Source organism: Apteryx mantelli, chromosome 1 (genome assembly GCF_036417845.1).
Source record: "Apteryx mantelli isolate bAptMan1 chromosome 1, bAptMan1.hap1, whole genome shotgun sequence".
Classification (NCBI taxonomy): domain Eukaryota; kingdom Metazoa; phylum Chordata; class Aves; order Apterygiformes; family Apterygidae; genus Apteryx; species Apteryx mantelli.
This window is the reverse complement of record NC_089978.1, coordinates 163,158,511-163,230,599: the sequence shown is the minus strand read 5'-3', so window position 1 is coordinate 163,230,599 and position 72,089 is coordinate 163,158,511. Positions and strand designations below refer to the sequence as shown.

Here is a 72,089-nt window from a genome sequence, read left to right as displayed (position 1 = left end):
AGGACAGCAGTGCAACATTTGTGTATCAGTCAGGACCAAGTGGTTGTCCAAGGATTTCTTTGGCTTTGTAGACATCTCTGGTGCAGATTCTCAATTTTGGTCATTCTCATTCTGTTACTACTACTGAGAGCCTCTTTGGTAAATGGTGATCCCCCTTCCCCTCCACCCCCAGGTCTCTCTTTGTTGACTACATCCTTCAGACCTTTTTAGGTTATCTGCTAATCTCCTTGCAGTCACTGTTGAGCCAAGCTAAACATATGCTCCTTTAATTTTCCCTTGTAAATCAAATCCTCTGCCTCTTTCATCATTTTTACTGCTCTTCTCTGAACTCTCTTCACTTCAGGCATGGTTCTGGCTGTTTGATGCTAAAAGCAGAATATAATCCCTCCGCTCTGGGTGTGCCTTAGCTGGAAAGGGCTATTACCTCCTGCAGAAAATGACCTATTGCTACAATAATTATAAACTGCTGCTCTTCCTGTTTTCTCTTCAGCTTCTGTTGTTGCAAACTAGTCAGCTAACTTTCCCTGAAGAAGATGCCTAAAAACTGGAGATCAAACATGCATGCAACAACCCCATAAAGAAAATACCATCTCTTTTTTTTCCACTCTCTCTCTCTTTATCATTTGACTGAGACCCTTTCCTCATGCTCCTTGCCAGAAGGCCACTTGCTTTGCCATGTGTGACCAGTAGCAGCTCTGAGGGGCTATTACTGAGATGGCCAAGTGCTGCAGGAGCAGGGTACTTTGGGCACCCATATATCAGAGCTACCTCACTGGAGCAACCAGGGATGTAGTTGAGGCAAAGGGAGTCCCTTTGCAGTAGAGGGCTGGATCAGCCAGTCTCCCTACCCCCCTTCTCTCCCCTCCACAACTTTCTCTCGGGCTAGCCAGTGCTGTCACCCTACGAGGTCTCCTTTTCACCAGCTGATAAATGCAGGCATGGATAGTGCAAAATTGCCTTCCCCAGGGCTTTCACTGCACTTTGGCCCAGTGCTAGCACTCAGCCCCATAACGCTGCCAGCACTAGCAAGGGAGGCTGGAGGAGGAGGAGGAGAATTGGCCTGCATTCGTTAGCAACGATTCATTTCCTTTGTAACAGCCACGGCCTGACTGTACAGGCCAAAGTTCCACTGGATTTTTGTCACGTCATATTTCGTGGCATGCTTGTATATGAATTGACTATCTGGCACTCCTTCAGTTTTACTGTTTTCTAATTTTTCCTCCCTCCCTTAGAATATCTGTTTCAGATCACTTTCTTCCTTCAGCAGTTCCCCTGCATTTTTCATCTGAGATGGAACTCGTTTCTTTTTCATTGCAGATTTTAATATCTTCAGGTCTGCTAGTCTTCTCTCTCTCTCTCTCTCTCTCTCTCTCTCTCTCTCTCTCCATTCTACTACTTACAGCACTTGTGATTTCAGGACCTAAAGGGCAGAAACATAAATAAGTAAGGGAAAATTCCCAGGACAGCAGTAGGACGTAGCCAACGTAATGAAGCTAAAAGGTTTGGTTTGTTGTATATTGAGCAGCAGCATCACAATGTGCAGCCCTGGACCCTGAGATACCAACATGAGCTGTTGATGGTGTAATTGTAATGATGTCTCTTTCTATGGGGCTGTTCAACTGTAGCTTGTCTTAAGCTATGTGAAATGTTTTTCTTCATAAAGTAAATGCTTCTAGTTAATGGCCTTTTCAAAAAGACATACAAAGCCTACCAGGTGAGACCTGTGGCCCTACAGTTCGAGCCATATCTTTTGAAAAATCCAGCTGTAGAGGTTGGAAATGCTGAATGGTTGTTTGAAAACTTAGTTTTCTGACTAAATGTATCTGCTGATGATGTTTTGACAGCTTTCAAAATAAAATGGCATTTGCAAATATCCATGTCTCCAAATCCAAAAGCTTTATGGATGGCTGGAAATATTCCCTGCAAGTTATGGTTGCAACTGATTGCTGATTTGTGAACCTTATACCCCTGATAAAAAGTGGTGGGTAGGTAGGGCTCTTTCAAGTCTGTCTCCAAGGCAATTTGAAACGATTCATTTTGTAGTCCAAATGTTTGTCCCTGAGCCTACTGCTAAGCTTCAAAACTCACATTCCAGCTGCATTCCTGCTAATACTAACACAAACAACCCTCCAGCAACTCTTGGACCCAAGGTCTCCCAGCCAACTGGACAAATAATGTGCCTGCTACCTGAGTGTGTTTTGGCTGTATTGACTGGCAGGTGACATCACATCTTAGAAACTGCAGGTGACATGTGTGCATGTATACAATGTACCACACAGGAGAAGGGCCAGTACAGCTCTTTCTGTAGCCAGAATCTCTCCAAGCCAGAGCTATGGTCAGCAGGGTGATGAAGCAGAAGAGGTAAAGTACCTGAAAAACAGTAATATAATTGGAAAAATAGAAAGAGCTGCTTATTAACTGTCACATCAGCTGTCATGTTTCATGGACAAGACTGAACTACATGGACTAGAATACTATTGAGATAAGTCGATAAGGTTTATCTCCTAAATGGCATCCACAGCTCTTGCAGGACTTTCAGTCCATGAACTGGCCATTACTGTCTATATAAATGCACACACATGCATAGGCACATGCACATACAAAATTATGAACTATATATACTTACACGTAAGGCAGGCTGATTAATCAGTTTGTTCACAGAAAGTAGAGGTCTCTGTTCCTCTATTTTCATTGTACAGCAAAGAAGTGTCTGAAATGGCACTTGGGTGCCTTGATACTTTTTAGTAACCTCAAGGATCCAAGTCACATAAATCACTCATCTCAGTGAATAACATAGTGCCGTGTAGCCTCTGCGGACTATGGTGTTGGAACAGTAGGGCCTGTGCACAACAACCTACATTATGACTCCTGGTGCTCTTATTTTTCTGTGCATTTGTAAAAAGACGAAATGGAACTTTAAGATTTCATCAAAGCAATTATTAGTGTTTTATAAAGAATCAAGATGGAGGTGCATTATGTGTTCTGTAGGTATAGATGAATTATTTGCATTGGCATACAGGCTGACTGCCTGTATGTTGGCTAATGGTGTTGCATGTTAATCTGTGTGTTGTATCCACAATCCCATTAGCAAAGTGGGGTGGAATCTATTTCTCTTTGCAGCAAATCAAAGCTGCTTTAACAGTGTCAGAAGTAATATTAAGTTAATGCCTATTTCCCCCATCTGCCTGTGACAGAGCATCTTGCAGCTGAATTTCCAGACGAAGACAAAAAAAAGTGTGGAGAGGAAAAAGAAAAGATGAAATGAAAAGGAAAGGAAAATTAGTTCCTATTTGCTGCATTACAGTTCAGATCACTGCACTTTGATAAATTAGTTTACCTGCTACAAAAATGTGCAACCCCTGTAAAATGAGGGGATTTGTATTTGCTGCAGATGGGCCTGAATCTGGCTCCAGATTCCTGGATTGGTTTAAGAGATTTCTCTGTAGTTGCAGCACTTAGCATAGGTTGGTAACAGATTAGGCATGTCCCTTGCTTTAAGAATTGGAGCTGTCTGGGGAAGGCTGAATGGAATAATTGATTTTTTATCAGACACAATAATTGGGGAATAATGGAAAAGGAGAGCATAGAGGAAGAAAGGCCTGGGAATTGTGGTAATGCAAAGGGGAGGAATCCCTTGGGGGAAAATTGTATCAACTGAAGTGGAAGAAAAATATAGGCTTTCCTGTCCTTCAGGCCTCTTGTAATAGCAAAATGAAGAGGAGAGAAGGAAATATTAAGGTAAGAATAAAGCCAGATTTTCTCATTCACTCCACTTTCAGATTAACCCTCTATTGTCTTGTGTAACTGAGAATAAAATGGCAGGTTCTTCTTTTCTTCTTCTAATTTATGGTCTCGGAAACTGTAATGCCCCTGAAATAAGTGCAGTTCAGCAGCTGCAAGGCTGACGGTAGAGAAGAGGCAGGGCTGACAGATCTGTATTTGGGGTCTGGAATGGACCACTTGCAGCATGGCCTGTTATTAGAGACCCAGAAAAAATAAAACCCTTTTTGAGAAATGTTTGAAGAAAGCATGAACGGTCTGCATCAAGGGAAAAAAAAACAAAAAACCACAAACGAAGAGAAATGTCTGCATAAAATCAGGAAAACTTAGAAAAAGCAACTGGCAATTTCCCTGTCATTCATCTCTGCCAGTTGGGGATAGTTTCTGTTGGGTCTGTAGCCCCTGTGAGGCTTTTGGCAGCAAAGATTCACTTGAGGCAGGCCTGCTTCAGCCACATCCTTACCTGTGCCTCCTTTCTGTTGTCTGCCTCACCTCTATTCTCTCACTGGCTTGTGTAGAGCCAGTGGCAAATTGGGAAAGGGGAGCTGTGTAATGGGAATCTCACTGTGTAGGGAAGAAGGAGGGGATGGTTTTCTTCTCTCTTAGTTTGAGTGGCACTGAGTGGTTGTGATGCTGTAAATGCTTTTTTCAATGTACTAACCCATATAAACCTGGTGCAAGGTGGGAATTGGGCTGCTAGCCTCATCTGCACAGGAGGAGCATGGGGAGGGGTTGAGCCTCTTCAGGGTGGCATTGCAGCAGTGGCTAAATAAGAAGGATAGTTTGATAGTGCTTCCCCATATGGATATGCACAGCGCATATTGCACTGTGACTGATAAGTGCAAGCCACAGCCAGGCAAACACAGGCAGATATTATGCAAGCTGCAGCTTTGTACAGCCCCTGCAAACACACCTCAGCCCTGACTCCAGAGCTGGCTTTTTGCCACCACTCTGCTAATAATGCCTTGATCCCAACCTGCAGCAAGACTGGCTATTCTAGTCTTTGATGATTCTGGTTTCAATGATGCCATGAGGTCTTACAAGCTATTCCCTTCCAGCAAGTACACCTCTGCTCCCTACAGTACATTTTTTAGATTTATCTGCCCTACAGCACCTTTCAATCTCCCAGGTCACAAAGATCCACTGCCTTCCCTAGGGTAACCTATTACACAGTCTAACACATTATCACTGCCTGGTAAAGTTTTCTGAGACTTCCTAAATTAGTTTCTTCCTTTATCCCTTGTTATGCTTCTCTTCCTCCCAGTAATATTGCTGTCCCTCCTTTGTACCTGCCTGTCAGCAATTATCCTATTTATTTTTAGTCATTGCTTACTGAAGTGATACATACTTTGCTCTTTTTACATTTCCTTGTAATTAGATGTCTCCATTCTGGTAATCAATATATATTGCTCTGTCAATAGATTTGGGGTATTGCAGTGCCCAGAGCTGAAAATAAGAGTTTAAGAGGGGCACTTGTAGAGAAAAGAAGAGCAGGGCTTGCCACTGCATAATGTATGCACTGCTTCTGTGTGTGGAGAAGGATATTTCATTGTCTTGCCAAAGTCAGATGCAACTTGCCCTCCATTATAACCCCTAGTCATCTTTCAGTGTTACAGCTCTCTCTTTCCCATTAAACACCTGTGGTTTGGACTATTTTCCTATTCTCTCTCTCCCTGATCTCCTCTGTTCCATTTTTTTTTTGGCCAAGCTGAATGTTTCATTTGGGTAATTTCTTCCCATTGTTTCAATTTCTCCAGCTCCCGCTTTGTTATTTCTCCTCCTTTGCTGCCTTTGAAAGCAGGCTCTCACATCCTATCTGTTCATTCCTCCAAACTGCTTCAGATCTTTAATGAAGATATTAATGAAACTGGAATAAACAATGGAACAATGACAGGCTTACTGCAACACCCCTCTTGATGCTTCCCTTACCGGGCACATATCACCAGGCATGGCCTACGGCCAGCGGTCATGCTCTATCAACTCCATGTCTATGCCCTCTTGAATTTGTTCTGCCACTGTGAGACTCCACAAGATGCATTTCTGTCCACCCCATAAGGAGGGCATTTTGTAGAGCATCCATTGGATTTCCTTTCTCCACCACCACCTGTTAAGAATTGTGTCAGAAAAGCAAGCCAGCATGCCATGATGTGCTTAGTCATTTCACATCACTCCTAACCCACACCACTCCTCTGTATTCCCCTCTTGGCAGCTCACTTGCTTTGCTTGTGCTCCTCAGCTTTGCTTTGCAGCATTTCTCTCCAAAACCATTCCCACTTCCCCATGCACTGATAAAAATGCATTTCATCCTTAACCTACTGTGTACACAGCTCTTCCAGGTTCCCCTCTAAGCTTACCACAGTTTATAGGACCAGAGCCTCAGCTGCTGTAAATTGTCATAGCGCCATAGAAATCAACTGAGCTATGTGACTAGTTCAGCAGCTGGGCATCTGGCTTGGATCTTATGAAAGACCATTTGCCTGGGCTGCTAGTAGGGCACTAAACATCCCTAGAGCCAAGTGAGCTTGGGGAAGGAAGGAGAAGAAAGAAAAAGGTATTGCAGGATAAGCCAGCTGTAGCAGCCAAAGAAACTGGAGGAGGCCTGTATAGGATAGAGAAAACCCTCAGCAGGGACTTGTGTACTCTGATCAGGCCACTGGTGTGCTCCCTGCAGTGGTCTCTCTACTCCTTACTCTGATGCTCCATGTTGTCCTCTCTTACACAAGCTCTTTTCTAAGCATTGGATCGCTTCCTGTTTGCTTTTATTACAGCAGTATCCTGGAGCTATACACAGGCAGCAAGACTATTACTGTGCAAGGTGCCGTACATGCACAAAGAGATAGTCCCTGATCCAAAAACTTATCCTAGGTATCTGCACACTGCCTGCCACAGGCAGATGCAGGCTGAGAGCAGAAGAGTACTATGCAAAAAAATGAGCATAGTCAGCTTGCTAGGCTGTGAATCTAGCCCTTATATGCTGTGAAACTTGCCTCTGTGCACTCTTCCTCTGTATGGCTCCCTCTTTCCTCAGGTCCCATCTTTTCATGTTGCCCTTTTTTGTTTTAAGTGAATCTCCTCCTGAAAACAACAACCCACAGGGATTTATTACTCAAAATGATACAGTGAAAATAAGGCTGTGATGCTGATCTGACATTTGCTGCAACTAGCTTGGTCTCTGCATGTGTGTATATTCCTTCTTGTTAGCCCTGCCCTTTGCCTGCTTGGCCTACTGGGATTTGTAGGCAGAAGTTGTATCTACTGAAACTCTGAGTGAACTTTTTCTAGCATGATTTGTTTACTACTTTGGATTTGTACAGCACCTAGCAAGAGAACAACTCACTTGTCAGCTGGCTCACGGGTGCTGCTGTAATACAAATAAGCCATATTCAAACAAGCCCCAAACTACATATGGAAGTGACAAAGAATCAGGGTATTTTAACACCTCTGCAAGACAAGGCTTCATGACAATGGTAATCTTCCATGACTGGTCATCACCTTTAATCAAGGTATTTCCAAAGGGCTGGCCAGACTTCATTTATGCTTATAAAATTTAGTTCCCCTGAGGGAAGATGATAATAAGCATTTCTTGTGTCTGTGAATATCACTTTGTGTACTACTTTTTTCAGGGAGGAAAATGGAAAACAGGAAAAGACACCAAAGGGAAAATGCTCCAAAAAGGTATGTCAGGGCCGTCTGGTGAATAACCTAGCTGCTGTTTGTGAAATCCTGTGACTACTCAGCAAAAGCTCAAAAAATTAGTCAAGTTATTCTAGCTTAAGTTAGTGAGCTGAGCCACGGTAGCTCCCCATGTGCCTTCTCTTAGCTCAGGACAAAGTGCCCTTGCTGAGCCCTTGATCACTGAGGTCTAACCAGAGCTCTGCTCTCCCCACGTTACAAGCCCAGTGTGCTTCTCTGGTCACTACTGTGGTGCAGCTGATGCCTGGTAACCTGCTAAGCTGGTCCTGAGCAGAAACTCTATGTCTCTCCCCCTGGAAAGAGGCCTCCACTGTTCACCTTTAAGAAATGCTTGGTACTTGAGACAGAGCAAAGCTGAGGCTTCTCGCCATCATTAGAAAAGCACTGAGGCATATAAGCTGTGGGGTTGTTGGTCATTTGGGCAGTCCCCAAGAGGCATTTGTGTGGATGGGAGAGTGAGAAATATGCCTTACACAACATATGTAAATGGCAACCATTTTTTTTTTTTTCTCCTGAGTGCAAAAGGCCTATAAAACAATTAGAGCTTAAAATTGGACTCCTGGCAGAGAATGAGAGAGGGAGTTTATGCCTTGTTAAGTGTAATCAGTCTGGTGATAAGGGGACAATTTCAGCTGTGTGAGATATAATTACATCATAAACTCCACATTACAAACAGGGCAAGCAGAGGTGAAAAGGTAAAGAGGGAAAAAACTATGATGCCCTTTGAGGGACGTGGCAAAGGAGACTTTCTGGACTCCATTTCCCAAAGAAACTTCTCCAGCTGGAATGGAAGCTGTGAGCGCACAGGGAAAGGCATCCTGCAGCACTCGTGCATGCCCTAGTTCTCCTGGCAGGCTGTAAGTGGTGCCTTGCTGTGGCCACACCTGAGGTTTCACAGCTGCCAGCTGGAATGGGATGTTACTTTGGGCAAGTTAAATATTAATCATGTTTTAGAAGACAGAAAAGCATTTCTATGTGGCCTGAAGCTGGAGGCAGGTGTCTGTTGCCATGATGCTAGCTGAATGGAGCATGAAAGCCAGTTGCAAAAAAATTAAAAAAAAAAAGGGGGGGGACAAATCCCCAAAATAGTGATACCACGTTTGGGGCTGAGAATGCACTGCCTGTCTGCTGGTAGATGGACTGCAGCATAGCTCAGCTCCCCACCTCAGAGGATGCGGGTGGCTGATGAGATGTGGATATAACGGTCCAGAGCAGACCACACACTGGTGGTAAACCTTGAACGCAGCTCAGGGAGCCATTGCAGAGGAACAACTGAGTGCATCCATCTCCTCGGGGCAGGTCCCAGCTCTTGTGTGTGTGGTTGGGAGCACCTGGACAGTGATGGGGCCAGGATTGCAGTGCCTGACCCACAGGCAGTGGCACTCTACGCCCACTCTGGCCCCTTTCGGGGACTTGGCTGTATCTGAGGCCAGGCTTTGTGCCTGTCCCAGGGGCTGGCAAGCCACATGTGGTTGTCACGTGGTCTCTCCCCTGCATGCAGGCATGCCACAACAGACATGGGGATGCAAGGGGCCAGGGGCCAGGCATGTGCATGGGGCTGGCTTGCCCTTGGGTCAGGCTCTGGCAAGCCCAGTCTGGGAGCACATCTTAGAAATGCTGCTCAGAGCAAGCTTGGCTGCTTGGGTTTTATCAGGAAGAACTTTACTTTTGAAATGAGGGAGACTATGGAATGGAAGAAAAACAGCATGGTGCAGGGACATGGGTGTTATTTTGAAAACAGCTTTTGCAAATTCAAGATTTCTCAGTTTTGGGTTTTGATTTCTTGACAAAAGATGAAAATCATGGGATATTCTTATGCTATAGTTTTCTCTCTACAAAAAATGGGCATTTATGAACCAATTGTATCAGAAACTCTGGTCCCCATGTATGTTTCTGCTGCTAAAGAGCTGCATTATAGACTAGAGAGGTGTGCCTGGTTCTGGCATCAGGAGTTTTAGCCTTTACTTGTCACTGACGTGCTGCATGGTATTAGATAAATCACTTAACCTTTCTGTGACATACTTCCCCATCTGTAAAATGAGGATGATAATCATATTTGCTTACTTCACAAAAGTGTTAGAAGGATGAATTATCACTGTTTTTATAACCATTTATATCTTTCTCTGGGGCAAAGACTGCTGCTTTTTTTTTTTTTCTTCTCTGCTCATGCAACAGCACTGGAGTCCTGCTCTGTAATGCAAGTTCTTATGTGCTATGATGATACAGAAAGATAAAAATTAAATATAGCCCTTGAAAACATAGCAAACAGGGTTTGCAAGTGCTGCAGATAGGTTAGATTAAAAGAACAGGTATTCCTTTCTTTTGGTGCTAAAGAAATGATCAATTAGATATAGTGGTAGCATCCTGAAATATAACACTATCTCAAAGTGGGAGACGTAAGCCTCCTCTGGCAACCAGTCTTCTGTAAAAGACAGAGAAAAATAATTATACAGCTCCATGAATAGATTATTATTATTACTTAGGTTAGAGTGCTTGGAGGCTTTAGACAAGATCAAGCTGCATTAAGAGCTATACAAGCCTGAAACTGGAGATAGTCCTCACCCTAAAGAGCCTAAAGGTAAAAGAGACAAAGCAGGTCAAGAGAAGCAGAGACCAAGGACGTATGGCAAGTCAGTGCCAGAGACAGTGATTCCCATGCTGACATTCTTCCAAGTCACTAACTTGCCACACTCATGTCATGAACTCTGTATGAGTATGCTCATGTACAGTCCTTGTTCTGAAAGTCATGCTCATTCTCATGGTCTAAGTGGTTTTTCCTAAGAATGAGCATGAAAATGCACAAACTGGCCAATATGGAGACTTGGTGACTACACAGGCAAGCAAGGAAGGAAGAAGCTGGGGAAGCCAGAATTGGCTTGTGAGACTAGTGTCCATCACCCAGCAACAGCCAGAGCAATCTCAGGTAGCACTTGATGCTGCTTTTAGGGGACAAACTTCTGCACATCTCTCAGGCCTCATTCAGTCGTGAGTAAAGAGCTCAGCACTCACTGGCATAATACATTTAGAAAGACTAATTAGTCCCTGGTGCAGTCTGCAAGGAAAGATTTAAGTTGCAAGTGGCTTAACACTGTTTTACAGGATGTCAGTGAAGCAGCCTGGATTGTACCCTGCTGTGAATCATTATTGTCACAGCTGTAGCATCATATAGGACTGATCACAAATACACTATGCAAAAGACCGAGGCCTGCATCATTAGGCACCTGCCTAAGGCATCTTTCTTATGACTGGCTCAGGAGTGATTTCCAGCCCAAGGGCTGCATACGTGCCCTTATCATATCCTGGTTTCAGTTTGGGGTGAGACCCTAAACATATACATGTCCCTCCTCTTCCTCCTCACTATACCTTGGTTTCTAACGGAGGGGAGCCCTGAACCAGAAAGGAGTCACTGTGTGCTCCGGTATGGTTCCTGAGTAGACACCTGCAGGACCAGGACTGTAAGGAAAGGCATCTGTCCCCAGGTCCAAACATAACCTCAGTGACTTCCCTGAAAACATACTGTGAGAACCTGGCTGTGCCAAAAGAAGAGCTCAAACTGAATTGGTGCTGTCATATCTAGGTCACCGAGTCACCCTCCCTTGCCTTAGGTAGGATGTTTTTTGTCATTGTCCTGAAATGTCAGGGTTACTGCTGCCAGGAGCTTTAGAGACTCTGTTCGGTTCAGCTTTCCAGAGTCTTTAAGGAAGATTCACATACTGGAGGGTTGGGGCCTTAACTACTTATAGCTCCCAGCTTTCCCTGCTGAAGCAACCACTGACCAGTGTAGGAAAGCGATAGCATTGGAAAGGAATGGCTGGGATCATGAGGAGAAATACCGACCAGAAGGGACCACACAGAGTGCTGGGCAAACCTTGTCTTGTCTCAGCGATCACCTTAGGACTGTGTGCCATAGCGAGACAGGCAGAAGGATCCTCAGTGTTTGCACCTAGATAGTTAAAGCCTCATTGGTCAGCCTCATAGTAATAAGCTATGTACCATCACCATTTCACAACTGTGGAAAAAAAAGCAGACAGGTAATAGTCTAAGAGGGCAATAACCACACCATTAGTGCTGCCCAGTGTGGGATACGTGGTCACGTGAAGGGGAGAACAGCAGAGCCATCCTGCTCTGCCTCAGGCCAAAGCACAAAGCAGGGGTAGCCTGTGGGATCTTCTCATCACCAGGATCATTGCTCAGGGCCATGCTCCCCGCCAGGTAACGAGCCACTGTGGAAGGATATAGCCTTGATGTGAATGAGAGGGTGATGAACCCTGTCCATGTCTTTCACCAAATTGAATCACGAGGGTGTGGGGGTGGAAATGAAGTGTGAGGCTGCTAGAGGGAGAAATTGAGAGAGTGAGCAGTGATTGGAGATTGCCTGCAGTGCTGCCTAACCTCCAGGCAGGCTCAAACTGCCAGAGATGTGCCAGGAGGGGAGGGGGAGGGGCACTGTGGGCCCACGTGTGTTTCCCAGTCATGCCACCCTTTTACAAAGAACACCTGTTAATTGAGAATTTAGAGGGAAACGTTTGTAGTTGGGTGCATTCAAAAAAAAAAAAAAAAAAAAGCCCAAACAAAGCTGAGTGTAACTGCATGGTAATTTTGTCACCATTAGCCCTTGCCCAGCTGAGACAGCTTGGCAGGCTGCACTTTCTGGTTTGGGAACAAATAATCAGCAGAGTGTGCATAGCACAGAAATGCCAGGAGCATCCCAATCCAGGCTGTATCTGAGGTGGTGGGGGGGTCTGCTGCACACCTTTTGCTTCAGACTATTGGCAACTGACAGAGCTTGATAACCATGAAAACCTCAAGGAAGCCAGAAGTTATGTGGTGACATCCCTGAGACTGTGCTTGAATCAGGACCAGAGACCCCTGCTACCTATGCTCCCCACACTGTCTCTCCCACAGGGGAAAAGAAAAAGAAATCTGTCAAAAACACAAAAAAATTTGACAGCATCTGGAGAAGAGCCCCCAAAATTGAAATCTGCCGTTAGTGCAGGAAAGGAACAAAGAGAAAAATTATGGCACACAGTCCTACATAGCCATTTCTTGGCAGGAGACAAGTGTCTGTGCATTTCAGATAACTTCCTAGAGAAAGTAAATGCTATCAGAGCTCAGTGGAGAAGAACTTGAAGACAAAGATCACAGTCCTTCTGCTGACCCTTCAGGGGAAACAGATGTATTCATTGCCCAGACTTGCACATCTGACCCGTTTGCCTCCTCATGCTTTCAAAGTCTTACTACTGGAGCATTGAGAACTTTGTTTTCCACTCTGCTGTCTCTGACGAAATCAGTTGCAGCAGGAAGCAATGCCTCCAGGAGCAGAACTGAATCTGCCAGTAATGCCATTGCTGTGTTCCCTGCACCATTGTCTGATGGTGAGGAATCACTAGATGATATGATCAGTCCTACCTTGACATGCAACCCTACAGCCAGCTTTTTCTGGTTTCTAAGCACTTAGTCATATCATCTAAGCACACTTGGTGCTCACTTGACATGTATTCCCAGGCCTTCTTCATCTTAGTCCAAGATAAAAGTAGACATATTGCTTTGGTTCTAACTGTTAAAAGAATCTGCCTTTGGGTTGAAACAAAACCTCACAAAATCCTTAAAAAACTCCCAGCTGTGTCAGAAAAGTGACAACAGACTGAATCAAGGGCTTTATAATGGAGTGACTCTTCCAATCAATTGGTGCGAGTTAATTAATTAATTGCTGCAGTTGCAATGACATTCCCTCTGGCTGAGTAATCAGGAAATCAGCCACCTGAGGCTCTTAGGGAGTTAATTGCCTTAAACTTTGTTAAAGCAGAATGATAATTCCATTTTAAAAATGCCATCAATGCACATTTCTTGTCTTTTGGGATCTTGCAAACCAGTTCTTCATTTTCAGAGAAAAACCTTTAGAGTTTTACTTGGAACAACTGAGTAATGGAGACAGATGAGGTAAAGAAACAGGGAGCAAACTGTGAAATATATGTTCTGTATTATCTGAAACAAGAGTCATGCTGGTGAATTTGAAATACCCTGAAGCACTTTCCAGACTTTCAGTGTCCGCTAGACCCCTGTCCTTTCTCAAGCAGTTTCTGTCTAGCGAGGAGTGGAGTTTCCATAGTTTCTCTGAATCTCTGAGTTACTCATCTCTCTTAAAGCTCATATGGAAACCCTTTTATCCTGTTCCCCAACCTGATTTTATCTTGAAAAAGTGTTGGCAGAAATAAGAGAACTGTTCTGGGAAGAGAAGAAACCCCTCCTCCCTCACCTTTCAGAAATACCTATTTCTCAGACTGAAGTTGAACTTGCTGAGTTTTAAACTTCACTCCTGACTGAGCTCTCTGAGACCTTTGGAGGACAGCTGGTGCTGTCAGTGGAAGTGGGTATTTTTGGACAGAGCCCCTGCAGGCTTCCCTTTGAGGAGGCAAGTCAGAGGCCTTTGAAAGATGTCAGACTGTCCAGAGGCAAAGGTAGCCCTATCCCAGCAGTGGCAAATTCACTGTTAGATAAATGACAGCTAAGCTTGTCCTGTGTTTAGCTGTCTGCCATGCCAGCTGTTTGTCTCCTGTGCTTTCAGCACATGTCCTGCTTGCTTGTGTGCAGCTGCAACGGTGCAGTTTTCTCCAGGCTTACACATTTACTTCTTCTGCCCATTGCTCCAATTTATACAGTGCAATATTTTGACTCCCTGCCACACGATGGAAGGAAGAAATAAAATTTGTGCTCCTCCTTCACAACTCTGAGAACTCCCTAGCCAGAGCCTCCCAGAAAATTTCACATTTTCTTGATATTCCTAATATAAAACAACTGAGAAAAAATGAACTGGAATGAAGAAACCAAAGGAAAAAAACACAGCTTTTCCCCTCTGAAGTTCATCAAATGAGGGACAGAATAAGCAAATATAGAAGAAACAGATATTGAGGACCCAATTATAGCAATTCTCATCATTTTTATCACAATGGTTTAACAATGGTTGGGTTTGTTTTGTCTCATAAAATCCTAGTTCTTAGAATCCTGCTACTATACTAAAATCTCAGAGTTTATTAAAAATGAAAAGAGAGCCTAGCCCCTCAGACAATGGGAGAAAGCTTGAAACTGCAAGCCCTACAATCTCAGAAAAGAAAATACAAACAAGAGAGACTTATTTTTTAAATTATATTTTTAAAAAATCCAAAGGTTTTATAGGGCCAGATTCATAAATTTCTTATTGCTTGAGCCCAGCAGTACTTGAAAGTACAGCTTTCAGTGTAAGGCCTTGTATTCCCTTTCTTTACCAGCATGAAGAGTTCCTGGTCTCTGGGCGCCTTTTGAGGAGGTGACTACAGGCTCAGTGTGTTAGAGCTCTCCATTGCAGTCCTGACATGGATTTCCAACAAAGAACGCCGTTTCTATTAGATGTGAACAGCCATTTGTCCCTTCTATCTTATCTATCAATCACTTCGTTTGAGAGCGCATACACATATTACTAAATATAAATACAAACCCCAGGCACACATTTTTATCCTTAAGTAATAAAATCTAATGGAAGAATTTACAGTCATGGGCTATAAAGCAATAATAGTTGTAAAATCATTTAGCAGGGTTCAAATACAGGTGAAAGGAGAAGTTCAGAAGTTCAGCATCTAAATACATTTCCTGGCAGTTTCCTATGACAAACAGCAAATCCCCTATTGACATGGTGCCAGTAATGAAAGCCCAGAACTATTTTTCAGCTGCTCTGCTTGTATTTTTGAGCTCATGGCTTGTTCAGTTTTATTATTTTTAATGTGCACTTTCTACATGTCGGGTTATTCAGAGGGGTGATTGTGAGAACTGCCTGAAAAGGACACTGCACGGAAGGCAAGAATCCAATTTTCTGCATGTTGCTTCTCCAGCCCAGTGAAGAGGGTGTCACTACTTTCTGCTTGGAACATTAAATACATAGTACAGGGCAGATGGACACATTGGTATTACGAGTAGGGAAATGGGTGGTGGAAGCAGGACTGGACACTATTTTTATTGGCATCTAATCCCCCTCCAAATAGAAGTAGATATGTCATCATTAAATGCTCAAAAGTATATTGCCTATACTGCAGTTTCTGCCTTTTCTAGCACCTAACAATTTCTAGTAACTACTGCTTACTACTTGTAGCCGTTATTAGTTAGGCAATGACTCTGTTAGATGTCTTCACCCTGCTGAAACAAAAAAACATCTCCTCTCTCCTTGGAAACTGAGACTCTCTTCTCATGCTTCTGATGCTTGTTAGTTTAAGGAGCAGAAGAGTGAAAGCAAATAAAATCTAGGTCTCAGCAATCACATGAAGCACATGTCATGGGGCTGACTCTACACTCCAGGTCCCTCTTCCCCTGTTGTGCCAGCCCATAGGCTGTGAGCACTGTGGAAAGAACCACATAGGAAACCCCCAGTCTTTGCTAGCTTTGGTTCTTCTGCTGCGTTACTTAACATCCCACCTGAACTTTGCCTTAATGATGGAGGCAGATAATAAGTTATAAGGCTGCTCACTGGATAAGAAGATAACTTTGCCCTATGCTTCATTTCGTAATTATTTTTTAGAAAGAAATGATTAGAAGGTGTGAGAGCTACTAATATGCAAAGTGTACTTTCCTGCAATAAAAAAGGACTCCATCTCTTCAGGGAACATTTCTCAGCTGGCTAGTAGAAAGGAGATAGTTATGATAAGCGTAACACAAGAACTTTATCATTTCTTAGTCCTTGGCACTTTTTAGCTTCATTAACCTTTGCAATCTAAACTACTTGCAGAGAATCAGAGCTGTGCTCCCAAACAGGCCCCACTTACTGGTGAATTTGAAGAAATATTGCCTCTTCCTCAATACCAATTGAGCACTGATATGCTTTTCTTGAGAAGCAAGAGGCTCCCTGTCATAATAGCGTGCATAAAATGTATCTAAATAGCATATGCCATTATTGAAACAGGTCAACATTTTGTTGTGATATTTCCACAAACCCCAGACCTCTGCTGTGCGAGGGGCAGGCAGCCAAAGAGCTAATCCTGCAGCAAACTTTCAATTAGTCCTTCCATGCATACAAATGCATTGTTGTTGCCCATGTAATACTCTGCACTAATGGGTCGCGGCGGAACAAGCTATCCATAGCTGCTTTCTGATTGTCTGCCAGGGAGTTTTAGAGGGTGCCACCATCAGGTAGCAGCTCAGAAGGATGCATAATAGGGACATTCAGACTGACAAAAGTGATGACAGCAGCCCTGTTCTGCTCAGTGAGAGGCTGGGACCAGATAAGAGATTTCCTGTTCAAAATTTCTCACATGACCAAGCTGTCTTTTTTGGTTTTGCTTTGAAGAATGATTTTTAAATATCAGAGAAAGCTTTAGTTTTGGAGGTAGTTAAATAAGTTAACAATTTTACTCTCTTTTGCCTGCTTCACTCCCTCTGCCTCTCCCTAAAGTTGTTTCTTCTCTTTCCTCCTTATGGCTTGTGCTGTTTCCTACTTTCTTTAGTTTTAACTCCTGACATGAGCTGTTTTTCCTCTGTGCAGCCCTTACCTCAGGGACACACCACAGAGCAAGAGCAGGATCACTGACTGGAGAAAAAGGGCTTTTCTGCAGATTGTCCCCATCCTGCGGTCAACAGAGTCCTCTTCTGAGAGTTTATATACAGTTGCACACAGAGATATGGTGTTAGAAAATTAAGTTTGCAAGGCCAACTCCTTGGAAGTTAGGCAAAGGCAACATTTCAGCTGCCTGGAAGGGCTCAGTCTTTCCCTTGGTGTGCTGTCCTCTGTGAGGCAGCAGGGCTCCTGACTGCAGCACGGTTCCCCTCTGAGCTGTGTTTGGAGAGGCACGCTGGCAGCGAAACACGCGGAACAAGAATCACTCCCTACCAGGAATGGGAGTTCAATTGGGTGGGCTTCTGATGCATCAGTGTTAAATCTAGAGCAGGCAGTTTCCTGGGGAAAGGTCCTGAGCCCAATTTTCAGGCAGCTAAGCAGACCGAACCATACTGGTGTCAACACAACTGTGCTCATGCAGAGCAACTGAGAGTCTGGCCCTGTATTCATCACGGATCGGATTTTCCCCATCACTATGTGCTTCCTCACAGTCACTCTCTACCAGTGTTTTTGCCCTCTTTCTCTCATGTGTGCCTTTACCTTCCTTGAGTAAAATCTTTCCAGTGGCTACAAGATTTCTCAGTGCAGCTGGAAGCCCTAAGATTGTACCCTGGGAGAAGAAAATGAGCAAAGCCATCCAAGATTTGCATCCCCCTGAGATGTCCAGGTAGCCTCATTTCCCTGGGGGAATGGCTCCTCTCACTAAGTGCTGCTTAGATGAGGCAACTGGGACAAAAGAGTTCCTGCAGCTTCATAAGCAGCCAAGAGGAAGCACTGAATACATGATCACTCATACACTCAGGGCAAATGTTTGTAGAACAAATTTAGCACTGACTCAAAAAGATTAACAATTGGTTGCAGCATTTTATCCACATCTTTACTGTCCCCCAGGACATCATGAACCAGTGAGCGAGCTGTTGATAGCACAAGTGATCAGACCTTACCAGCTCAGCAATAGCTCCCTTATCACTGTGGACATTAGAACCTGCACAAGGAGATTGGCCACACGGGCCAGGCTACTGATGTTATTGTAAAGACTTGTGGGAGCTTTAATTCCTAGCATGGTATATGTCATAAACAGGGAGACAGCACACTGGCAAAGAAAAAACAAGAGGGCATTATGTATGTGAGAGCAGATATCTAATCCCCTTGTTTGCAAGGTTCTTTGTGGTGGATTCTAAAGTAAGCAATCTGCAACGGGTCAGTTTAGCCTAGGAAAATTAGAACCTTCTACATTTAGTGGAGACTCTCTATAGGGTAGTTTAGAGCACCTAAAATAGAGCCCATCTTTTTGCAAGGCCTGTTGAGAGAGCTTGAATTTACATCTAATATGTGGGGTAAGTGCCAGCCACAGCATCTCTAGGGGTCCTGGTCTCCTGATAGTTTAAAAATATCATGGAAATGAATGCAAATAGCAGCACGCTTATAGCAAATGCTAAGAATATACAAAATAGTGACGTTTCATAGGACATTGAAAACATTTTTCCCTTCCTTCATTAAGGAAGGCAAGACTACTTTGCTTATTGCGCAGATATAGAAAAAAACAATGGAGAATTTGGTTGGCTGCTCACACTATATTCTTTGCTCTGGGAAGCAAAGGAGGATTAGTGTGGTAATGTTTCTTACTTATCCCTGAAATGTAGATCAGTCATTCCCACTTAGACATTTCAGGGTTAAAACTTCTTATGGGCCACCTTATTTTTCCTTATTTAGCTCCGTGATCCCTTTCAGCCTTGCCAACACCCCTGACTGGTTTATGACCTTCCTCAAATAATGTCTTGGAACTCTGGAGTTGTTCAGAGCCATCATATAATTGTAAAAGAGTTAAATTGGTTAGGATTCTAATTACTGCTAAATGACTTGATTGTCTCACACAGATAGCAGGGAGGTCTCTTTGCTCCCATCCTGTCTGTGCAGTGCAGGACTGGCGCCATGTAGCAGGTGGCTGATAAAGATATTGCAAAGGCAGCTGGCCTGCCTGATTGATTGGATTCCTATATCCATTCTGTGGAGCTACCCAGCCTTCTTATCCATTCCAACAAATTTGGGCTGCTTGGTGGGTTTGGGAGGCCCGTCTCTTCAGGAGCAAAGCATGGATCCTATGCATTCCCTCCCACTCTGCCACTCTCTCCAGCCTCTGCAGAAATCCACATCATTTGCATTTTGCAACCCTTGTTTCCTGATACCCAGGCACTGGCAATGAGCTTTAAGCACAGCTCCACATGGAGTGTGCAGCACAAGTCAGTGCTCAATTGCACCTTCTAATTAGCGCCTGCTCTGCCTGCTGGGCTGAGAGGGCGGCAGGGGTCCTCAGGAGCTGGTCCCGGGTATTAAAGCCTGGGTGGTGCTGGACATGAGTAATCTTACAACAAAGAGCTACCTGCTCCCATTTTCTAGCCTGAATAATGAGCAGAGTGGAGTGGTGCTGTCCCTGACTCAGAGGAAGGACTGACTTGTGTGGTGGAGCGGTGCTGTGATCTTTGTTTCACCTTCTCCATGTAACCTGGGCCAGCACTGCTGTGGACAGAGTTTCCCTCTGGGTTAGGAGACAGTGCTGGAGAAGCCGTAGCACTTCCTCTTTGGGGTCAGCCCTGCGTGCAGGCTGAATTCACCCAGCCCTGCGGCAGCTCCCCTGCAGCTCATACTGCAGCCTTGGGGCCATGTGCCACTCCTTCCCATGCTCACCAAGCTTGCACAAAGTGCCTCTCACTAACCGTATGGTGCCCCAAGCTGCTGGTCTTGCTGCCTTGGTGGCAGGATGTCCTCCCAGTAGCCATGGCTACAGGAACAGACAGCTCCTAGGAGAGCAGTGGGACAATTAGTTGTCTAACCCCATGCCCTGACCTGTGTATCTCTCCTTTCTGCTATTGGGAAATGGTAAAAAATTGCAGGAATGAAGCAGGGCTGTAAGGTAGATCAGAAGCTGTGAAGTGCTACTGAGCCTGTGGCACAGAGAGTAAAAAAGCAAGGACTTGTAGGATGTATATCATGCATGATGGTGTTCTGGTCAGTGTTCTAGGTGTGACCTTGCACCAAACTTCCATATGACTATCAGTCCCTGGTAAGTGCTCTGCATCATCTCAGCTCAGCTGAGATATTTAGGAACAGCATCTGTGGAGAGGTAGGATCAGCCTGGGCCAAGCTGTGTTGGCATGTGTTTCTTGGCATGTGTGACACACAGATGAATTGCATACCATTTCTGCTTCCACTCAGGGGCAGATACCAGACTGTATGGCCTTTCAGATTGCAGAAAAATCCAGATACAGGGCAGCACATGGTAAAATATATATTTTGCAAAATAAAATTCCAGCATTCAGAAAATCATGGTTTTGTTTTATTAGTCAATGGCATTTGTGCCTGGCATGTGGGCATTACCACTGTAGTGGGCAATGCCACCATTGCATTGAGCAAGAGTTATTTTTTTTTCAGTTAATTTTTGTCATAAAGGAAAAAAAAAAGTGGTGTGAAAAGTAAGATGAAAAATAGGCTATAATAGGATAAATGGGTCAATGCTTAGATTAAACAGTATTACCAAGCAACATTGATTGTGATAAGTGTTTCTGGGTGGAAGAACAGCACGTAATTGCAAAGCTCAGCAATAGGAAGGCAACAGTGATACCTTCAGTTAATGAACACGTTCCTGCCGTCATCACCATGGGCACTGGCTTTATGCTTCCCAACTAATAAGAGGACATGAGGTTGCAGTGAGTTTTTAATGCAGTTCCTACCTAATGTGTTGCTTCTGTCTGAGTTTGGCTTTGAACTTCAGGTATTTTTCTAGCATCAGAACAAAACTCTGGGGTTTTAAAACCATTCCTGCTTGGGAAAAAGAAACTATTAGCAGAGTCTTGCACGGTAGCTAGCATTCATGCAGTGTGGTGGCATTTGGTTCATTGTGATGCTGCAGGATGTGGCAAGATAAATCATTTTAATCACAGAGCCAGAGAAGAACGTTGCTTTCTGCCTTCAGACTTTCAGATGACCCAGGTATAAGAATGAAAGAAATAATCCCTTGAAAGGACTTGTAGCTGCTTCTGCAGCAAGATTTAATACACCTTAGGATGCAAATACATGGGAAGCATCTGTCAATGTGTCAGATTTTTAACCCCAAAGCGGACGAATGGAGCCTCCCTGAGCAAGACCAGCCAGAAAGGACATTGCCTTGCTTTTGCTTAGATTTTCCAAGCAATAAACTCTCTTTGTTGTCCGCTTGCTCTGTGTTAACTCCTTGGTGCTCCCAGGAGATTCTGCTTGAAATGTCAGAGGTCTATTTATGGCAGGGAAATTGCAGATTTATAGAAGGCTTTGTAGAAAACCCTGAAAATGTCCAAGGCTCTTTGTGGAGAAAATTTGAGCTGAAACAATGATGTATTTAAGATAGCACAGAGGGGTGGGTATAGTCCACTGGTGACGAGCAGTGAATCTACTGGCGCTTGGCAAACTCTGTCCTCTGTTTTCAGGGATTCTTGCCCACCTTGTTGTGCCAGAGTGAGACTACTGAAAAGGGAACTCAGCATTCAAATAGCATAAAATGCATCTGCATTTCTGTAGGTAGTTGACTTTCCTGGCAAAACCTGGACTGCCTTTCTGTAGAAAAATGCTGCTGGTGTGGGAACCCTTCCCAACATTACCACAAGTCCCCTTCCTAGCGTGAAACTTGGCTCTTTGATGAAAGACTTCCTTGAATAGGCAGATGACATGCCACAAATGTGAATATGAACCTGTTAAGAACAGTCAGTTACTTCTTCTTGGAGTGCAGGCAGAGTAATTTGCACCCTGTAATAACTATGTGCTAGCTACTTATCTCTTGGGCATGGTGGTTGCTGGGATTTCTAGAGAAACTTTCCTTTTCCTAAGCTTATCTAGATGGTTTCTGTTGCATGTTCCCTGGTGAGCAGCATACAGGTGACCAACCTGGGAGCTGAGGCACAAGATCCTGTAGGGATCAGCCAAAGGAAAAGAACTCTGATTCCTGTTCAGAACTTACTGTGTTCTAGACACCAAAGTAATGATTTCTGCTTCCATTGTATTTAGTCAGTGAAAATCATCATTGTCAACAGAGAAATTCTGAGACCTGTCCAACTTTTCTAGGGTTTTTTCAAGCTGATCTTTATTGGCACAAAGATCTCAAAACTGATGACCTGTGCAAGGAGAGATTTTATTCACCTCAAATACAGGTGCTAAATGGAGTAAGAGAGAATGCATGTGCAACGCTGCCTGACACAGGAACTGTCCAGCTAATTCTTCTTTTGCTCCATACTGGTGGGGCAGGAGCCATCCATGGCCCATCTGAGAGAAGGAGAGGACTTAATAGCTTAGGTGCAACTCCTGAGCAAGTGTGTCTAAATGGCTTCCAGGCTGTTTTTTTGCCAGGTTGTTGCTCTGCATTGGCCAAAAGTAGATACATTGGCTGTTACAGCAGTTTACCATGAGTTTACATTTAACACAACCAGTGTCCTGCGCTCCATGGCCCTCTCGAGCTGTGGAAAAGTCTAGACTTACCATTTGGATGTTTCTGAGCTGGAGGAAGAGGTCCTACCCATGGGAGAAGTAATCTGTTTTGATTTGTTTAGCACCTCCACTCCCACCACTTACACCAGGAACTTGTAATGAGCTTAGCAAGTTAAAATTAGATTTCCGAAGGTGGCTTTTCATTGCCAGCAAAAGAGAAAAAAATCTTCAAGAATTTCTTCTCTACTTCTAGAAAATACTTTCCCTCTAGGGAAATACTATCACTCGTAGGGAACTGCCCCTTACTGGAGACTGTGAGTGGTTCTGGAAGCAGAAGGCAAGCAAAACACTTATTTTATCAGTTACATTTTGCAGCCCAGTATGTTTGTACAGTAAATACATATTTTGCATAAATTCAGTGGCTGAGGCTGTGCTTTTTACCATGGACTGCTATTTTTTATAGTTGCTCTTTTAAGTGTCAGCACTGAGCATTTGTTAGTGTCATCATCTGCACTTTACATTGTTATGTGCAGCAGTATAACTGTTCCAAAGCTTTGTACTGTGACAGGGATGTCACAATTATTTGGGAGAGACAGAGCCACACTTGGAACATTTTTCACTCTTTGCATGGTCGCATTTATGGCATTTGTAAAATTCTGTGCGATTTCATGGCATTTGTAAAATACCATGGTTTTATGGCAGTTGGGAAGTGCTGTGATTTCAATGAAAAATGGACTACACTTGTTTCAGTGGGAGAATTTTCCAGTGCCACAGAGGGGAAAAAAAACACTCAAACTTTCTGAGTGTAGCAGAAAACTCTTTTGAGGATGACAGCAATTAGAGTGTTTTCTGCCTTTGGCGTGTAAGTGATTATTCTTTTTGTGGTAAACAGAGTGTTTGCTGCTTTACATGATATGTATGAGGAAACAGTGCAGCAAGAAAATCTCTGTAGTTAAGAATTTTAATAAAGCAGAACCTCAAGGAAATTATATGTTTATATTCACATGCATATAAAAAGCAGTAATGGTATTTAAAGGCTGCCAAATCCCTTACTTCAATAACGGTAAAATGTACCTCTGTGCAAAGGACCAGAGAAGGGGCTATGGGGCTTGTCTCTCCTTAGTATCTTCCACGTTAATTTGTCCCTATTTGCAAAATGTTAATGTTTCTGTTTGTCAGAACTAAACAGGAGTGTCATTAAATACTTCAGTCATTTTTATTCTGTGCAGGTGTATAACCTTCAATAACTATGGACAGCTCCCTCCACCTCACCTCCCCTTCTTGAAGGCTTCACTCTTAGCCATAATTGGAGAAAAATCTAGAGAGGGGCTGGAGGTGAGATTTGTTAGAGCTGCTAATTAGCTGATGCCATCACATTAGAATTACAATCCAATTCCTTGGAGGACTCCAGAGCCTCTTCTCCCCAGCTCGGAGACACTTGCCAAATTTACCATTAGAAAACAGGGGCGGATGACTAGTGCTGATACCCTCCAGTTCCCTTGCTGAACAGTCTGGCAGAGGGTGGGTTGGTTTTAAGGGCCTTGGCTGGAATTAAAGAGTTTCCTTTTAAGATTTTTTTTTTTTTTTTTAAGATTCCCAAACTAATTCAATTGAATGTGAAATTTGATGAGGGAAATTTCCTCTCCAGAGCTTCTCAGTTTGGGAGGAAGGGAAAAAACAAGTGCAGCTCTGCTGCTGATGAAATTCAATTAGACTTGAACTACTATTGATTGTTTTGATTTCATTTGTGTTTATCTTTTAATTAAGCCATCCTCATCTGGTTTTTATTAAAAAAAAAATTGTCTTCTTTCACTACATGTGATTCAAGGGAAGCTGTTCTGTGAGCCTGAATGAAAATGTATAACACTGCATCTCTTATTTACCATGCTGGATGGTGAAATCAGCCTTCTAAGAAGGTAAGTATTGTACACACACACACACACACACACACACATATATATATATGTTATCTTAAGGGCAATATCCAGACCATGCCTGACTTAGGCATTACAGAGCCAGAGGCATAGTTTCCTGGACACAGAGGAAAATCTGAGCTGCCCGAGTTGTGTATTTAGTCTCCCTATACACTCAGTGGAGAGAGTTAGGTGCCACTGAAGAACGAAGGCCTCTGTATTAAGTGGGAAACCCTGATGTAACCCATCAGAAACGTGCTAGTCACTCCAATCTTGTGTACTCTGGTGCAGCCCTTCCTGAAGTGTCACGAAGGAACGTGCACAGGTTGCTTTAACACAGTACATGACTGCTCTCAGAGCTGGGAGCAGTCACCATCATTGAGGATACCTGCTACCACAAGCATTGCAGGCAGTGATACTTGCCACCACTGCAGCTACCATGGTGGCGCCTGGCAAAAAGCTGCTGATGGACCTTAGACCTATGAGTTACAGCATTTATTCACCAGGACATGAGCCTTAAGCTTTCTCTGTCCATAGGAAGACTGGATCCACAGCTCTCGTATGGAGGAAGAAGGTAATCCCTTTTCAGGCTGGGTCACGGTACAGCTAGCAAAGCAAAGGTTGTGGTGCCAGGACAGCAAATGCGAAAGAGCCTAACCAGGGCCTAGTGGTCAGGGTAATCTGCTGGGAGAAGAGATACTGAGGTTTGTTTCCCTGGTCAGCATCACCCTATGCACAATCAAGACACAAAATTATTTTGTTTCTAGCAAATATTTACGTTGAGTAAGTAAGAGTAATTGCATAATTGTAAAATTTCCTGGGCTGGTTCTGCATGCTGCAACAGATCCTATAAGAGCTGAGAACATTTGGCTTCCCATATGAGGAGAAACTCATTTTCATAGCCCTTTCAGTGCTTTGTTCACTGTAACATGAGTACAGATTTAACTTTATTAAAGCAGCATTTCTAAGGTAGCTGAGCTAAGCACACAAAAAATAGGAGATGCCACCATGCACAATGTTGTGTTGTTTACATAAGGACAGCAGCTTTAATATTGGAAAGTGATAAATTGCCTGGAATTATATTAAGTCTTGGAACATTGTGCTAATGCAGGCCTGTGCTTGCATAATTCCCAGTGTAACATCAAAGGGCCTCTGCCTGTAGTTTTATTCAGTGAGTAGGTGTTAGAGTTTTTTTCCAACATACACCACTCTCTGGTTCTGCCAAAGATAATAGATGTTTTCCTGTTGATATCAATAGCGTCTGAACCAGACTCACCATCTCTACTGCAGCCACTTCTGGCACCCAAATACAAAGAGCAGATTTTTGTAAGGTATAGATCAGAACTCCGTGTTTGCCAAATAGCACCTTACCTATTTTTTGACTGGTCATATGAAATTAGTTGTTCTGTAAGTAGTTTGTGGATTTGGAGAGTCAGGAGAAGCTTCTGACATCTGTAAAGTATTGGGCCAGTTTTGGAAATTTGGGGCTGAGAATGGATCTGCTTGTCACATATGACAACTTGCATCCACATCAGACTTCAGTCAGTCCTCAAAGACTCTGGGTGAAAAGTGGGTGGACTGTACTACCCAGGGATGCAGGTGCTTGTGTAGGATGGAGAGAGACTCTGAATGTATGAGCCACACAGAGGAGGCCACAGCTGAAGGCTTTGCAAAGAGGAGGGAAAGAACAGTCCCAGTCACGGAGGGCTCCTGGTAGCCAGGAAGACATCGCAACTAGAAAATGATGCCAAGGAGAGAGACAGAGACTGCCATTGAGAAATGACAGCATGTCCAGTTGTTTATCTAAGCTAGATGAATGCACAAGTATAGCCTCACCCACCTGCATGCACAACAAGGAACAGCACCCAAGAAGGTGGAGTGAATCCTCAGCTCAGCCCCCTTCTGTGCTTGCATTGTGACAGAGTCCTTGATTATAAGATCACTTAATGCTTTTTTCCCTGCACAATCAAAATCCATTGAATGCACAGGATGGCAGGACATGCTGAAAGACTGAAGGCCTTAGGTAGGACTTCATTTTTTTGTCTTTATTATTTGTTGTGAACTTTCTGACTTTACTGTGTGCTCTAAAGTATTCCTAGCCCACTGGGCTCTCTATAGCATTCCACCCTGGGATATCTGAGTCCTGCAGACTTATGTCTCAGGTGAGGGTGTGTAAACCCTATATTACAGATAGGAACTGGGGCACAGGCTGACAAAGTCTAGAAGCATTCTTGAGCTTTGCATGCCACCATCAGAGATTCTGAGGATCTTATTTTTGTAAGCACACAGTGTCAAACACAGTGCAGTAGTGTGACCCAATCAGGCTAGGCATGCAGAAAAGGAGCCTTGCATTAGTGAAACCCACAGCTTAAGCCAATAGCTGAGTATCTCATAGGAGCTTGGTGGCACTGGTAGGGGCTGAACCTGCCCCTCATCCTGTCTCAGATCAAATCTTTATCTCCAGCTCTTTGCCACACAGCCCCATTGCTACCCGCCCGTTCTGGCTCCATGAACCCATGGGAGGACCCTCCGGACTTACCTCCCTAGCCCTCCAGCACAGTCTCCTTATCCATCCAGCCTTGATCTCCTGCTCATGCAGTTACTCATCCTATTTTCCTCTCTCCTTCCTGGACAGTCTCCAGATGAAACCCCTCTTTCCCAACCCACCTCCCCTGGGGAATTCCCTCCCTCTGTTAGACTTGGGGAAGTTCCTCTGCTCTCCCAATCCCACAATCAAGGCAGCAAGGCATTCAAAAATGAAGAGAAACAGACTCCTGTGGCTATCTTGATAGTCTAGGCCATGCATTGTTCACAGCAAACCAAGAACTGAGCTTGTAGGGGAAGTCATGCTTAGCTGTTACTGAGCATTGCCAGGGAGCATCAATTCCCTGGGGAATGTAATTGCTATAATCTGAAGAACAGAATAAATCTGTGCAAACTGATGCTCTTCAAAGACTGATATCTTGGCCAGACAACAGTAGCTGGCGACAATGACAGCAAAGAGCATGACTAAAAGAAAAGGCCTCGTTCATGTCAGATTTCAAGTTCCTGTTCCAAACACTGTTCCCTTTTGAAAAGGTACCAGATTTTGCCACCATGAGCAAAACAACACACTTTTCCCAGCCTCCTTCTCAGAGATGACTGAATTTTTTAGATTTGCAAAATTGGCCTGAGGCACACAAATAACACAGAAAAAAGTAATCTTGAAAGTTAAAAGTCACTAAAATTAAAAGTGTCTGAGACAGGGGAATTGAACTGAGGAGTGCTGGATACCCCACCCTGTTAAATGCCATCCATAAAGAATCACCCATTACCTGTGATGCAGACTGCTATTTGAGACTCATTCGTGGGGACTTGCTTTTCCATGATTATACAAGGGAAGAGCCTGGGAATCATATGCTTGCTAGATCCCCAGCACCATGCTCCTATGTAGTGCTCCTTCTCCCCTCCAGGCAAACAGAGGGGAAGGCCACCTGCACAAAGCACCTGTGAGTAGCTCCCTACACCAGCAATCATTTCATGGGAGTAAGGAGGTACTTTGCATTGCCTGGGAGTGCAGTGGAAAAACAGTGTGCACATTCCTGTCTGAGAAATTCTAACAATTTCATATAGGATGGTCCTAATTTCAGAGCAGCAAAGAGAGATTAGCAAGAGAATAAAGCAAGAGTAGCAGTAGCATTTGCTCTATTAATGCATTTCGGAGACAAAAGAATGGAAAGAGGGAATAGCAAGGCTTCAGAGAGTCTGGAGTGGAAAATTAGTGACAAGCAAGGTTGATATTGCTGAGGGCTGTAAATGATTTCTTAGCCTTGGCAGACACAAACAAAGCAAAAGGTACCATCCCAGAGTCAGGAACGTGTTTCTGGAGAAAAAGAGAGAGAAGTGTTAAATTGGCTTTTCCTATTGTTGAGAAGCAGACGAAATGGCTCTTTCTGCTATTAGAAGTGTTCAAAACCATTAAAAGCTGACAAGGCCTGAGGTCTGGAAGGCTGTAAATAGCAGCATGTTTATCTAATTGAAGATGATAAAGGATTAAGTGAATTGCTTCCCTGTAAACTTGACATCAGCTATGCGACAAAGGGGAGGAATGAGGTGGTAAAGAATGTGATTATTGGAGAGTTCTGAAATTCAGAAGAAGGGGCAGCTACTATGAATTCCTGGCACGCAGTTACTGGCCAACACTCTAATTCTTAACAGGCTGTGGATCATTCAGGTGGCCAACACGTACTGCTTGATATGCTGGTCCCAGTAACAGTCACAGGCCCAGTGCCAATGCAAGCTATCCCATGAGGGGACATTCACCCCCTGAAATGCTTATGAAAACATCTGTCTGAGTATTGAATTCCTTGCTACTCTGAGATGAGGGTTTTTTTTTTTTTTGAGATGATAAAAATCTGTTCAGGTTTCCTTTTAAAGCACTTAATCTGAAATCGCCCTGTGGTTTTGACACCAGGTTCATTTCTGATCTTATAAATGAAACAACTCTGGAGTCTTTTCAGAAACTCCCGACTCTGAGGAGCTGGAATGAAAGGCATTTTCCCTTCCCGCCCTTTTCATATTGCTGGGTTTCAGGAGGCCAGAGGTGAGTTTTTATTGCTAGTCACTTGCAAACAATGTTAGACTGTGTAGGTATTTTTGGACAGACACTGTGTATGATGGATTTTGGCAAAAGCAAGAAAGCGCAAAACATCATGGAAGTGGGTTAAAAACTGGCCCAGGGATAGGGCAGGTTTCCATTAAGGCAAGCAAGGAGGAAATTCAGCAAGAGGCCTTCTTGGAAGAGCCAAGCTCTCCAGGCTGGATAAAAGCCCATCTGAATTATTCCACTGACAGGTGTATTTTGGATCTAGGCCCTTATTTACATTCAGTCTTTTGTGGTGATCCCCCTGAGATGGGCAGACCTGGGGTCATTTGGTCCCTGAGCTAGAAAGGGCAGCATTTTCTGATTCTGAAACAAAAATACACCAAAACAGTGGGAAGGGGGAGGGTTGGAAGGGGACGGAACAAGTAAGAGGAGGTACATAGGCAAGACCTGTAGTTCAGACTAAGGGGAAAAATAAGGTAATGGAGGAAGGATACTTCGCAGTTGGCAAGCAAAGGTCAGGTCAGCGCTTAGAGTGGGAAAAGGACAGACAGCTTGGTCAACAGGCATGGAGAACCAGATGTTTAGCTGCCTTAAATCACAGCTTCTTTTTTTGACCTAAGGTCTTTAGCGTGTACCTGTTTGGAATTACAGAGCAAACAGCAACCCCTCTGCACACTGTCTCTCTGTGGTCAGAGCATGTGAAACCTTAGTTAAAAAAAATAAGAAACCCTCCAAAGCAAACAGCCCCCTCCAAACTCCAACTCTCTTTTCTCACTGCCACCACAAAACAGCAACAGTAACAGTAGAAAAGCACTCTAGAAACCCCTGGGGTCTCTTACTGTGGTACTGCTAAAAGCCTTGAAATCTGGAAACTCCAGCTAAGGGTAAACATTCCCCTCCCCTTCAGTATTAGCCATTGATCAAAAAAGCAATCCTTGCACATGTGCCTTCTTGTTCCTCCATGTTTGATTTTCAGTCTGATATGCAGCAAGTTTTCCACATAAATTTTCTAATTAAGAGCCAGGTAACCTCATAGTCCAGTGTTTCTGTGGGGTCCTTTTTAAGTCCAGCTTTCTGCTCATACAGCGGTGCGCTCTTCTCCTTCAGCAGCACACACTGTGCTCCCCCTTCTAGGTGCATGATACTTTAGCAAAGCTGGTCCCAACCCCACTGACTTGCTCTGCTCTCCATCCCCTTCTCCCCAATGTGTATTTACTATCCCCTTTGGACTTTGTCCCAGTCTCCACCCTTTTGATTGGTGCTGATTTATCATGGTTCTCGGACCTTGGTCATCCATCTAATTGTTTTTAATCCAGCTGAGAATTTTGCCCTCAATATCTATGTCCCAGAGGGATTTACAAGGAAAGATTAAGGACACTAGATAGCTAAGTGAACTACAGAACAAGTCAGGTCAGTCTGAGGGCTCTGAGATGCCTACGGTGTGCAAACAACATCGGCAGGATGGTGTCTTCCTTGTGCTTGAAGAGGACTAATTCCCCTGAAATTGGTGGCCTGAGTCACACAGAACAGTCAGTATGAAAATAAAAATTAGGGTCATAAAGAGAGAGGAGGAATTGTTCAGGTTACAAGGGGTTTTGTGGAGGATTAAAGGATGAAACTCTCATACGGAAAATGTAAGCTGAATGTCATGGAGAGCTGTGAGATTGTGGAGGGGTCTCCCCAGAGGGGGGCTGTAAGCCCTGTCATTTGAGTCATTTAAAACCAGGTGAGGCAAAACCTTTCAGCATCTACAATAAATAATGGTTCTTCATTTTTGTCAGGGACTAGGATAGCACTCATTTCTGAGATGCTATTAGACTAATGTAACCTGATCCATAGGACTGCGGCAAAAGCCTTTCAGGATGTCCAGTGATAGGGAGCGTGCAGCTCCATGCTGTCATCTCTCATTGTTGTTGCCTTGGAGAAGTTATTCAGATCTGCTAAGGGAACAAAATGTTATTGTTACCGGATTTGAGCCCAAGCTCTCTGCCAGGCCCTTCAGATAGAGATTATAGGCATGCTTTTTTTGAGAAGTGGGATGAAGCTGCTGAGATGAATCCAAGATATGTCTAGCTGGGACAAATGTAGCACAACTGTAGGGTTATTAGATGGACCAGTTCATTCTGAGGCAGCACAGCCAGAGCAAAGCACCAGAGATGAAAAATCTGACTCCTTTTTCCAGCCACCTGCTCAGAGAGGTGAATCACTTATGCTCTCTTCCCCCCAGTATTTCCCTGTTCAAAGTATGGACAAAAAAGTCTGCTTTGTAAAGGGTTTCTAGAACTTCAGAGGAAAATAGCTATGTAAATGTTAATTATAGTTTGATGACTATAGTTTGATGATTATTCCTGAGACTACCTCAGATCATTACTCTGAAGTTAGAATGAAACTACAGCTGCATTTTTATGGGCAGGTCTTGTTAGTGAGTGGTCAAATGACTCATTTCTCTGATGACCTTTTGCCGGGCAGGTTTCAGATATATTTATGCCCAGAGCAATATTATAAGTCTGAATGATTCTGTGAAGTTTAGGGTGCCCCAAAATCTGGGTGTGCCCAACCTGGCATTTTCTGAAAAGAGTACAGAACAGTGCAGAAATAGGATCCTAGAGACTAGCACAGGCATGAAACAAGTGGTCCTTTTTTTCCCTTGCTTTGATCATAGATAGGGGATGCAGGGGAAGGGAAAGATGCCAGTATCAGACAAGATGGGATGAAAATTGGAAGACCAGGAGGTGCTGGGCTTCTACTTGGTGCCAATGCCAGAAACTGTCCCAATAGTTTGTTCTGCCTGCTCCTCAAAATAGATTTACAAATATTGTGAAAAATAAACTGAAAATGTCAAGTCACTCTTAGGCTTGACTGGCTGTATATGGGTGGAGATGCTACACATATTCTGAAACCTGGAACTGCTGTTTGGTGGTGAATTCTGAAACTTCATAAACAAACAAACAAACAAACCCCAAGAAAAAATGTTCTAAATCAAAACAAACTGTCCAAGTATTGACACTGCTTGTGAAAAAAGGAATTCTAAGGTATAAAAAGGAAAAAACAAACAAACATTATTTGGTTTCAATTTTTCAAAATGAAGTTGATGATTGATAAGGTTTGTTCAGCAGCTCTGCTTCTTGTTGCTCTGCCTCAAAACAGGGCTTCTAGATGACCTCAGAAGTATGAGACAGAGCTTCCACATTCTGGCACTCCCAAACATCTTTCTGTGTAGGAAACTTAGCAGTGGGGTTATTGGATAGACATGTGGAGAGGTAAGAAAGTAAACAACAACTCAGGAAAGCTGCTTGGTTTCTATTAAAAGATTGGTGAAATTGAAAAAAACTTATATCCTGACAGAAATAAATCAGCACTTCATGATCAGCCTAGAATCCTCCTATATGCTAAAAAGATCCCTTCACAGGAAAAGCTATCCCCATGAGCATGCTGGATTGCAGCCCTGGTCCCCTTGTACAGGATAATGTCTTGTTTGCTTCAGATGACTGCAGTGCCAACAGCTGTATCCAAGCTAACTTACACTGAGACAATTCACAACCTAGAAACTGCACTAATGCATGGACTTCACCCAAATTGTAGACCTAAGTGTGAGCACTTTTCCCTCCATAAAGTGAGCTCAGGGTGCTTACTGTAGACACCTAAATTTGCATGAGGTGAATACCATAACTAATTCCTGTTCATTTTAATCAGTTAGGTGCTTAAACCCCTTCACTGAGCTGGGCTTTAGCCCTGTACCTGGCTGGACCATCTTTCAGATGCTAGGCAAGATGCTGGGGATGAAGAGAACATAGACTAAAGATCCAAACAGAAAGAGGCAAAGGGTCTTGGATAAGACCTCTAAGAGGTAGTACACAGTATATCAGATTTCTGCTGAATTGTTTCAGTTTGGAGAAATGAAACCCCTCTAGGGCAGGGTTTTGCCTCTCCTCCCCTCCACCCTACCCAGCAACTAGACGCTACTAGCTTTCAGGTCCCTCAAGCCTGAGGATCAGCACAGAGAGCTAGTACCAGCCAGTAAACAAGAATGCTATTGATTCACTGTGATCTACTAGGTAACTAACAATTAGTAGCTAGGAGAAGGCTGAAGTCCTAGCAGTCGCAGTCTGGTCAGAGGGATTTCTTAAATGAGCAACCTATTCAGAATCATTAACCTACCTGCACTCCCGTGTGCACAGCACAGCTTCTCCAGCAAGCCTTTGGGTCATGATTCACTTTGCTTTTGGACTGTGTCGCTAATGGCTGCCCTTACAAGTGTTATGTCTGGGAAGGAGACCACATTTTAATGGTTTTGCTCAGTAGCTTTCCCTGTCAGTGTGCAATAGGTACTGTGGCCACAAGACTGAAGAAGGTGTAACCCTTTAAATAGTGCTTCGCAATAGTGCTGCCTATGAAGTCAGTGGAAACACCAGTGGAAGCAGGACTGGACCCTGAATAAGCAGGAAAAGCAGCCATATGTTGGAAGGAGATGAATATTATGTAAATAATAAGGCTTACAGACATTTGGTATGTGGGCAGGCCAATCTCATTGATCTACAATTAAACCAAATGGTGGGGTCATACCATCCTATTAGGTCTAGTAGATTAAACTCAGTTAGGCTGTCTCTTTTTGTTATTGTTTCTGATGGCATTTTAGAGCTTTCTTAATTCAGGTCAAAAAATGAGAGGCTTCCTCATAAGCATTTTAATTAACAACTGAAGAATTCTCTTGCCCCCAGAGACTGACAATATCAAATCTAGAGCTCAGTACTGCTCCCCCTCTCAGACTGTCATATTTAAGCTCAACTTTTGTTTATGCCCCTTTATTCAAGTCAAAAACACAGCCAGCACATCAAACCCATCCCCCTCCCTCACCAGCTCCTAAGAAAAAAAAAAGTACCTTAGAAGCTTGATTTTTGACCTAAACATGGTCTTTGTCCACCCAGTGAATGAGGACCAGAATGTACAATGAAAGCAACCTAAATCTACTGAGGTGAGCCCTTTGGGCTGGACCTCAGGGCTGTGCACACCTCATCACAGGTGTTTTCTCTGCTCCAAGCCATCTGCGTAATAGGATCATCCAGTGTTGTCTCAGGCCTGAGTAAAACTCCAGTCCTTTTGCAGGATTGTTTGGTGCACTTTTTCGCCAGGTAGAGGCTCTCAGTTAAGCTGTTTGGTTTCTATGGAGCATACTGCTCCTCAGATCAAAAGGGAGCTCTTTCCAGATCTGCGGTGGTTCACGTTCATATTTTCTAGGCTTTGGCTTCTTGCAGTGGCATTTCTGTGCCAAGCTGACTTCACACCACAGGTCATTCATCATCCCGTCAGCCTTGTTTGAGGAGACCTCACCCCAAATACGATCATGGATGATAAAAGAATACCCTTGAAATTCCCTACTCTGCCATATCCTCCTCTATGTGGAGCTGGCACAGATACTACTGCTCCGTTCCAACCTGTGGGGCAGCGAGGTGCTGTAAGGAGGATGGTAGTTGAAAACCAAGTAAGGTTTAGGGAAGGGTAGCAGCTCCAAGTGATGGGGGCTGAAGGAGAGCATGCTGGGCAGCCAGGCTGTTGTCAGATGCCCTTGTAGCAGTGAGTAGTATCCCACAGCAGGGATGGTAGCAGTGAGCTTTCTGGGCACCAAGCTAGGAACCTTTCAAATATAAAAATGAAATCTCAGGTAAATTGATACAGACTTTTAGTTAGATACAACTTACAAACAACCTTATTCATTTCCCCAGTGCTCAGTAGTTAAGAAGAAAAGTTTAAAAGAATGGACTCCCTAAAATCTAGTGATATGCTGTCACCCAGAGAGAAGAGGCAAAATATCCTTTGTTCTAACTGTGGAAAAACTCCTGGCAGGGAAAGAGCCTGTGTGCCAGCCTAGATAATACTAACCGTCCTGGACTTAGTAAGGACTTGGCCAAGGGCAAAAAAGCTCTGATCAGCCTAACATGGCTAGACATAGCAAAGAGATACTGACTGTCAAAAGAAACATGGTATTTTGGTTAAAAATGTCACATTTTTCCCTATTTAGAAAATTTCTGGTTTTAAAGATGTTTTGACCCAAAGTATGATTTAGAGGGAAATGATTTAGAAGTAAAATGGGGAAGGATCTTCCTGCAACAGGCACCTTACCACATATCTACAAAACAGTTTTCATTTCAAGAAAAATGGCATAATATTTATTCCTAAAAAATAATAAATATATCATTCGACCAAATTTGCTGGGATTTATCTTGTTCATATTGCCATTTTCTTCCTATCCTGTCCTCTGTCTCTGGGATAGTAACATGTGAAAAGGTGACCTGGAGAAGAATAGCTTTCCTCAGTGGCCTCCAATACTCACTGCGATATCTGCTTTGGGAGCAGGAATGAAATCAACTTCTGTCAGATGCTGAAGGCCACCAAAGTTGCCAAATTTTTCATTTTTCCTCCACTTTGCTCGCTGGTTCTGGAACCAGATCTGGATACAAGGAAGGAGAGGTGAGAAAGAACAGGCACAAAAATGAACAAGAGATATAGAAAGAACTGCTCATATCCAATTACTTTCCCTACTTTTTAAGTGATGTGTAGAAAATATTGACCTCCAGTTCAGCAAAGTCAGGGGCTGAACCTGGGGTTTGACGCAGCACCTGTCTCACTCTCACTCTGTATAGTGCATAGGATCTCTGGACTATTGTGGCAGTCACTTTTTTCACAGCTCACAGAAAACCTAGGATCTCCCTGTTCAAGGAAAGAGAGTGACACAGGGTGCAGCAGGTCTTCCAGTGCTTTCCTGAGATAGCAAATCCTTCACAGTTAACCCTCGACAGCAGCTGAGGCATTTGGCATTCTGCTTTTCTTAAGAAGTGCACCTTGTTGTACGGCAGGGCCCTTCCACCTGGTAGGTGAAAAGTTTGGGAAAAGATCCACCTAGAGGTTCTGCTGGGCTGCAATAAAAGTGTCACCAGTGGAGCTGTAGAAACAGCATTCTTTCTATATTTAGCTGGTAACATTTTGAAAATCACGTAAGTGACCTAAGCAAAGGACCCAAGGGGATGCAACCTTCTAAATCACTCAGGATTATGAATATGTTACCTGCCATCTCTTTTGCACTAGACAACAGACAACTAATTTTCTCAAAGGAGTTTCTTTCATTTGTCAGCTGATTTGACCTTTCTGGCTTCTGGCTGAGCCACACAAGTATTTATTGTGTGACCACAACAGTGCCTCTTATTGCATTCCTGTGAAAAGTTGCATTCCCCTTCCTTTGTAGACAGATCATTGCTATTTGAATGTAAGCATTTCCTTTCTAGGCAAGTAGTTCAAGTGAACACAAGGTGTTAGTGACCAAAACCAGAAGCTGTTGAATGTGTGTGTGTATATATAAAAATATATATTGATGTGTGTGTATGTGTGTATGTATGTATGTATGTATGTATTTTAAATCCAGTAATGAACAGCTCAATTATTTCTGCATCTCTTGCCCAGCAAGTAATGGGAATGTCAGGAGCCCTCTGCTATATTGCTGATAGTTAGAAGTATCTGAGGTTACTGAAAGGCCAGCCTTGTTTATCTGGGTTTGCATGTGTTTGAGAACTGCTTAGTCTGTATGAACTGCTCCATTCCCTTTCTACTAGGCAGGAGTTATATGGTGAAACAGCACCATGAAATGACTTCTCTCTAACAGTGATAAAGTGATTGAGGGCAGAGGGGGGACTAAAGCCAAAATTCACCCTTTGAAGTGTTCCTTCCAAAGTCTGCACATGGGCTAAAGTCCTCGCATCAGGTATTTTTTTAATAAAGGGACAGCTCTGTTCACAGCCAACACTGTCTTTTTTGCCCAACCAGCCCTCGATCACCCTTACCCCTAAAATGTTTTTTTCAGTGTCCGTCCTGAATCTCCCTTACTGGGTTTTTAATCTGTTCCTTCATGCTCTATCCACCACAGATATCAAGCTACCAATATCCTTTATTTCTGCACTTTATTAACCTTCAATTTTCCCGTGTTCCTGAGTGATGGCACTGAAACAGAATGCAATATGCCAGTGTGTGTTTGCGTAAGTCACACCAGTGCTAAAACCAGGTCCGAGTCCCTCCTGCCTGGGATTCCACAAGGGACTGTGTTTGACCTCTCCACCTCAGCACTTGTGAGGAGCAGGGTAAGGGAGGGAGCTCAGTAGACTGTCTGAAGAAACAACAACTAACAGAAGAGTGCAAAGGCGGAGTGCCCCGTTTCAGAGGAATGGCCTTCCTTTGTTAATCGGTAAGATTATCCCTTTGTTGGTTTTTTTTCAGACACATGGCCAGTGATCCAGAGCAGGCTGTATTAATGACCCGAACTTTTCATTATTTACCACCCCCATAATCTTCTTACCATTTGCTAACTCCAGCATTAAAGATTTCACTGACTGTGTAGTTCACATTCACCTTTGTGTCAACAAACAATTTCTATGGGGCATCACCTTGGAAATATCCTCATCTGCTATTGAACACCTATTAGGTACCCAGATTTTTGTGTACTGGGATATGCCCTCTTGACTTGGTCTGCAACCTCAATCCAAGTGGGGTTCAGGACTAAGTCAAGGTCCTTACAGAGACATGCCATCAATGCTATTACCTCTATCAACCATATGTATAATCTCATCCAAAAATGATGAGTTTGACAAGATCTATTTTCTATAAGACAGTGTCAATAAGTATTAAATATATTACTTCTTCTTTAATTCTTCATTAACAGAAACTCAGATCAGCTTTATCACTGTTTTTGCCAAAAATCAATGTTTGGCTGACGAGGCCAATCACTATCTGGTCGTCCCGTTTACTCTCTCAAATACTGACAACAATATTAACTTTCTTCCAGGCCCCTGGAACTTCTCTTGTGTTCCAGGACTGATTAAATGTCAACACTGATGACCCAAAGTGCTTCTCAGGCAGCTTTTTAAGAAGTACTAAAGGCAAGTCACCTAGATGTCTCGATTTAAAAATATCTGTCTGTGGCAACTGCTGTTTAACATTGTCCTGAAGGAAAGTGTTTCATCATCCTCACATGATGCTACTAAATTCATCTGACATATTTCCAAGTATACAGCAAAAATAATGATTGACCATCTCTGCCATTTCTGCATTATCCTTGACAATCTCATTGTTTCTATAGAGTAACAGATCAACAAAATTGTTCAGATTTTTTTGTTCTTAATGTATTTTTATTGAGTTTCTGATGATCCCTAATTCTTCTGGCCACAGATCTGAACTGCATCCTGCTTTGTTTATCTATTTCTTAAAATTTGTTGCTTCTAGTGTTTACACATTCAGCATTCTCGATTTTCTGTTGTATGTAAGCGTTCGTACATGCAGGGATGTAATTCCGTCTATCTACTTAGGCTGTTTCACAGCAATCATAGCTTTGTTTCTTGACTGGTGGACACTAGCTAGCTTTTTGCCCAGCTATGAAATGTTTCACATGATCACTCCAGGAGAGGATCACTTTTATTTGTTTTTTTGGGGGGGAGGTAAATTCTTTCTTTAAGGTAATTTGATTTATAGCTGCTTTTAACTTTGTCAAAGCTATCTTTCAAAGAACCAAGAGCATATATGAATTCTCTGTACTTCATTTTGTTTGTATGCAACAAGTGCAATCAAAATTATAATAACTGATACCTAAGTTAATGCTAATTTTAAATTCTGTGGCCAGTTTCCCTTTATCGGCCAAGATAGGGTCAAATGCAGAACTTTCTATCTCATATGTAACAATTTCTGAATTGGGAATTGGCTGTCTGGAATTCTGACACATAGGGCCTTTTCTCATATATGTCTCTCAGGTTGATTTTTCACATGATAACTCTTCTTTTTTTCCCTCTACAGATTATAAATGATTTCTTAAAGAGCTGATTATCTTGGTCTTTCATGTGATTTGGCGTTCTGTAGAGGACACTGACTAGTAGCCCAGCCTGTGCTTTATATCACTGGAAATATATATTTTTGGAAATGCATTGTGGGTGAATTGATATCACTAATGGGCACACTATAGCTCTGCAGTTCCAATTCTCCCTGTCACTTAACAATGAAGCAATATCGTCATGGTCAGTTGATAGTCCCATGCATGTCACAGTCAATAAACTGCTCTGTGTTGAACTTTGAATGTTAGAGTAGAATTTGTATATAGAAATATACTGGTAACTCTAGCATTTTGGCAAGTAGAGAAACTGTATCTTGCAAAAATCACCATGACAGTGACTGGTAAACAACATTAATTTCCAAAACACAGTGATATGTGTATTTTAATGTAGCAGATTTCATATGCAGTAAGTGTATGGGGTTAGATTTTGAGCTCAGTCAACAAGAATGCACTACAGCTTGCAGGGGACTGGGTTAGTTTCCATGCACTGAAATTATAGACAGAGTATCTGTAGTCTGTGTTATCAAAATACAGAAAAGGAGGAGAGCATTTGCATTTGTGCAATTATTTTCACTTTTTCAAGATCCTGCAGAAGAGGAATGTTGATGACAGTTTATACTAGATCTACATTAGTCTATAAAAGATTGATAAATGATTAATAAATATTTTCATAAGTGGCTGCTCTGTTGTTACAGAGTCCAACAGGTTGACCATAACCATCTGTAACTCCTATTTGTTATGCATTTAATATGCTTAGAGCTTCTGTTAACCCTTTGTTTAATCCTATTTGGGTGACAAATACATTTTCCTTATTTGTAAATGGAGAACAGTGATACTGGCCTTCTCTGTCAGGTTACACAGAGATCACCTATTTCATTAAAGGTGTCACCCAGGCATAAACTATTAAGAATGTATCCTGAATAAAGAATTGGTGTGGTGAACTTAGCCTCCTGAATACAGAATGTACCTGCACTCTGGCTTCTGGGAGATTGATCTTTGCTGCCAGCTGATTGCGGATATGGATATCAGGGTAGTGAGTCACTTGGAAAATCTTCTCCAGTTCTTGGAGCTGCTCAGCAGTGAATGTTGTCCGGATCCTCCGTTTCCCTTTCCTCTCATCTGTGCAAACAAGAAAAGGTAATTGCAGTTTATAAAGAAGGGGTTTATTCAGACAGGGCCACAAGAATATTCAGGGAATCAAATTTCTGTAAATTGCTGTGCAGTGGGGTTAGCATCTACAACACCTTCTAGAGATGTGCTTACCATAGGTGACCATCTCTTGACCCAGCACTGAATGTGGACCCCATCATTCAAGGGGTGAAAGGTGTCCATTTCCAGTGCTGATTTCATTGATCCATTGTGTGTCAACAGCTACACAACCAATGTGTTTTAATGACTCTGTCCCCGTGATGGGTTTGCCATCAAAATTAGTTAGTGTTAGACAGACCTTTGGCCCCTTTTTGCTCATGTCTATCACATGCAGACAACACTTCTTTCTAATTCATAATCCTTTACAAACCATTTATGAACAAACCCTTAATGAAAAGGGAATGAATAACTAGTTCGCTCCATTTTGCCTTGATACTGTTCTCGGGCCCGTAATTAAACACCATCTTTCTTTCAGCTCATAAGTTTTCCATCCCTATCCCCTTTCCTGTCATACTGGTCATACTAAGCTTTCCTCAAGCTCTGAAGTATAACACACTCAGAAGAGCAGTTTGAATATCCAAGTTCACCTGCAGCCTTTTATTAAATAAAATAGAGATCCATGTTTTCCTAAATTTTGTATGAATTTCTCCCTAATCAGAAGATCATGAATCTTTCTGGGCAGAAGGGGAACCATGAGTGAATGCTGTCACTTTTGCCCTTAACAGTCACCCACAGTACCATCAACATCACTGTTGTCCCACCACCCGAGGACCACATTACTGCTTTCCCCTGTATCCTTGTGACCAGAAACCTTCAGCTGTTCCTTGCCCTCTAATATCCTTCAGCAACATTGCTCCCTCCTTTTCACCCTGCTGCCATGCCCAAGCCAGTCCATCTAGCCCTACTCTGTAGCAGCTGACTCCCAAGCTCCATGGTACACAAGCTCAGAGCTGTTGAGAAATTACAATGTAAGTGGATATTTGCTTGGCCTGATTCTGAATTTATGACTAGATTTTATTCCTTTGTTACTCCGCTGAGTTTGATGACTATGCTCCTCTTATATGCCAGCAAAATCAAAAAACACCCAAAGACTATGAACACGCAGAGGCAAGTAATCCACTCCAAATTGACCAGCTGGCTTCTGCTCTCTTCCCCTATCATTCTTTCAGCAGTGTTTATAGTGATAGTCAACAGTTCCATTGCAATTGGTAAGCAGTGTGATAGTTGCTTTAAAAATGCTACCTCACAAAGAAAAGCCATGGTGGTCTCCTGATTGCACTTTTGTGGTGTGGTGACCTTCTGAAAGAGCTTGACCATAAAAGCTGCAAAGCAGTGACCTTAAAACCCACAGACCAGTGTATGGAGACCTTCAGGTGGTGAGAATACCTCAGGGAACTCTTAGACTGCTCCACTCCCTAATTTGCTGCAGTGTGACCACCCTAATATGCTTTTCCCTCAGTACTCCTACACCATTTTGAAATGCCTTCCTACACCAGGGCATTTTATTTAGATCATGAACTGTGTGCACTATTTGGTATAAGTTAAAATCAGGTGTGGGTTGGTCTGACTTGATGCTGAAGGGCTAATGTTTTGCAGGGAGGAGGAGAATGGAATAGCAGAAGTGAGCTGTAAGGCAGCTGTTCTGCAGAATGTGGAGTTCAGCCCCATTCCAAAGCCTGGCTTTCTGGTGCACAAACAGAGAATTTTCCAGCTGATGTTGAATGATCAGTGTAAAAAAGCCGTAGCATAAGTGTTGTGAGTCACAGTTTTTTTTTTACTACTCAGCTTGCAAACTGCAGCCTGATAGGAGCATAAAAATTCTAATCTCACCGTTGACAATGATGAGCTTGCTACTCAATGACCTGAGGTAATTGGCAAAGACACCATGTTGCTGGAGAAAATGACCCTTTTCAGTAATTGCTTTTGGTCTTCCATGGTCTAATGAGAACTACCAATTCATACCTTGTAACTAGATAAATATACTTCCTAATGGAAACAGTTACCAGAGAAAGTTAGCTTAGTCGTCAAAGAGATTTTTTGCTCTTATTTTTTCTTTTGTTCCACCATTAGCATAAACTATTCCTTTTGGGGGCTAAATCAGTGAAAAAGGTAACTAAACATCCTGGCCAATATAAATTGGACTCTGAGCCAACCAGAAATGACATCTTTCATTCTGTAATGGAAACCTCATTGTGACCATGCTGACACAGAAAACAAGGAATGAATAATTCTGTCCATCCACTTGTAGGAAGATGCCTAGGACACAATATTTGGGGATCAGTAAGTGAATATATGCCACTGTGAGTATTTCATCCTTTTTAAACACTTCAGACACTTTCAAATGGAAACCAGTCATACAAGAATAGGTGAGGAGCGTCATTTATCATAAACACTGTCAATATTCCCATATCTCAGGAACAACTTAATAAAGCTCATGTTCAACACAGTTAAATATCATTGGATTTTTCACCAGTCTATCAAAGTACCACTCATTAGACTGCATCCCTGGCTTCAGTCATGCTATTTAAATTGAATCTGGCTGACACTACTGGGGCAGTGATCTGAAATGAGAAATATTTTTATGCATATATACTGAAGATAGCAATGGGCTTATGTCTCCTAGAAGCCCTGATTACAAAGTTGCATCAGCTTGAACCTTCCCAGAAGACTGCTGTAAGGAAAGGCAAATTTATTCCCATATGGAATAAGAGGGAAATAGAGACTATCAGTGCAGAGAATATGAATCTCAGGACACTAAGTCCACTGTGGATATGGCAGTGTTGACTTAGTTTGTTATGGTGTCTCTTGTCTGGAAGATTTTCACTTCACACGTCTCTGTGGTGGCTGGCCTTCATATACTCCTGGGAGATACTGTAGACAGGTAAGATTGAGTACTGAGGTGATATTTTTGTCAAGTACACCACGTTCTGTCATGCTGTAAAGAATCCCTCTGCTATATTTGTATCACTACAAATACGGTATTTATATTTCTTTAGTACAGGGCAATTCAAACAGAGTATCCAGACAACAAATGAATTTTGCCCTGACCCTGACCTCATCTCAGACATCTAAAGTCTCCCTGAGATGTCTTATATGTCTCCCTGAACACTGATCTGAGCTCCCGCATCTTGCCAGAATGGGAAACTGGCTCCCTAAACCTGGGGAAACTGCAATCTACCTCCAACATTTCCAGAGTGGATGAAGTGATCCACGAGTTCTGGAGCTCAAACTGGGACCACCTTTGTTCCTATGTTCCCAACAGCACTAACAGTCAGAAAACCTGCAGGAGAAAAAACAGCAACCCCTCCCTCCTGAAAAATTTCTGAATTAGCAAAATAATCCATTTGTGTGTGTGTGTTTTTAATGTATTTGATTAATGAACTGAAATACGATTTTATGAGTATACAAAAAAAGAAAGGAACTACTGACATTTTAAAATCTAAGAAATTATACCAAATGAAAAAGTGTATTTTAGTATTCCATCAGAATAAGCAAAGTGTTTTAGTCCAGTATAAAACTTTCTGCCTTATACGTTGACCAGACCCTATAGAATTAGGATAGCTAAAGTAGACTATGATAGGAATGAAGTGAAGCCAAAGACCAGGTGGATCAAGACCCCATTGCAGTTGGCACTATACAAACAGTTAGCAGTCAGTAGTTCTTGCCTGCCAGTGCAGACATGTCAGCTATCACCATCACCTAATAATGTGGAATCAAAGCTAAAATCAAGACTTTTAGTGCCCAAACCAGAGGATACTACCCAATCTAGAAAGGAATTGCTTACATTATTAGACCATACTAGCTGCAGGGCTTCTGTTCTGTAAAGACTATGTCATACACACCTGGGACAGAGACAATAACATGGATATCTACACATGGCTACCAGCTTAAGAAGTTCTGACTGCTGGCATGACACTGGGTGCAGAGTTCATTGGATTAATCAACCTAGATAGACTCAAGAAATCAGGTGTAACAAGCAATGCAGTACCATCTCTAGAGAGATATGGTGTGAAACAAACTCAGTAGTGAAGTTCAAGAGTCTATATAAGGAGCTGCAAAATCTCCCCTAAAAGAAATATATGAGAATGAGAAGACCAAGACTGTGCATAGCTGGTATTAGTTGGAGCAGAAACTTTTAGTGGAGATGGGATGTCTTAATGCACCTGAGAGCCTGGCCCATTCTCCTGAGACACATGGTATTTTAAATCGTGATGGAGAGGGGTTGGGGAACAGAACTACCAGATCATCTCTTAATGTTCTCTGTCACACTGGCAGCTGAGAATTGTCCAGGACCAGATAGCAAGGATTCAGAGAGAATAGGCCCTTGAGTTGCTGGTGTCTCATATCAGCTTCTTTAGTACAAAAATGACCCATATAACTTGGTGATGAGCAAAAGAACTCCCTGCATCAGTGCACTCTTACATTCTCTACATTTGTCCATCTTGAAAGGGCGTGGTGAACTGTTTTACAGACCACATGCTTACGTAAGGGAAGCATCTATGCAGTGCTCAAAAGTATCACGTCTACTGAATCCAGATTTTCAAAGCTGGAACTCATCCGATTGAACAAAATAAAATAATCTGAGGTCAGTGATGGGCCAGTAGAGACAGGACAGCCTTCGATTTCAACTGGAAATAAAATTAAATTGCTGGCAAAATAGATTCCTGTGAACTAATCAAGGTTTTTGCCAGTAGGAAAGCTGGAAGAGCACATTTTTTACTATAAGTAATCAGTCATTCTATTTTTGTTTCAAAAAAATCTATGAAAAAACAGAAAAAATCTGGGACTGTATGTTAGCATTTTTCCTTGCAAGAAGAAACTTTTCTGACTGTAGCTTTGATACTTTCCTTTGCCTTGGGACCTTAGCTTAGAGATCCCATAGCAAACAACAGCATTCAGAATTACAGTCTAATAAAGAATGTGTGTGGAAGATATAAGACTAGAAAGTGTTGGAAGTGTAACATTGGCTTTACAGACGTGGCTGTAGAGTCTCTGGGGAAATAAGACTCTGTCTGAGTTTCCTGAGCTACTTTCTGTGTAAAAGCTGGGGATATTCAAGTGTGCTTTTATGCTCTGTGAAAGTCATTTGCAGGTTAGCTGATTGCTGAAACCAAGCCCGAAAATACCATACAGTTAAATATGTCAGCATTTACTGATGCTTAGAGATAAGGCTGTCTATACGTTGCCTTACTGTTGACATTGGAAGGGCTAGATTCTTCAAACTGATAATGCAGTATAGCTCCTTTAAATTCAGTAACAAGAACTTTTGCCCTCTGTGGATCTGGTTTTATTATGAGATCACACTTGGAGCAAGTTGAAACACATGAACTTCATAGAAATAGAGGCTCTTCGTGGAGAAGGGCAGAGAAAGAGTAAGATACAATGGGTGCAGGTTGCAGTAAGGGAAATTCTGATTAGATATTAGGAAAAATATTTTCACCAGGAGGGTAATCAGACACTGGAAGAGAGTCCTGGAGAAGTTGTGAAATATACATCCTTGGAGTTCAAAACTTGACTACGCAAAGCCCTGAGCAACCTGATTTAAGCCGGCCTTGTTTTGAGTGGGGTTTGGACCAGATGACCTCCCTCTCAGCCTACTTTATTATGTGATCTCTGGTCTCTAAATACCTCCATGAAGTACAGTCATCTGAACATTCCTTTCCTAAAAAGCCACAGCATTTCAGGCCGTAATACTATTCCAGCTCAAAGGGTCTGATTAACAATGCTTGCTTACACCATTTTGGCTTAGTATATAATGACTTGTTTCTACCACCCAGTAATAACACAACAACAAGATATCAAATGTACGAGCAGGCAATACCTAAGACTGCTACTGGTACCTGAATTTGCTGGGTAAAAGCTGTGTAGCTGCAGCAACACCATGCTTTGGCAAGTTCATTCTAGACAGTGGTCTGTAGTAGGCAAATAACCTATGCTGCACCCTGTGCTGCTGTGTCTTGGCTAGATACATGCTGTGTCAGGGAGATCTGCGTCTGCAGTGCTGCAATTGCATCTCCCATTTGCACTTAGTCCATTAGCAGATTAAGAATGTATCAAGCCTACTTGGTCTCATTATGAGGGTTCATACACTGGAAACAAAACCTCAGGAGAAGGGCTAGAGGTCAGTGCTGACACTTCTTCTTTGCTTTGAAGTATGTAATCTAGGCAGATGAAAACTGGTGGAATCTTGCTGCAATCCTCTGTCATTTCTGGACAAACACCCTCTCGCTGCATGTGATAACCAGATCCAAAGATTTGGCCTCTTCTTTGACAAGAAGAGAGAAAGCAGTTACATAAGTAAGCAGTGGCTTTAGCTATGTATCCTCAGAAATATTCTATTCTCTGTGTAACAAATTTGGCTGTATCATTTGTTTCTCAAAAAGAAACTCAGGAGCAATGACAAAGGGCCTCATTATATCTGTTTGGTTTCTGTTTTTCCCTTTTAGCCTCTTTAAACGAAGTTCTTCTCTCTCTTCCTTTTAATTCAACCAGTTATAGATATTTGAGTCTCCTAGAGAGTTCTTTCCTGTGGCTTTTCCTAACACTGTACTTTTGCGGTGACACTCTGTTCATGGTGGCTAAGCCTCACAGCAAAAACAGTTGAGATTCTATGATAGAGTTATTATAGAGTGCTGATGGCGTTAGGAAAAAATGTGCTTGTCTATGTATAGAGATGTGTCTGCGGCAGTCCCTCTCCTAGTTAAAAAGATAGCTCACATCTTTCAAAAGAGCTTGTGCTGCAATAGTTAGGTAGGAGTATGGCAGTGTGGTTAATCTTTATTAAAGTGGTTCCTCACCTCTTGTTAAGAGGGACTGGCATAGCCAGTGAGACTGATCCTAATTGGATACATACAAGTGCTCTGGATTGAGCCTCCTGTTAGCAAGGTGCGGCATTTAGCATCCAGCTGCTGGCTGTTGAGGTGTTGCAGAAGTTGAGGCAGAGCAGCAGGACTCAAACTTTTAGAGGCTTGACTTCCCTCCCTTCAGTCCAAAACTCTTTGGCAGAAAGTTGCCTTTCACCCAGGCACAGAATAACAGTGCCTAATTACCTGACAGCAAGACTGAAAAACAGAAAGGTACATTCTTCAGGCAGTGAGACAGGAATGCTAAAAAATACCAGGCCAGAAACCAGTTTAGACAAGCTGTACTGTGGCTCTTTTCTCCTTCAGTGAGAAACCATTACACAGTGAGCACCATTTTGGTATGGGATCTACTAAGTCTCAACTGATAAAAATGTAAGGAGCAAGGGAAGAGAAACCAGGCATGAAAACTAAATAATCAAATCAAGTGCTTTCAGGATGGCTAATGGTAATTGATAGCCAGTTTGCTTTTAGCAGAAGAGCAAGCACCTTGTATACTCTGTTGTTCACATAATGAACTCTCAAACTGAGAAAAAAGGGCACAAACAAGTAGATGTGCACATGCTGTATGGGGGAAAGAGCGACAGGGAAAATCCTACCCCTTTCAAACACTAGCTTCCTTCAAAATCCGCCCACATTGGTATAAAATAATAATGCCTACCTCCTGCAAAGCACTGTTCCTCCACAAAACTAAGCAGCGATAAGAATGATTATCTTAAAGACAGGAAAACTCAAGGGCCACAGGAGTAAAAGGATTTTCTCAAGTCTGTTCAGCTAAGAAACTATGTCAGAAAACAAGTGCCCATCAACACATTCATTGCACATGACTTATCTGAGACTTGGTTGCTATGTGGTCTGTGCAGGAGTGTACGCAGCCTGCCCCTTGAACGCATATATGCAGGGGAAACAAGACCACCTGCCTTTGTGCAGCCTTCCCAAGGTTCCAGAGTGAAGATGAAAGTTTGTCACATTTCTTTACCCTTTCACCTGAGGTAATTTTCTCTTGTGCAGGCCAGCAGGACTTACCAACCACCAGAAGACAAGGAGGAGGCCAGGGGAGCTACTTAGTCTACTTTTCAGAGGAATCAGCTGGTAGGAGATGGCATACGTGAAATGGTCCATGTGGACGGTTCATTGCTTAGGATGGTGCTCACCATCAGCCTGACCCCCTGGTGAATTTAACTCTTTCCATCTGCCAGCAAAGAGATAATGGTGTTTCAAACGCTGTTGGGTAGTTATAAGTGTGGTTTCCCCACTCAACTAAATCTCAGGCTTGAAACTTATCCTCTGTGAAGGTTCTGCAGTTGCACCCTAAAGGTGCATGTTTATTCACAAACAGTGAATAATGAGAGAGAAGTGACCAACCTAATCCAGTAATGGTTCCCACAGTAGAAAATAGGTTCCCCACTGCTCTCCCCACACTCTCTGGTCAACCAGCTCTGTAAGAAACAACTGTTTGTTCTCAGAGAAAGCTGAGCTTACCGCAAGTTGAACAGCCAGCCTGTTTTCTACTTTGTTCCTGCTCTTTGTGATTACTTGTACCTGCAAACCTATAGACATCAGTCAGGCACACTTGTTTACATCCCTGTCTCAGAGTCTCTGCTCCCTCCAGGAAAGCATACTTCCATCATTATTTTCGTATGTAGTCTCTGCTGTTTCCCATTTCAGCATAAAGCACTTGCTAGTATAGTAGATAAAAGGCCTGCTCTCAACTTTAAAGAAGAGTAATTAAAAATACCAGATCCTGGGGATGTAATGAAAAATTCTTATACATTTGGGAGAAGCCAATAAGTACTCCTAAAACCTTTGAAATAAACTTACCAAGATGTGCCATCAACTTTACAAGTGGTCACATTACACGGATTTAACTAGCAGGAACAAATTAACCTCTGAGTCCTGTGAAATGTGCCCTTTAGATCCAAAATTCCCAGGAAAAAAGGGGCTGCTGGAGGGAAGCACTGAATGCTGTATTTGCTTTACTTAAAACAAACAAACAAAAAAAGAAACAACACAACCAAAATTTGTGATAGTCTTCAATTATCAATGGTTTTGCTTACTTCAGTGCTTACTCATATTAGTGAGACTTGTGTATGAACGTAGTCTGGAGGGTGGGAGTAAAAGATTGAGGTTTCATGCCTTCCATTTAATGTACAGGGTGTGATTGTACACAGTCAGTCTTGAAAGAGGGAGAAAAACAAAGAACCAGCCTTCAACAATGCCTCCGATAAAGCCACCAAAACAAGGACAATAGTCTACTGCATTTCTAAATTTATGTAGGAATATTGTACTTCAGAGACATATGGCTGCAGGGACTATTTACACTGACAGGCAGAAGACTGGTGAGACAGCTAATGGCAATTAAATTATATATATAGGCATTTATCCCCCCCCCCCTTCCTGTTCATTTAGAATTGCTTCCTTTTGTTCTGCAGGACAATGGGATGTTTTTGCTCTTTTTTCTTAGTTCCATTGGCATATTCTGGGCAGCTGATGTTTATCTGGGATTGTGATTATACAGTGCCTCATTGTCTCTTAAGTGTTTTATAAATGCATTAAGATAAGTCAGCATATTGGGGAAAAGGCTGTTCTGTGAGTGATAAACTATGGCATTTCACAGAGATACAGGGATTTGACCATATTGTCCACAAATGAACACTACAAATGAACTTATGGCTTCAAAGAAAACGTAAATGCTAAGCTAAAAATGCCTGCAACTGGCATCAGAACAGAAGGATGTGACTTATACTGGAGGTTCTCTGGGACAGGGATCATCTCTGTATTTCCTAGTGTCTTTATGATTATCACTGAAATTTGGTAATATGCTTTGAGGTCAAAGATGCTATTATAATAATAAAACTATCAGAGAAATAAAAAGACCCTTGAGCTCACAGTCAGAGGATCTCTGCTGTGGAAATATTTGAGTGATGTTGATTCACTATGACAGAGGACTACAGTGAATAGTGGAGGCATGGGCTGCAGGAAATAACACTGTCCAGTTGTTCCCATGCCTTAAAATGCCCACTTTCTGGAAGAATTAGGAACCAACACCATTTATGGAAGCCTGACATACCTTGTGCTTGAATTTTTGCCCAGAGAAGAAATCCCACAAGATTAGACATGCATCAAAGTCTTAAAGTGATGCATCTGTCTTGCTTCTCCAAGGCCCTAGCTGCCCTGTAGCTGAAGCAGAGGACTGGAACCATCACTCTGGCTTAACAGCCTATGAAATAATTGCAATGCTGGGCACAGTCATCCATTGCCTTGTATAAAAAGTTACACAAGATGCAAAAAATATATATATATAAAAATCAGACCCAACATGCATAGAAAATATTTGAATTGCTCATAAAGATCTGAACTAGGCTGGAATCCAGTATGTGGCAGTATCCAGCAGAAGCTGTTGTAGGTCAGGCAGGCATGATGGGGTGTAATCCTCTCAAGCTCTGGTGTTTGGCTTTACTGAACTGGTCAAGTCCCAACGATCTTACACAGACAGAGCAGAAAGAAGGAATTAAAACAAAAGCAGGAGATCAATATTTAACTTAGGCATTTACACATTACTGTCACGGGGCCTGACTGCCACAGGAGTTTGCCCTGCTTGTACTTAACTTGAAGATCCTGGCAGCTATGATGATTGCACATGGCAAAATGGCAGAAGTGAGCCATTTCACAGAGATCTCGCCCAAGCAATGTCTGTATCCATGGCTCCAAAGTAAGGCCTCTCTCATGCTGGTCTCCTGAAACATGTTTCACTATCACTGCTTCTGAGAGCCAGGCCTTCTGAAAAAGTTCTGCTGAGCTTTTCATGCAGAAGGAAACAGGTAAAAGCATTCACATTCAGAATGATGATTTCCAAATTCAAATAGGGGTTTAGCAAAATTAAATGTCATTGTAAGCATATCTCTAGCATCTGAGGGCATTTTTTTTTTGCTGACAATGCAGTCTCAAATGTCAAAGTGCAGGAGGCATTGCTTTCTGTAAATGGTTTGTGATAAGGACATAATTCTGCTTAGTTTAAATGGCACTGCATTTCTAAATTGCTTAGTGGCAGAGGCCATCTTGTGGGAAAAGTAAGTTTCTAGGAACACTATAGTGTTATGGGCTGGCCTCGAGGTACATTCCTAATCCACACTTAGGAGTCACGGTCAGCGTGTTCTTGCTATCTCAAACCACCTGACTGTGAGGCGCGTATTGCCAAAACAGTCTCAGTGTTCTCTTTTATTTTTCTCCTCCTATTCAAAAAACCACCAAACAAACCCCAGCTCTCCTCCCTCCCTGAGGATTTTATAACATGCTTGATTTCTTCTGCTCTCTGACAGCTCCACAGACAAGTATACTTAGCTGGAGCCTTGTGACCTTCTTCGCAGATTACATAGGTGTTTTATATAGATACAGGCAGTCTGTGAGAAAGGGTTGAAGAATCCCCCAGTTAAAGGCTAATGTCTGCTATGTCAGAAGCTTTCCAGGGGACTGGTAGCGTCCATAAATACCCTCAAGGCAGAAAGAGCAGAGAGACTTTCCTAGCCCTGAGGCTGGTCCTGCTTCAGGGCGTAATTTCTGTAGGCAACCTATGCATTGGGGATTTGGCACCACCTTGGTACCTTGTTAGAGGACCTCTAACAGGCCCATAGCTACCGTGTCAACAGCTTATCTGAAGCATTGCAGAGTGAATGGAAACAGAAGTTTATTAGCTATTGGCTCAAGCTGTAAGGATTATAGACCGCTCCCCAAGGTGGCTGTCAATCTACCTTTTCTGGAGATACTGCTACTGACCACACCTTGGAAAGATGACTCCAGCCCCAGCCAGAGGCAGGAGTAAAAGAGCCAGCAGCCCTTCTGCCCTAATGTGAAGTAGAGAAAGGATGCTGGAGCTTATGAGCTCCAGCTCTCTGCTAAGAATGACACAATGTGTGAACTGGATCTGAAGCATCATTGTTTGTGTGCTGCAGGGAAAATGCCAATCCAGTCCTTTAGGATCCTCCCCCTCCTTCAGCCAGTTTCTGTCAAAAGCTCAGCAACCACAGGAACCGGTATCCTAGAAAATGGCAGATTATTAAACCTCTGCTGGGTTTCAAAACCCAACTGCCAACCAGGAACAGAGGGATTTTGTTAAAATGTGTTTAAAATATAAGTTGTCATTGAAAGGATCTGCTCAGCTCAACTGACTTTTATGTGGGTAATTACCTGCTTCCCATTTGCTTTGCCGGTACTCAACACTGTGTGAGTCAATGAGGCTGCGTGCTGAGCTTGGACACTGGGGCCCAGCTTCCCTCCCCAGTCACCATAGAAAAGCTACCTCCTAACTCATATGTGTTCCATGTGGCTTGGGATTCCCTTCAGCATAAAATATACTCATTTTTAAACACTTAGAGGAAGTTCTGAGTGCCAGATACATATTATGGCAGGGCTGGCTGAAAACATAGGCAAAGTAGGCAAGGCAAAAAAGCAGCTGCTGAGGGAATACTGGGGTGTGGGGGACAGTAGCTAAAGCCAGTGTGAGAAGGAAGGGGAACAGACCCTTCTGGAAACAACAGCTGCAGAAGCTGCAAGCCCAGTTTTGCACCATTCCTGCCTGGGTTTCCCTCTCTGCTCTCTTTTGTTCTCTCCTCTCAGTGGTAGTAGCACTTCAGCCCTGGCTCTTGCTCAAGGAGTCAATGTGCACTTTTGCCCTGCTGTCATCAGCTGTCTGATGAGCAGAGGTGGGCTAAAATATCTGGTTATCTTACTATGCCTCCCCTGCATCAAGACAGACTTCATCTTGTGGGGAAGGAGGAGGTAATGGCAGTTCGTCACAGGACTCACATATACCATAGCAGCAACAGGAAAGAGGTTTTTCTTTCAAATGCATTTCACAGGAAGAAATGTTTCCCCTTCTGACTTAAAGAATATGGGCTGAGGAAGCTGTCTGCAGTCACACAAGCTCATAAAGAACACTTAGTGGTCTTCATTGAAATTGCACTGTTTTTTGTTTCAGAAAGGAGTGACCAGATATGCAGGAAACATCTCATTGCTGCTGCCAAGAACCTGTTTTATCAAGCGTAGGTCTCTACACTTGTTGGTCTCTATTAACCCTTTCTGAAACTCAAAGAACTTAAGGCAATTTTTGTCATACATTACTAATGAATTGCAGATTGTCTGTTAGGAACTTGTCTCATTCAGCTACCACAGGTCCTGCTATGTACACAGTCTCTGTGTAACATATTGGCAAAGTATATCGGTATTGGCCTTTGCTGTGCCTGAGCCATAGGCTCAGTCATAGACTGCTGTTTACGACTGCTCACACTAATGAAATTAGCAGACCTGCCAACATGGTCAGGTCTGAAAATGTGTTTGACGCATCCTACATGCCAGACCTATTGCACATCAACAGTTTGCCTATGCTCAAGCTGATGACCTCTCCATAGCCTGTGCAGTGGGTCCAAGGTGTACAGAACACATGGAGCTGATTCGGCACGTTCAGTTGACTTGCTCCCCAGGTTGTGCAATGCCCATTTCCTGGTAACTCCGTAGATCCCCACCCAAAGTAGGAGGGCAATAGACTAACATATAAGGCAGTTCCTACCACTAAAACTGGTAGAACTTGACAGGTCTGAGCTAGTACTTTAGCTCAAAGGATGGCTGTCCATGCTTTGGATGGCGAGATTGAAGAATCATCCCTGTGACTCAGCCAGGAGTTTAGGAGTAGAAATATTTGTGACATCTGTTGCTAGGTGTTGCCATGTAACAGCATGTAAGATAAAAACTGTGTTTTTGGGCACTCTGGGAGAAAGTTGGATCTAGAGGCACTCACCATGAAGTGGATGGTCTGCTGGGAAATCACACAGCTGATCTTCCTCCTCCTCATGTTTTCTTTTGCCTTCTAGGTGTTCACATCCTCTGTCCTCACCCAGGAGGAAAGCCGGGCAATCAGTAGGGCTCCTGCAGTAGGCTGACCGCGCTATCTTGGCCTTGGCTGTGGGTGTAGCGCACATGGCTCGGTGAAACATTTTGACTGAAGGTAATTCACTATCTAATTGACTCCTGCTGCTGGAATCTGTGAAGGACACAGCACAAGGAAAGCTTTGGATAAAGCAACTATCATTCAGTGCACCTTCTAGTTTGTAGGAAAAAAAGAAAAAAAACAATGTGGATGTGGTCTAGCTGCTTTAACAATTCAGACCTGATTGTAGTTAAAATGGCCTCAATCTTTCTGTACTGTACATCAATGCCAGTTTGACATTAGCTTGATGTCTGTGGTTCAGGGCACAATCTTGGCGAATGTTTGTGCTCCAAAAATATAACCTCTGTTTTCCATTCCTCCCACCTTTATACTTTCAAAGTTACTTGTGAGAGATTTTCAATAGAGAACTGTACAAGCAAGAAAACAAGACCTAATGATCAAGAAAGCTTCCATGTTAGCATCCAAATTGGTGCCTGGCTTTTCTGAAGAATTCGTAATTATGCTAGATGTGGAGCTGTTCTGAAAATCTGTCAGCAAGATCACCATGGAATTTGCTGGATGCCAAATGTTTTTAAAAGTCTGCTCCTTGCTTAAACGTCTCAGTAGGTACATCAACCATATAGGAAGACGGGTCAGAGAATAGGCTAAAGTTCAGTGTGTTCCCTGATTCAGGTCCATATGTCCATTTTTCTACCTCTGAGCTGCCTGCGGCTCAGATTTATGCATCACATGATTCTAAAGGCAGCCTATGCTTAGGCTGTCAACATATCCCATCTGCATTTGTGACAGGTGATACTGATGACATCTAGGAAGGTGCTCACAGCCAGCTCATCTCCATGAAATCAGTTGTATGGTCTTGTTGCCAAGGAAAACATAAGGGAGGTGCATATTGGCTCATTTTCATGAAATGCAGCCATAAGGGTAGCTTGGATTTGAGCATGAGCCTTGTACAGTGTGGTATAAGACAACCTCACTGGGAGCTGGGGGTAACCTCAGCCATAACCAGCAGTGACGTGGTAGGAGACCTGCCCCAGAGTGATAATGAAACTGGCTGCAGATTCCATGATCTTCCTTCTGCTATGGCAGTACCTTGTTACAAACAACACCATCTCATGTGAAGCAGGGGCACTGCAAAGACCTTTCTGAATAATTTTCTACCCTCATGAATGTAGGCTGAGTCCTCACTTTAAACCTTTCTTTATAAAGGTAAGAGGGCCTTGGAGCGCCATGCACTGAAATATAACACCCTGAGAAACATTCTGATTCAAGACTGTGGGCTATCCATGGCTGTTAACATCTCAAGAGAGACACACCAAACACTTCCAATCTCTTACCAGCTCCTTTTTGTGAACTTCTCTTTGTTATATTAAAGGTTCACCATGAGCTCCAATTCTTTATGTGCTTCCATTGGTACTGCACTCTGCACTCAAGACTCAGGCTTGACTCTTTAGAGATGAGATAACTGGGTCTGTGCTGCCTTAATGGATGAATCTAGAATTTGGTTTAGTTTTCCCCCAAGCCTGGAATTCTTTGCTCTGAAAAGCAAAGTAACAGGCAACACATAAGCAACGTAGACCCACTGGGGAGTTTAGGCTGCATGATTAGTGTGAGTCTGAAGCTAATGTGACAACATAGATTTGTCTGTTATTACCACTGAAGGACATTAAAATCCTGATGCAATAAGGGACTGCACTCCTGAGAGGTGACCTGTATCTAGGCTCTGAGGTGTCCAGCATATGTGGCTGTTCCCCTCTCCTCTCTCATATCTAAATAGCCACAGATGTGACCATGTCGAATTTGAACCTGGTGCAAGCAAGGCAAACCCTTCAGTCCTGTCTGTTGTCTCTTTGCTTCCTTCCCTCCCTTGACAGTTTGCACAGGAAGAAACTTTGTTTTTTAATATATATTTTATTTCTGCTGCAGGATTTAGAGTTGGCAAAGCATCTAACTTTTTAGACTTTTCAGAGTTTTGTTTTTTTGACTAAATAACAAGTTCTATTTTTAACCAGCCTTGGAGCAATGGTAATTGTAACATCTGCAGGCAAAATGCCCAATTCTGCCCTCAGTAAAAGCCCACACAATAGGAATTGCACAGAGTGCTGAAGCTGACATGAAGGAAATACAGTTAAAGGAGCTCTGGAAATTAGCCAAAGCCTCATGCCAGTAAGGGATGATTGTTCAAATGTTATCTTTTCAAATTATCACAAATCTTTGGAGAGACTTCGAAATACAATTGCATGACGCCCAGCCATGCCGACTTTAAAAACCTGATACAAGGTCCAGTTCTGTGTTTGCGGCTTAGTAAGAGGTATATTGTGCAAACTGGGACTCATTCAATTCATTTGGGAACAATTCATTTTGAGGTTTGTGGTGAGAAAATAGCTGGACTTTGAACCAATGTTTGTGGGGTAAAGGAGAAGGATAGGCCTGGGAGTGGTCACTAATATAAACCTGAGGTTAAATGACTTGCCCAAGAACTGAGAGGACATCTGCATTGGGGTACTTCTTAGCTCAGTATTTCTCAGTCCCCTGTCTCTAAATTGAGGGCCAGTGGCACTCCCATGCTAGATGGGATGCTGTGAAGATAAATATGCTAGAGACCTGATGATGCTTTTGTCCTACAGCAATGAAGGACAAAAGGGTACCTGACCAGGGTGCTCTTAGGGGCAGTGATCAAAGCTTCCTGTGAACAAAATTGGCATTTTCTATACAACAGAAGTCTTCTCAAGTGTCTTCTTCCTTCATGCATACCCTTCCCTCCCCAAAGTATTTCTCTGAGATGGTCACATACCCCAGTGATGAGCATGACTTATGTATCAGCATGAATAGAATGAGCATGAATAATTATAGACTGAAGAAGAGAAAACAGGCAGGGAACAGGAGACCATCCTAGGCAGATGGGAAAATACCAGTGTCTGTGTGAAGTGGTGAAAAGGACTGGGAGGATCTGTTGTTTGAGATCACATAGGCAAATAAGAGCAGCATGAACCTTAGGGAGAGGCTGGAAAAATCAAGGAAGTAGTTTTCTGGAGGATGGGACTAAAGATAGATGATACTGTGTTTAAAGCACACATCTCAGAGTAAGGAGCCCCAAGTTCTACTCCTGCTTCTATTGCAACCTCCTCTGGTGCTTGCCCTCTTGAAAAAGCAAGGAGACTGTCTGAAGTGGCAGCTTTTTAGGGCAGACAGTATTTTTCAGTGTGTATTCATATGACTCCAACAGAGAGCTCTGCAAGATATCTACAAATTGGAGTGGGTAAAATCTCCTCCAGGGAACGCAGTTTTATTCTTTCTTTTGCAGCAGCAGAAATGGTGATGACATTTCAGGCTGGTGCAACATGAGAGATTTGTTACTGTCATGCACAGAAATGACTTTGACTCCTGGCTCAAAATGGCCTTTTTGGCCTGTCAATTTCATAAGAAAGGGTGGGAAAATACAGGCAAGATATTAACTTCTTTTTTTTTTTTTTTGGAAAAGGAGATTATTTCAGAAGGCCTAAATTCCATTTAAGCCTCTGTGTGTAAGAGAGAGTTAGGCCTGTTGCAGGCCCCAGGCATATGATTTTAGAGTCTCACTAAGGTCACAAGCAGGGAAGTGTCTGGCACTAGTCAGGATCCCCTCAGAATTTAGGCCTCCTGAACATAGCTCACAGGTTTTGGGGAGTACTGAGAAGTGAAGCTTTTTATTGTGCTGGTTTAATCTTGCTTCTATACCTACTTTTTTTTTTTTTTTTTTTTCCAAGTGGATTGGTTTCCCTTGTAATAGGTGGGGTGAATTGGTAATGTTGGCCAGGTGGTATCTGTTCAGTTATATTCCTTCATCTGTTTCCTCTTTTGCAATGAATCTGGGTGGAGTGTTGTTAAGGGTGAAGTAAACAACCACTATATTGACATTTGTATGCACAGTGGCAGCTGTCTTCCTATTTATTTGCACACCCCTTACACAGTGGGGCATAATGCAGCACAATAAAAAAGTTGCTGTATCCATTACTACTCTTACAGTTAATTTCCCAGAGGTAAGGTTCCCATCCCAAGCTCTCTTTGACTTGACAAAGGAATTCTTGATGGTGGAACCTCACTGAGAGAAACTGGGGGAGTAAAGAACAAACATTTCAGACATACTTTCAAGCCTATTGAAATAAAGTTCTCATGAATTTAAGAAGAGCCAATCCACTGAACAGATCACCCGTCATATAAGATCTGTTAGTCTTCTCTGTTTAAAATGAGAAAGTTGGCACTAGGTAGAGACTGGAATTTCCTAGGTGTTTATTTGTGTCCCTTGCAAAGGCCATGGTTACCCTTTCTAGGCTCTGTGAAAAAAGAAGAGGGGGAAAATCCATTCTGAACACTAAAATGACTTCTTGGTTGCTGTTTCTTTGTTAACTTGGTAGGAGTCTTTCAAAAACTTGAAAATTTTAGTAGACTGCAGGTCACAGGCCATCTTGTAGTCATGTTTGTAGTAAACTCATAGATGGCTAACACTGCAATTGGCACTGCAGGAAGAGTGCAGATTCCTTATTCCAAATCCCAATGGAAATATAATCATGAAAAGCTGTGGACTTAGGGATCAAGCCCAGAGATCTTCACATCTGTGATCATGTCTTGCCCCAGTTTCCATAAGAGGCTGGCACAGTACATCACAACATCCCTTTTGTGGAAGAATCATAGAATAATTAAGGTTAGAAGAGACTTTCAGAGGTCATCTGGTCCAACACCCCTGGATTACCTTGGGGATGGACTCCAGTGTAAGCTTTGTCTATGTCCCTCATTTCTGACATTCTGCATTTTCTGCTTTTCTGGTCCCACCCATCCCCTCAGCACTTAATGGCTAAGTTTAGATTTTAGGACAAGTGTGGTCTTAGCCCTTTGGCTGTCTAGATCAGCAGACTGGATGGATCATCCTTCCTGGCCTGAGTGTCCACCTCATGGAAGTCACAGGAATGTGTGTCTTGCCAGTCCTTGCATGTTGATCATAGCTCAGATACACACCATATGGGAGCTGGGAAATACTCTTAAAATACATAATAAGATGTAACTGATGAGGCTCAGCCCTGACCTATCATACTTCCTTCTTTGCTGCTGCTGAACAGTTCTGGGAAAGCAGTTGAATTTGTATCCCATCCTGGAATTTCCAACAAATTCCCTTATTTATTTCAGTTCCCTGTCCTTGGCCAGCACCAAGCCAAATTAGATATGGCTGACTATTTACATAACTTGTTTAATTCCACTGTTATATGGCATAAAGTTGAATGACTTTGATGAAATACAGCAATTATTCCAAGATGTATAGCATAGTGTATTGCAGTTTTGAAATAAACCTTATCTGCAAAAACTGGCAGTTCTGCTGGGAAAGCAAAGGGGTAATTAGCTTAGGCATCTCTTTGGTGTTAGTAAGAAACCAATAGTGTCACTGTCCAACAGTGAAAAAGCTCCATTTTTGTCCTCTGTTGTAAAATCACTGATCAACTACCAAAGCAATGTGCAACAATGTTTTGGAATAGCTCTACAACTTTCTCATATTTTTCCTGCTTCAGTGACTGATTAGTGAATGTTTGTGTGTATATATTATTTTTATTAGTTAACATTTTACATTGCCTTAAGTATATTAAACTAATCTTGCTTTCAAGCAGGGGATGGAAGAATCACCATATTTGCTTGCTACAGTTACAATGTCTCTCTCTAGGTGATGAAGTTTCTTCTTTTGGTGCTTGATTTATTTGTTGATTAGTTCTTCCCTTTTACTAGAGGAGGTGGGGAGCAATTACAACTCATCAAGTCAAAGGCAAGGCCTGGTTGTTCTGCCTTCATTGTTTTCAAGGTGAAAAACTGAATGTACCTTCAGGTGGAATAGTTTGGGGTTGAGACAGCACTGGCAGTACAGTAATGCAATCCCATGAACCCAGCACATCGTGCATACAGATTTGTTAGACCTTGTGCTTGGACTGACATGTTTTACTAAGGTGGTCTGTGAAACAGGATTGGTTATCTTGAGTGTACTCATCGCAAAACATGGTTAATATAAAAAGGTCCTGTCTCTGCCATATTTCTCTGTTCCCAAACAAAGAAGAGTCCTATGTTGTTAAAATGCAGCATGGCCCATGCTATGAAAAACACTGACTTTGTTTTCGTTAGCATTATATATCTCTCTTTGAATTGAATGACACAAAATGACTGCCATGGGCCCTCTGGAAAGGACCTTCTGTGCAACCGTGCACAAGAGCTCACTCCCACGGTGTTCACTCCAGCTTTTCCCCCCGCTTGGCAGCCTGGTTCTTGGGCTCCTTCAGCATGTGGGCCCCAGTGTGCTTGCACTGGGGTTAGTTTGTCGTTGTCCAGTCCTACAAACTACCAAGCTCTCACTTGTTTCAGGACCATATTTAAAATATGGCCTGAGGCTGCTGTTGTTAAGGTCTGATCTGCACTGGCAGCTTTAGAAAACATTTTGGTGCTGCGCTGCTTCAGCAATACCAGTGATGAAGCAGCCAACAAACTGGCCATGGCCCTGAGCAACTTTGTCTACCTTTGAAATTGTCCCTTCTCTGAGAGTGGATTGGACTTCCAGATGATCTTGAGAGGTCTCATGCAACCTGAATTACTCTATGGTTCCGTGAAAATTGAACGGCATGCTATCCCTCTCCCCCATATGAAGGTTTCTATGGGAAGCTGGAGGTATAGGCCTGGAAGCAGCCATTGTGTACTCAGCCTCAACACTGGGAGCTCTCATGGCTTTGACGTGTTGTAGACTGACTCTGCCCCACGGTCAGGACACAACCTCTATACAGAGTGAGTGAAATTTCCCTGTATATATGGTGAACAAAAGAACGCAAATCTTGTGCAAAGCATGGTAGAGACACAGCAGTAGTGAGACTGGGCTTTAACCCAGCTGGCTTGCTAATATTACACTACTGAGGATGGTGTTCACCTTCCTGCAATTTCCTTCTTGATTTAGCCATTGTTTGCTATCCAGTCTAGGTCAGAATCCATTTTCAGACATAAAAAGAGCTGAAATTATGCTAATACACAAAGTTTTCATAGGCTGTCATTCTTTGGGAAAGGGATTCCCAGTATCCAGTATTCAGTGAAATGGGGCCATGATCCATGAAGGATATCTCTGTGTTGCAAATAATAAATCATAGCATTAAGCTTTGTTGAAAGCAATTGAGCAACAGGTAAAATAAAATTTTCCATCAAAACTCTTGGAAGTTTTTCAGTTAGGTGGATGTGTCTGTGTATATAAGCCATCTTCTTTTCAAAGAAGGTGCAGATTAAAAAAAGAAGTACTGAATCCAGAAAATGTTGGCTGTTGATCTTTGTTTAAGAAATTAAAAAGACAATTTCTGTGGGGGTAAAAGTGCACTCAAGGCCAAAGTAACTAAACTGAAGAAACTGAAGTCAAAAAGGCTAATGCACTTGCTGGTTTGCTAAGACTGAAGCTACGCCAATTCTCTACTAGCTGGTTTTATTTAGTTCATGAAAGGACCTAGTGTCCCTGACAAAAAGGAGAAATGATTAAACACAGATGCTTTCTCTTTTCTTTTTCCAGCAATTGAGTTCTAACACTCCTTAGCTACCATTACCCTTACAGACCATTTCTCCCGCTTGAGGATGAGTGGTCAGATTTATCAGAAAATGATACGGATATGAGTCTTGGCTGTAATTCCAGACCACAGTCTGCTCTTGGTATAAGTGAAATTTCAACAACTCCATTAAGTTGCAGCAGTTTTAGGTTAGGTTCCTGAGTATGAATGTTTGTCCTTCCTTATGACAAGGGATTTTTCTTTTTTTAATAACAAGAGTATACTTATTTTTTACAGGAAAGGACCTCAGGATGTTCTTACTGAAGAGAGCTACCTGCAGTGACTGTTCAGGTGGCATAACCACCTGTCCAATGACTTTGGGGCTTTATAATGTATTAAATCCCACCAAAGGCTGACAACAGTCTATTGTGAGGTCGAAAGCAAATTAAGATTATTTCTGTGTATGTAATTAATATGTTGTGCCTGCCCAGGGAAATCCCAGATTCCTGCAAAAGCTAAACAATAAAAATTCTACATAATCAAACTGGATAGCTTTAGGGAAAAAAAAAACCCAGGAGCATTTCCATTAAGGGTTATAACTGGTACTTACCAACATCCAGTGGTGATCCTGCTTTTAGGGTTGGAGGTCTCTCAGCATAGTTACTTCTGTTCCTGGTTTCATTGTTTAGACTGGTCCTGGCAGAAGGCTTCTTTAAGATCTCCTCAATAGAAAAGGACAGACTGGGCTTCCCCTGGCTGGCACGCTCCTGAGGGTCCATCATCTTCATGCCAAAGCGGTCGTGGGACAGAGAATCCTCGCCTGCTCTCCCTGCTCTCGGTACGCTCCAGCAAACATACAGCTGAGAAGGTGTGCTTTTCTCCCCACTTGTGCCCTGCCAACCTAAACAGGTGCCAGAAGGAGAAACAGAGGCAACCCGCAAGTGAGGACACACATGCCTCTGTTGGCCAGCTTGGGACCAAGCATTACACTCCCATGTCTGGGAAAATAGCATCAGGAGTGGGGGATGAAACGTCTTACCAGCCCCACCCACTCCCATACAACCCCCAACCTGTGCAGATTTACAGAGCTCTGAGCAATCACATTGTCATTCCAGGAGGAGGTGCGTTCCTCACAGACATAGGCTAAAAATGTCTTGGAAAGAGCTGTTACATATTGGCAAATCCTGTCCTTTGGGCAATTAGCCTCCTTTTTTGGATTTCAAACTGAAACCTGCAACAAGTTCTTTTGCTTTTGTACTATTATGGACTTAAGAAAATAATTCGTACAACAAATATGTGTCCCCTGTGCCATTTACTAGCAAGAGAGGCACCTTGTAAGCTTCTCTCACATACTCGGAGGTATCAGGAAGGAGGAAGAAACCTCTGTCACCAGTAACTGCTAGGTTATCCTTCAGCCATTCCCCACAGCAGTCAACTTTGGTTCAATTCTCTTTTCTTCAACTCTGGAAACCCTTTGAACTTTCCAAACAGGTGCTTTTCAACACCATCCCATCTTGTCAGTCAAAAGAGAAAAAGAGAACCCCCCCCTTGCAGCACACTTAGGAACAGGAATTAGTGCTCTGTACCCCCACTTCCCATGCTTTTTAAGATAAAACATTATCTTCTTTCTCTCCTGAGCTATGTAGCAAACCCACATGATAATCATCCCACCAGTTGTCTGCATCTCCTGGTCAGGTGTCCATCGCAGAGGGAGAAGTTTTCCTGGACAATGCTGAAGAATGCCAAAGATTCCTTTCCTGAGCCATTTCTATCTTCTCGTTAATTTTTATTCCAGGAAGAATGTGCTGTTAGATACACTCCCATTCCTTCCCTCTCCCTGCCCCCCTCGTATTTTTATATTCTTCTGGGATTGCCCCTCACCTTTTAAATTGTTACTGTTCTGTCTCCCTTCTCCTGCTGGTTCTCCACTGTGCCTTGCTTATCAAGCTCTTATAATTGTATTGGCAGGCCCTGCCTTATTTGTCCAATAAACTGACAATTCTTGAGCTGATATCCCATCATATGATCCCTCCATGGAGCGAAGACCAAAATTACTGTGTAACCAGGGGGCAATAAACCACACCTGATAAGATGAAAGGCTTTCAGCTTTTTTCCAGAGATTCCAGATACTGGAAAAGCAGAGCGGGTAGGGGAGGTGGAAGAAGAACAATGAAAGAGGTAAAAAATGGTGCAGTCAGTCATACTGAAGAATATTTAATTATCTGATTTTATTAATCAAGCTTCTCCCCAGGTGACAGGGCAGACAAGCAAATGTCTTTTACACTGATGAAATGCTTGGGATAGAGAATGGGGAACGCTTTTCTTTCTTCCTTTTGCATCTCCCTGCCCAGTTGCTCAATAGAGCCCTTTGTGTAAAGGAGGATCTGGTGCCTTTCTAGTTAAGTGATGAGTTGGCAGTCATCGTGTGGGCACAAGAGACCTGGTGGCCCTCTCGGCGAGGAAAAGATACCCTGCTGTTCCAGGAGATGTGCTCAGCTGGATGCCGCTCTGGCCAAGGGCAGCGTCACCATCCTGTCTTGCTTTGAGTGCTGCTAGTGGCTGACCCAGGACACCTGCCCGGCTCAGTGCTCTTGGGTAATTCTGGCTGGGCACATGAAGTGATATGTCTTTCCTTTCTGTGCTTAGTCAGAAAGAGGGAGTGGGTGATTCTGAGAAGAGGTGAGAGTGACATTTGTATGCTGAGGAAGGGGAAGGAAAGATACTCTGAATCTATGACCTGGGTGAAAACAGCCTTATTAAAAGGAGTCTCTTTTTTGCTTCCAGTTTTTGATTTGAAAACCAGTTTCAGTCTTTTATATGAAAAAGCAAAACGAGAGGCCTGGTACATACTCTTATAAATGACTTATTTCCACCACTCAGCTTGCTTATAATACTGAAAAAGGGGCCACTTTACATGCTTTTACCTGCTTCCTATAGAATAATGGCTTCCAATCTTACTACATCCCAGATGTCACGAGTGGAATGTCCTTGACCCAGCCTCTAGTGTATTAGTTTAGCGTATATGACAGTCTCTGGACTCTCTGCTGTTTACTATGCTACATTTTATCTGGATCCTTTCAGACACAGGGCAGCTCTGGGGACTGAAAGCCTCCATTTTTTAAGCCTCCCCTCCTGTTCATTTTTTCAAGGGTTCAGCATAGGCACAGGAGTGAAGCACAACTCATGGATTTGTCTGCTTCATTTGAAGAGTGAAGCCCAGGAAAGGACACCTCCCCCCCCCCCCCCCCTTTCCTTGGCTGCGGAAAGCTTTGTCTTTGGTTTGTTATTAAAGTCTCTTTGTTTTCCGGGGGGCTCATTTCTTGCTGCAGGGGGAGAGGAGGAGGATTTCAGAGAAAAAGGTTGATAGGTCCCAACACTCCTTATGAAAAGACTGGTAGCCTTGGAGGTCGCTGACTGGGTAAATTAGCCTACAGACTCTCAAGGAAAAACTACATCCCCTACCCCTCATTTATCCTCCTGATGCATTTTGGCTCAGTTAAATATAGCCGGTTTCGAAAGGAAGAAATGTAGCCTTCTGGCAGTTATGCCTCTATGAATGCTCACACCACCTCCCAGAGAAATACAAGTGTCTCTGCATTAAATATTTTCTAAAGAAAAGAGAGCTGAGACTGAGGCACACTCAAAGTTTTCATTTCAGTGAAATGCCTTTATTCCATGATGACATTGACAGCACATAACAAGTGAAATCAGAGTACCTCCTCATTCACAGAATATGCACTGCCTGTCTCTGTTGCTGGCTCTAAACTCTCTCTGGGTAGGCACCTGCTGAGACAGTGTTGTAGCCCCTTGTCACAAAATCAAACTGTGCATGTATATATATCTACACTGTCTTAGTTTGTGACTTTAAACCTCCCTGCTGCTTGCAAGGGCAAGTTGTTCTATGTGTGTTTGCGTTTAAACAAGATGTGCACACACAAATTTATAACTTGAAAGCTTCCTTGTGAAGGCTTTATTTTTGTTCTGTCTTATTGCATTGTTCTTTTTATTAAAACTGAAGGCAATGCTGACTGAAAGATATATTTTTGTTCTTCTATATAGAAAAACACAACAAGCTCTAAAGTAGGAAATAGGATGAATAAGTGATGACTCTTGAAAGGGGATTAGAAAGCAGCAGCGTGTAATGATGCATAAATCCCATGTTTTGCATACAAAAGTTTCTTCAGAAAAAATGCAGATTTGATACCAAAATGTTTAACAAATACTTAGAGACTTTTACATTTTTAAAGTTTTTTTCTAATACTGAAATGGTAAAAATAATAAATATCATTTCTATTAACTAAAAAAATGAATTTCTTTCTTTCTTTGGAATGACTAGTACTTTGGATTTCCTTTCTTTGTATTATATTAAAATAAATATGACTGACAAAAAATAGAAGCATGAAATGCAAATGAACATTTGCAAATTAAAATAGTTCAGTTGACCCCTTTTTTCAAATGATTGAGTTGCTGAAATGTAATAAATTTTTTATGTTCAAAACAAGAAATAATTTACTTTTAAATTACTAAAGAATAAAGTAGTTATTTTTTTTCCCAAGCTCTAATAGATAGCTTTTGCAGGGTAGTTTGGGGATGTTTTTACATTTCTGCTTGACCTGGAAATGCAAATGAATCTCATTTGTTACAATTATTGTGCTACCTGTCTAATTTAGAAGGCAGAAGGCAGCTGCCTAGAAGAAAACAATGCCATGTTCATTTTCTCCACTCATTATGCCTGTGTCAACCAAATCTACAGGTCCACAAAAGCCTGTGAGGCTTATAAAATATGGTGTGCTTTCAAAAAGTGAAGAATCCTGGATATGAGGACTCAGAATCAACTTGGGATCACTGCTTGGAAGTTTTTAATTCTATATTGCCCATCTCAAAGAGAAAATGAACTGTATTTATGCTGTCGGTCAGGAAGTGTTTCATTTCCTGTGCCACCAGTCTTTTCCTCTGCATAAAGAAGATAACGCGATGAGATTCCACCTGACACCCCAATGCCTCTCCTTTAGTGCCCGTTTCAATATGTGACACACAGTCACATGCTGAGCTGCCTGGTGTTTATGCACAGCACAGAGACCAGAGCTCACAAAACCTCATCTCGGAGAGCTTGTGCTCAGTCAGCTATACAGAGCAAGTCTGGGAGCTCAGTCAGCCAGGGCACCAGTGCATAGATGTACCAGCAGTTGCTGGGTATGGTACAGCTGTAAAGTGCCCATGTCACCTCTGGAGCATCGTATCCTTGTAGATTGTCCTCCATCCTTTATGCCGTGCTGGACTCTGACAGTCTCCCCAGTGACAGCTGCTCTGATCTTCTCAAAGTTCAACAGCTGGCAACGATCTAGCAGAAAGCCCACGCAGCCTGCCTTCTGGAGTCCTTTTAACCTTAGATTTATTAGCCCTGTTGTCTCTGTAGATTTCTCAACAAGCCCATAAATTAGAAATATTAATAAAAGGGACACTGTAGGTTTAAACTGATAACATTTATTATGTTTTTTATGGCGCAATTATTATCAATTGACATTTAAAATGGCATCATAATCCATCAAGGTGAAATGAATTCAGAAAGATATTTCTCTGGGGCCAAAAATAATAACAACAGCAGCAGAAGGACTGGAAAAGAGAGAGCACACAAATAGTTTGAGTCCAGGTCATTGATTGCATAGTCTGGGGGTGGGTTTTAGCAGTTTCACCCTCAATTTAATCTGTTCTTATATTTCATAATGCTTCTTCTCCCTTGCCAGTCCCCTCAAGACCTTTTTAGAGTTTTTTTCTATTATAGAATTTTTTCTATTAAAAATCTTTAGTTTATCGATGATAGGGAGCCCAGCTCTTTACTTTGAACAGAGCAGGAGCTGTTATATGTGGGAAGGGCTGAAGCGATCAAAGGTTGTCCTTTTCGTAGCAATTCAGGCCTCTGAGTGTCAATTGCCAAAGAGAACTGTCCGGCATGACCATAAACAAGCTTTGATTCATCTGCTGTTTGGTTGATGGAAAGTTAAAAATTAATAAGGCTTTGTTTAATTTAGCCCATCCTTGCAATCATGAGAAGAAGAACATCTCTTTCCCCACCTTTTTTTTCTTAATACAGAGGCAACATGTATAGAAATAAAAAGAATTCTCAAGAAAAAAAAAAAAAAAGCTCCAGGAGTGAATAACAGAATAAAACAGAAAGTCCGTGACCTCTAACTCATTATTTCAAATTGGTAGTATTTTGGTAGTGAATAAATGTCCTGAGTGATGCATGAAAACGAACTCCTGTGTCCAGAACAGTTTTTCATCATCCAGGTATGGAGTAGGCATTGAATCCTTCCATGAATTGCTAGCACTATGCTGTACTGCTGTTGCTTTGTAGCTGTATCTACAATTAAAGAATTAGGCCTTCAATGCATTTTCTATTATGGAGAGGCCTGGTAGAAGATAATCCTCTAAGAAGTGCCATGGCAGATCATGTTGAATATATGTCATCTCTAGTGGAACTTCCTTTATCCTTTCCTTAGTGGCTGAATTCTGCTTCCTAGGATCATCTGGTCATTTTCCCTGGACCTCTTTGTTGCTACTGCAGTTGCCTATAGCATTGGTAATATCCCTTATATCTCCCTTGCCATGCAATAATTTCTGAGGGCTTAGTACTACCAGGCTTTGAGCCTGTTATAGGATACTGGCAGACCTTTGTGCCTTGTGGTGGGTGTGCAGGGTAGAAAGAATGGAAAAGGTCCCTCCTAGATATAGAATAGGAACTCATAGCATCTAACTTCAGCCATCTAAAAGTTAGGCCACTTCCAAAAGGGCGGTTCAGCCCAATCTCAGATAAATGCCAGAGAGATGATTTGAACCTCCCCCTGGAGGTCCTTGTCTCTCTCCGCTGACAAGAGGGAAAGCCTCAACAAGTAGCTTGGGTTAATTACCTAAAAGTTAGATGTGTACAGTATGGCAATATTCTCCCCTTCAAATTCACTCTGCGATCTATTGATTGCAACTGTGAGGAACTGGAGTGTGAGACTGAATCTTTTTTGTCCTGTGTTCTTAACCATGTGTGCACCAGACTTCTGTTTTTTTTTTTAATGTGATTATATGAGAAAAGGCAGCCAAAAAGTGAGCCTGGAAGTAGACAGAAGTCAGTGAGGTTAAGATGGCCTTCGGTGTCTTCTCTGTATGGGAAACATTTATGCTGTTGCAGAGGAGTGGAGCTGCCAACTATCATCTTCATCCAGGAGAAGACAGATCCAGAATCATTCATATTCTGGGTACAGTTGTATGGGAAGTATGTTTCTTGTCCTGGGAGTATTTCAAGTTTTCAAGAGAGGTTCCTACACCAAATCAGGATAAAAAGTCAAACTCTCAAGGACTCAAAAAAAGTTTTATTTTCCATTCATTAATCTTAGCTCAATAACAACCTTTCATTTTGACCATTACAAAATGCTATGTCTTGCTGTTGATCTTTCAATTTTTTTTCACCATAATTTATTTTTAAATAAAGAAGTAATTTCAAACATGGGAAAACAACCTTTTAAAAACTACTGGAACACATATCTCAGCAATATGAAAGGTTTTCATATTTTTTTAATGAAGAATGAATCCAAACAACACTACCTTGTGATGTAGTCTTCTGTGTATGCAGGCCAAATGCATGTGCCTGCCGACCCAGATTCCTGATCACCTAGATGCAACTGGAAAATCAGCTGTTTGACAAAAAACATTCAGGAAAAGCTGCATTATGTATGCTTTTCCTAAGGCTGCCAGCTGTCCAGACTAATAGGAGGCATAGTTAACTATATAGTCACATTGCAGAGTTAAAACCATGTCCTTTATGAAAGGCATACAGAACATGGCTTTTCCTCTATTTCTGTAGCTATTTTTTTCAAATCCAGCACTCTAGTCTGTGAGGCATCCTGGAAGGCAGTTATTGCATATATACAGATAATTTATGTAGGAATAAAGAAATTCTTTATTGCATGTATAATAAGTTTTTTTATTAATCAAGCTTCTCCCCAGGTGACAGGGTAGACAAAGGATGGTCACAGATTTCAGAGCGTACACATCTGAAAACCTTACCTTTCCCACAAATTGCTTTGATTTCTACAAGAAAAAAACATTTTTGTGTCATAAAGTTCCCAGCTAGCTCTGATACTCTGTAAGGATTTTATTCATCAAACATCTTTCATATGATAGGCTTTGCAAACAGTTTCTGAAACGGTGCTTTAGTTGCTAGCAATTAATTCAAGGTTAAGGAGCCTGTATTATGTGACCACCACTTGAACCATTTCTTTCTCTTAAAGCCAGACAGGAGAGGGCAGTGTGTCCTGTGACAAGCACATCTACGTTGCTACTGCCCAGGTGGGGAAGTGAAAATTGTCTTACATGCCTGTCCTCCCTTTTAAGTCAGCCGTCCCCATGGTAAACAGATATCAATGAGTGAAAAGTGATACTCTTATCCATCTGATTTTCATGCAAAGATTCTCCTGCTGTTACTTGAAACAGTAAAATTCAAGAGTTACCAGCCAAGAACAGTCTTTATTTTTGCATATATGGGCCTCTGCAGCTTTGCAGGATGAGAAAGAATCACGAGAATATCTACTAAAAAGTCAATAAATCTAAATCAGTTAAAGGCTGGTCACTGAAGACCTTTTTCAGATGACAAGAGAAACTGAGAGTTGTCTCAGCCTCTTTAAACTTCAGACTTCCCATGGCCGAGATATGCTGTTTTAAAGAAATTCGTAACGTGAAAAGTGACAATCATTCTTGCTTTTTTCTGTAGAATAACCTAAACTCTACTTACACCGAAAAGTATAGGGAGTGAAATGGTCCTGATCCAGGCTCTGCTGGGCCAAACAGCCTCTGGCCTGACAAGACCCTTAATTAGAATTTCAGAGTGAGCTGGAAGCTGAAAAGCTGGTTTGCTCTGTCAAATTTCTCTGTAGGTTCTGGACAGGAATGGCAGGAAAGCATTGAGATCTGTCCTCAGAGCCATATAAAGGGAAACCCAAGAGCAGAATAAACTATGATGACAGAGGAGAAAGAGAAGTGGATGACAAAGACTTGATAGCAAGAGAAGGCAGGAACAAGATGCATTGGCAGATCTGTCTGGGAGTTATTATCCTTGCAACCTGTCCTGTCAACACATCATCTTCATCAGTGCTAAAATTCAGGTCAAACTGCGTGAAAAGAGAGCAAAAGAGATTACACTGTAGTGATTCATTAGTTTTGCTTGCAAAACCTGGAGAAAATGTCACTTCCAAATTTAGACAATGCATCAAAATTTCAACCTCTGCCAGGGACAGTTGTGTCAGGCTGGCCGGATGGCAGAGTGGCAAAGCAAGCATAGTCCACTGAGGCCCTGCAAAATCTTGGGAGAGCACAAGATTTCTATGTAAGGACTAGAGAAGGAAAAACATCACCTGCAGATACACCAAAGGAGATGTTCACCCATTACTGAGGAAAATACAACCCCTTCTTTGCCCAGCAGTGCTCTCTCCTCCTGAGCCAGCCCTCCATTTGGTAGCATTGCAGCCCTCCCTGGCCTCCCCCTGGGGATCCTCAGAAGATGATGAAGTGCACAGTATTCCTAGGCCTTCAGCATTTTGTTTTGTTTAATGGGCTCCAGTGGGAGCTGCTATTAATCCACTCTAGAGAGAAGAGCTTTGTTGTTGTTGTTGTTGTTGTTTGCCCCCTTCTGCCTCAGGCAGGTCATGAATTATGTGCCTGTTGTTCTTCCTCACTCCAGGACCTCCCTGTGATGTCCCACGGGGGTCCATTAAGAGCTTCCTTGCTGCATCCTGCCAGAGAAAGCCCAAGTGCTGAAGTGGCAGAGGCAGGGGAAGAGGGAGGCTCTTGAGGCTCAGAGAATTACAAGATCTTTGGAGGGGAGCAGCAAGTGTCTGTAAGGATTTGGATAAGAGCAGGTCATCTCCGTAGCTCAGGGGCATATTTGGGTCTGCTGGGGGGTTGAGTTGCATGCCAAAATTACTGAGGGATTAAGCTGCCTGATTACAGGGCAAAAGTATGGTTTGGGTGTTTTTGCTTCTCTGAGTTGTTCTCTGAATCATGCTATTTCCATTCATTAGTAGCACAAGAACTCAAACTTCAGGGAAACGGACACTTTTGACCTGCAGCTGACTGCAGGTCCTTTTATGGGTCTGGCCCACAAAGAGCACATGCCTGAGCCAACTTTTAGCTCCAGCTGCCTAAACAACCTGTGCCTTTAGGGCAGAAGAACCCCAGTCTGGTTCCCCTGGATATCACTTAAGATGGCTGCTCTCATGCATTTCAAATAAATTTCCTGCAAGAAGTCCTCCCATATTTTTACAGCTGCAGAAGTTTTAAATGTATTTCTGTATTTTCTATATGCGACCCTGCCATAGGCTATGAAATTTTTTTTGACTACATCATATTTGCTTTTGCAGTCTACAGTAGGAAAGCAACCTTTCTGTAATTGTGTGCCAGCCTGGCTCTCTTCAAGTGCATTGTCTGCTTTTTATCCATAAAATCACATCCCGGAAAGTCCCTCTAAAGAACATTATTAGCTGAGGCTGCAGAGTCAAGTACTGGAAAGCTAAGGCAATGTCAGACTTAAGACTCCTTCTGCATATGCATTAAGAGACAGATGCATTAAGACATACTAAAAGTTTTTGAAGATAGTCAGACTTCTGTAAAAGGTGGGAGGATCTGTTCCACAAGTAGGACTGATGAATTATCCAAAGAGTGACTTTTTTGCATGAACTCTTCCTCACCCATGACCCCCAAACCCTCTGCAGATTTTGGCCTTTTG

General features: G+C 42.6%; 1 protein-coding gene across 2 annotated transcripts; it reads right to left on the bottom strand.

The window, feature by feature from the left end:
- Positions 1 to 33,662: 33,662 nt before the first annotated feature.
- On the bottom strand, positions 33,663 to 63,228 carry ISX (intestine specific homeobox). Of its 2 annotated transcripts, none has more exons than XM_013948095.2 (6): positions 63,203 to 63,228; positions 61,932 to 62,222; positions 53,655 to 53,897; positions 39,823 to 39,974; positions 35,325 to 35,441; positions 33,663 to 34,628 (listed from the first exon to the last, which is right to left on the bottom strand). In XM_013948095.2, exons 2-6 carry the CDS (start codon positions 62,107 to 62,109, stop codon positions 34,389 to 34,391), a joined length of 930 nt encoding a protein of 309 aa, XP_013803549.1. In that variant the 5' UTR covers positions 62,110 to 62,222; positions 63,203 to 63,228; the 3' UTR covers positions 33,663 to 34,388. The 2 variants fall into 2 exon arrangements, with proteins under 2 accessions (XP_013803549.1, XP_013803548.1); XM_013948094.2 differs by lacking the exon at positions 63,203 to 63,228 and adding an exon at positions 62,993 to 63,135.
- Positions 63,229 to 72,089: the final 8,861 nt, after the last annotated feature.

Excerpts from the sequence above, each read along its gene's own strand:
- ISX (XM_013948094.2), bottom strand. Across the intron at positions 53,898-61,931 it reads AGGATCACCACTGGATGTTG|ATTCCAGCAGCAGGAGTCAA; the intron begins GTAAGTACCAGT and ends TGTCCTTCACAG. Across the intron at positions 35,442-39,822 it reads TCCCAGAAGCCAGAGTGCAG|ATCTGGTTCCAGAACCAGCG; the intron begins GTACATTCTGTA and ends CCTTGTATCCAG.